Here is a 72,089-nt window from a genome sequence, read left to right as displayed (position 1 = left end):
GGGCTCTCGGAGACTGATGGAGGATGGCGCCGATTTTCCTCCATGTATCTACTTTTAAAGATCCAGACTCCGGATAGGATGAGCAGTTAGCCCATATGTAAGCAAGCAATTTAACAGCCTCAGATTTAGAAAGGTGATGGGTTAATTTCTGTTCCTGATCAGTAAGATATTTTTTCCTGCCAAGTAGCCTCAGCTCTTCCACATGCTGCTTTTGAGCGTGAGACATTCCACCCCCCATACTTACGAAGAGGAGTCAGTTGCCAGCAACTTCGTCGGGTGCACCAAGCCTATTCCAGGCGATAAGTAAAGGGTCGGCAGGGATCAGTGGATCACGTCGGGGTCACCAGATGTGGTGGTCTCCCATGGAGAATGAGACACGCATGCAGGTATCTCGGGATGGGAGCCCAGAGCTGACTCCAACACCCTCTTTTATTGTTACTATAGTTTTTACATCACACAGCATAATCAAAAGACGTGTATAGGGGTGATTACAAGGTATTGCATAACAGACACTCTCCAGATGCAAGGCTACACAGGTGTTCTCATCAGAGCCTGTCCAAATGGCTGATGAATGTATTCTGTGTCTGGAGCAGTCCGTTTGTTATCTCAAGGCCTTTGTGAAAGCATTTCTATGGGTATATTAGTGCAATTAATCCCACACAAGATGAATGCGTCAGTGCTTCTGGAGAGATAAGAAATGCTCAGTTATCTCCTTTTTGCTGTCCTTCGCTTCTTTCAAAACATGTATTCACCTCTGTTTTTTTTTGCTGTTGCTTTTTTTCAACCCTCCCCATTTTTAGGAGAAATAAAATGTGGTGAATATATATATATATATATATATATATATATATATATATATATATATATATATATATATATATATATATATATGTCATCTGTTCCTATAAAATGGACTGAAATTATTCACGGTTGGCATGATGAAAACAAAAATTTCAAGTATGGCATTGGAGCAGACCCACCAAATGCTGTTACTGGCCATTTCAGTCAGGTAGTACTTTTTCATATCTTTGCCATTTCTATGTTCACAGATATAAACCCACAAAAATGAATAAGATAAAAAAGTAGACTCCATTGAATCAAGTTCAAGTCCTTGACTGATCCTGAATCACTGAGCTAAGCCAGGCCTGGCTGCTGCACAGGAAAGCCATGACTTGAAGGTAGACTGGAAAATTGAGAAAACACCCCACAAAAAGATAATAGCACAATATGTGTGGTGCTGTGGCCATGAAAACCAAGCAACTGTGTCCTTACAATCACTAACTAATTCCATAAACATGAGCATCTGGGCTAAGAACCATAGTCCCAATGCATGTTAAGGAAAGGTAAAACTAGACTAGGTTAAAGTGTTGTACTTTTTTGTTTTTTGAATTCTGATATAGGATTGCAAACATACTAAATGTGTTATTTGTTATTCGCATTTAGTGCCTCAGATCTTGGCTTTCATGCAGCTAGGAAGGAAGAACTAACTTGCTGGTAATAGCAAGTTACTCGGCTTGCTTTGGATGTGATGGGGCACTTTAGAAAGAGATGGTTTATAAAGTTCAGGATGGAGCATTTTCATATTTTACATTTTAAATACATACATTTAAAGCACAGAGGATGAAGCCTCATTTGTTCTAATATTTATTTGCTTCTGCAAACTATAGAAATGAACACACTTTTTAATTCAGAGAAAGAAAATGATTGGAAATGTTCATTGTATACTCATTGTTATTGTGGTATCCCACTTCACTGGCTAGGAGCAGACAATTATATATAGTACATTTTCTTACATCCCTTATGCAATTTTCTTTACATGCCCCTATACAATCTGAATGTTTATTATCAATATTATGCTACTAGCATGTTAACCTGTGTGCATATTTTTGTATCTACAGATAGTTTGGTACAAAAGTTACCGTGTTGGTTGTGCTGCTGCCTATTGTCCTTCATCGGAGTACAGCTACTTCTATGTTTGTCAGTACTGCCCAGCGTATGTATCAACTATGATTTCCTTATTTGTCACATTTACAGCAAGTCTAATTAGAATGATTCTGATTGCCCTGGAAAAGAAAACAATGGGCTTAAATCAAATGTTGTTTACTATCTTACACTCAAACAAAATATAAAGCAGGGTATGATAAAAAGAACAAAATAAATGCGAATGTAGCAGTAAAATATCGCTACCCCTAGATCAGTGGTTCTCAACCTTTTTAATGCCGCGACCCCCGACCGGTCGTAAGTCGAGGATTTCTCAACCAGTCGTAAGTCGAAAACTACTCAACTGGTGCAGCACCGTTTGCAGAATGGGACTTTTGGCAGGCTCAGCAGGGCAGAGACAGCCTGGACAATTCCTATTGGCTTTTGAAAGCCAATAGAATTAGACTCTATTCAAGAGAGTCTATTCTATTGGCTTTCAAAAGCCAATAGAATAAAAGGGAGTAGCACAGCTAAGGAAAAGGGGAAAACATGGTGGACTGCGTTGTTTGGCGACCCCCGTGAAATGGTCGTTTGACCCCAAATGGGGTCCCAACCCACAAGTTGAGAACCACTGCCCTAGATAGACTTATACGTCAGCTAACTGCAATATTTTTTGCATGCTAATAATTCAAGTTTAGCCATTGTATGTGAGTTTTTGGAGAGGGCATTTGTTCAGTATAAGATATTGAAGATGAAACATATCAAGACACCAAGGATTACCTGAAATAGGGGTTCCAACAAAGAATTTCTAAGAGTTCTAAGCAATGGGCCTGAAGCATATGGACAAATCCTTTCTATGTAGGTAGTTTTTCTAAATCTGCCTTTGAAGTTGGCTGATGGTAGAATATGAAATTGAAGCAATGAAAAATCTCCCAGATCATTTACTGACCTTGCCACTTTGAAAGAATATAATTTCCTAACGCTATCCTCAAAAGTAATTTACTATGTTCCACTTGTGCTTCTACAAGAAGAATCCTTTTTGCTAAGAATGAACATGGCCTCATCCTGTCCCAAAGCCAGTGATGCTCTAGGATAGAATCCAAAATGGCACAGGTTTTCTTCAATAGTCTTCTCTAGTTGCTGTGGGCTGAAATGTTATCTAATAAAAAAAGTTTGAACTGCTAAAAAATACTGGTCTACAATAAGAAAATGGATCCAAGAAATAATAGACCAACCCATAGACTGGAAACCAGAGATTTCTTTGTTGGATATTTTAAATAGAAAATATAGTAAAGAAATATGGTACTTAATTTTACATATAATAACAGCGGCAAGAATAGCATATGCACAGTGCTGGAAAAATGAGAATATACCATCAGAGGAAGAAGTGATAAGGAAAATCATGGACTGTGCTGAGATGGACAAATTAACAAAAGAGATAAAAGAAAAGGAAGACGCAGAGTATTATATAATATGGAACAAGTTGTATGTCTGGTTGGAGACTAGAATTAATAGAGGAGAATAAATATGGAAAGGTCAAAAGTGAAAATATGTGTATAATAATATTAATATGAATTATTCTTAGTAAGAAGTAGAACATGAAGGTAAAAAAATGTAAATAAGAAATAACAGGGCTATAAGGACAAATATTCTAAAGAAGAATAAGGGGGAAATGTAAATATTAGATTACCGTTGTATAATTGCTGTAAAAAAAGAAGTATATGTACTCTATGACAGTACAATGCAAATCCCATCCTTTTTTTCTTGTGCCCTGATTAAACACAACATGTTAAGCCACAAAGTTGTGCTCTAACATCACTGTTCCTTCCTGCAGATGCTTTTAGCAAGCAATAGAATCAAAAATACTTAAATTTTCATAAGATTGGCTGACATACACAGTTATATTTCAGGAATATATCTTCCAATTATTTATCTGTATTGTTTCTGTGCTGGGTTATGAATAGATTTAAATCAAAACTGACTTTGGAATTTTTAAATAAAAGGCTATACAGGTAGTCCTCATTTAATTACCACAATTTGGACTAGCAACTCGGTCATTAAGCCAAGTGGTCCCAAAGGGGAATCTTGACTGTGTTACAGTGTCGATCTTACTTTCCTTTACTTTTACAGACCTGCAAAGTTGTAAAAGCAAGGATTGACCGCAACGTTAATTTTTTGTTGCCATCAAATTTTGCTATCTAAGTCAATCACTGAATGAAGACTACCTATATAATTCTGCAGACAATTTCCCTTCTGGGTTGGTCATGATGTGGTAGGATGTTATGATATTGCTTGGATATCTGTTTTTAATATAATACTGTTTCTTTAATTCGTGAAGCTGAACAGAGTCATTCTGGAATGGAGTAGCCAAGAAACTCTTTCAATTCATCCATCCATCCAGAAAATAAAAAAAAAATAGAAAGCTGTGGATGAATAGATATTTTCTTTCTCCTTCTAGACCTGGATGTAACCCAAGTATTGAATGCAGCCCCCAGAACACCAAATTACTACTTTTGATATGAGTGAAGAGACAAATTATTTACTACATGGACATATACAATATACAATATTAGATTTTACTTATTTTAATTTCCTTAATTTTTCATTGTTTTGTATTCATTTTGCTTACTTTTTCATTCATCTTATTCTTTTTAACTTGAGTGGCAATTCCAGGAACGGAACTGGAAATCTTCAATCTGCAGTCACATGTTTGTCACATGATCCCTCTCCAACTATGGGCAATACATGGGAAATAACCTGCAGAGAGACAACATGGATGATAGGCATAGAAGGCAGACTTGCATCCTCAAGCTATCATGGTATATGATTGGTGTTGAGTCCTTGGCGGGAAGCAGACACGAGAAGCAGTTGAAGTTCTCAGTTTCCTTTATTCAGCGTTCAGCTTACAAGTAGATGGCTTCAGCAGCTCCCAAAACCTCCCAGCTTCTTATATAGACGCTTCCCGGGTAAATGTGTTACTTTTCCCGCGCCAGCACCCACGCATGCACACGGCGCTGGCGACAGCCTGTCTGGTCCCGGGCAGCTTTGCACCTGCCCGGGACTGCCTGCAAACGCCCGAGCCGTTTGAAAGGCTCGGGACATAACACCCCTTTCCCCCGGGCTAAAACTACTACCAACATATAAACATTTATTTTATGCAGTGTTCTGCTTCTCAGTGCTCCTATCGTTACCTGGCTTTTGTTTAGCCAGCAATGTTATGTAATCCTCTAAGTATTTAGGAGACTTCTTTGCTCTCTGTGACCTTCTCAGCTCTGGGTTACTAGCATGAGTTCCCTGACTGGAGGGAGATGTGAGCCTGTTCTCCTTATTTTGCCTTGGTGCCTTCCAGGGACTGTGCCCCCATGCCTGGCCTGCTTGCTTGCCCACCGGGCTCGTCAGGCCAGGGCTTCTGTCACTTTGTGACCTGGTTGACCTGCCTAGCTGTAGACCCTCGGTCCCCTTGAAGTGATAGCCACTGCTGGGCGTCTCTGTTGAACCTCCTAGGTCCGTCCAAGACCTGTCAGGAGGCTGACCATTCCCTGAACCCCGTTCTGTGTCCGGGCTTGTGTGGGTTCCTGTACTTTCCCAAAACTCAGTTACTCCCTGATTTGGGCTAGAGGTGGTGTAGTCGGGACTTGGTTCCTCGACCACCTCCCTGTATGTTTGACCCCCTGTAGAATTTGGGGTAAGGTCAGGCCAACCTTGGGGATTGTGTGCCAGCTCTCTTGTGGGGAATGATTTGTTGGGATGCCCCCGGGTATCCTCCGTGACTGGAGTGCTGTGTGATGTGTGTGGAAGGTGAGTATGCCCCCGGTGTGACTCCCTGGCTGGAGTAGGCGTGAGTGCCTGTTGTGTGGGTAAGCTCCATGAATTCCTTTTCGGAGCAATTGCGGAACCCTGGGATGAGCCGTTTGTGGCTCCATCAGTGGAGATGGGCAGCAGCTCGTGCCCTTCCCTTTGCTCCAAAGGGTCCCCCTCCTCCCCTGGAAAAGACCCAGGAGTCTCATCTGAAAAGTCCCGCCTAGGGCGGAGTTGGTCGATGTGCCGATGCAGGACACGACCGTTGTCCAGGGCAACCTCGTAGGAGAGAGGACCTGTGACCCTGGAAATAGAAGCGGGGACCCAGGTATGACCAGGCCCGTAATTGTGAGCCCAAACCGGGGCACCCACCAGTAGTTGTCTAGGTGCCCTAGGATGTGAGGTAGATGAAGGCAGTCTGTCCGGATGCAACCGGTCAAGTTTAGTAGTAAGTTGACGCCCCCAGCGAAGTTCAGCTGGGCTTCTCCCTGTAGAAGTGGACGGTGTGGTGCGATAAGAAAGGAGAAGTCAGCCAACCTGTGATGCCAGTCCCCTAGGTGAGTCTTTTCAAGGAGTCCTTTGTGATGCCGCACCATCGTTCAGGCATACCGTTGGTGGACAGGGTGGAAGGGTGCAGACGTGGCATGACGAATCATGTTAGCCTGTAAGAAAGCTTGGAATTTGGAGGAAGTGAATTGAGGGCCGTTGTCAGACACGATGACATCTGGGAGCCCGTGTGCAGCAAAAATCCCCCTCAGTACCTGAATAGTCTTTGCAGTGGTGGTGGATGAGACAGATACAACCTCAAGCCATTTTGAATGGCTGTCAACAAGGACCAAGAAGAACTGGCCCTGAAAGGGCCCAGCGTAGTCAATGTGCACCCTAGACCATGGGGACTGCGCTTTCCTCCCATTTATACACAGGAGCTTGGGGCATCTCTGGGCGAGATCGTTGGCACAGGTGGCATGCATTGCACCTGAGCACCGCAATATCTTTATCTAAAGCAGGCCACCACAAGTGGCTGCGTGCAAGAGCCTTCATACGAACAATGCCAGGATGACCCTAGTGGAGGGATTCTAAGACCCTAGTCCTCATTGAGGTGGGAATGACAACTCTGTTTCCCCAAAGCAGACAACCCTGAGAAAGGGACAGTTCGTTTCTTTTGGACCAGAAACTCTGAAACTCAGGACTAGGGCAGTGCTCAGGCAACCCGGACAGGACCCAGGAGCGGACACGTGAAAGTGTGTGATCTGTACCCGTTTCAGCGGTAACATCCCTGGCACAAGAGGGAGTCGGGCACGGCTTGGATGATAGAAATGTTGACAAGCGGCGCAGGTCAGCTTCTACTACTGGCAGAGGCAACCTACTGAGGCCATCAGCATGCCCATTTCTTTCCCAGGCTTGTGGAGTAATGAAAAATCATATGCAGACAAAAAAATAGACCACCTAAGCATTCTAGGGGAAATGATGTGGGGAGTCTGCTTACGTGTGGTAAACAGTCCCAGCAGAGGCTTATGGTCAGTGAAGACCGTGAAATGCCTGCCATATAGAAAATCGTGGAATTTTTTAATTCCAGCAACAACAGCCAGAGCCTCCCTGTCTATATGAGCGTAGTTGCGCTCGGCAGAAGACAGTGTTCTGGAGTAGTATGCAATAGGAACCTGAGTCATCAGACCTGAGGTGGCTCAGGACAGCTCCTACCTGTAAGGGGACGCATCACCATTGAGATGCACACAGGAAAGAGATTCGTTGGAAATGCAAGTACAATGTTAGGGAAGTGAGCAAGGCCTTGACTTGTTCAAGGCAAGCATCATGTGTATGTGACCACTGCCACAATGCCTTGTTTGTCTAGTAGCCTGGAAGAGGCTCAGCTACACTAGCTTTATGTGAGAAAAGAATTGTAGAAATTCAGGAAGGCCAGGAAGGCCTGAAGGCGGCCTTGGACTTTGGCCTAGGGCTTCTAAATAGCCGTCAGTTTGGATTTTCAGCAGGGTGAATTCAGCAGAATCAATTTTGAACCCAGGAAATTCAGTAGAAGGCACACCCCCAATCTGCATTTGTCTTTTTGAGCTGAGGCCTGGACTTCCTGAATCTTAATAGGACAGCCCTTAGCCTTTCAGCTAGAATGTGTGGGGAGTCTCCTGCAATTAAGACATCATCAAAATAGGGGCAAACCCCTGGTATACCCCGTAGTGTGTTTTCCATTACGCTTTGGAAAATCCCAGGAGCGACATTCACTCCAAACTGCAGCCTTTTTACCTTAAAGGCTCCCCTGTGGGTCACAATAGTCTGAGCTATAGCAGCATCATCATCAACAGGCAGCTGTTGATATGCTTGAGCTAGGTCAAGCTTTGCAAAAACGCGCCCCCCTTTGAGGGAGGCCAGGATATGACTGACCACAGGAACAGGATAGGCATGTTGCTGCAATGCCTTATTCAGTGTGCATTTGTAGTCAGCACAAATGCGAATGTCCCCATTTGCCTTTAGAGGCGTGACAATGGGGGTCTCCCAAGGACTGGAATCAACAGGTTCTAGGATTCCCTGTTGAATCAGTTTGTCTAACTCAGTGTCAATTTTACTCTTTAAAGCAAAAGGGACCCTTCTTGCTTTAATTCTAATGGGAGTGACAGTGGGGTCTAGCTTTAAGGACACAGGGGGTCCTTTGAATGTGCCCAGCTGGGGGCTGAAAACATCTGCAAATTCTTTGCAGACTTCCTGTAGGTCGAGTGTTTGTAAGCTGTTGAGTCCTGTGACGTGTATCCCCAGGGCCTCAAACCAATCGAGTCCTATGAGACTCGTTCGTTCACCCCCTACTACTAATAAGTCTAGTGGACCTTCAAAACTCTTGTATTGCACGTTAAGGGTGGCTTCCCCCTTAACACACACTCTTGAATTTTGAAAATCTGTTAACACAATGTCAGAAGGCCTTAACTTGGCCTGAGTTCCACTACCGGAACAAATCTTCCTAAATGTATGCAAGGAGATAATTGAAAAGGCAGACCCTGTGTCTAGTTCCATAGATAATGGAACCCCTTGTAGCTTCACCTTGAGTGACAGCTTTTTCTTAATTGGCTTGTGTGTGCCTGTCCTAAGGATGCTTCTTCGCGAAGCGCAAAACCCTACCCTATTCTGGCTGGGGAATCTGGTACCTTTCAGGCGCGGTTCTTCCTGAGGTTGTACCTTTTGTCGGCCCAGACACACAGCTGCAATGTGTCCTTGTTTGCCGCATGCCCAGCAGGTAGCGGAGCGGAACTTGCAGTCGGTTGTCCTGTGGCGACCTCCACAGCCGATGCACTTGAGCGGAGCTGAAGAGCTTCCCTTCTGTTTTTCTTCCGTCGTGGGGTGGAGACGGTCGACTTCCTCGTCCGGATCCTCCTCGGAGTTCCTTTGGGCGTCTTCCTGGTGCACGGATGCAACCTCTGGACTGTTTCTGATCGGCCGCATGTTCTTGATAGCGCCGCCTGCTGCTTCTTCTGCGGTGACTTCCCTTAAGGCATCTTGGTAGGACAGTTCTTCTTTAGCGAAAAGTCTCTGTTGTAGATCTCGATGCCTTAACCCGCACACGAATCGGTCCCTCAGTCGTTCTTCGAGGTCTTTGAACTCGCAGTGCTTGGCGGCCTTCCGTAATGCGGTGATGAATTCTTTGGCCGACTCGCCGGGCCGTTGATCCCTCTGCTCGGAGGTGTGGCGCCATGCGATGACGGACATCTTGGGGTGGAAGTGCTCTTTCAGTAGCTTCTTCAGATCTGCGTAGCTGACAGACTCTACTGGAACAGGTGCTGCAAGGTTTTCTGCGATGTCGAAGGTGTCTTGACCGCAAACACAAAGCAGGGTGGCAGCCTTCAAGCTCTCTTCCCTCACTTGGTTTGCCTTGAAGTAGTTCTCCACCCTGGCTACGTATGACTCCCACCGCTCTGGATGTGAGACGTCGAATTCCGAAAGCCTTCCGATTTTTGCCATCTTTAGATCTTCAGGAGACGGGTCTATCAGCCAGCCTACCCCCGAATGCGCACCAGATTGGCGGGCAGCTGCCGAGTCGACGCCGTTCCTTTCCGCCGCTCAGGACTCCTTGGGTAAGCTTACACTTCTTCCTTTCCAGGTAGTGCAAGGCATCCCACCTTCGTCGCCAGTGTTGAGTCCTTGGCGGGAAGCAGACACGAGAAGCAGTTGAAGTTCTCAGTTTCCTTTATTCAGCGTTCAGCTTACAAGTAGATGGCTTCAGCAGCTCCCAAAACCTCCCAGCTTCTTATATAGACGCTTCCCGGGTAAATGTGTTACTTTTCCCATGCCAGCAGCCGCGCATGCGCACGGCGCTGGCGACAGCCTGTCTGGTCCCGGGCAGCTTTGCACCTGCCCGGGACTGCCTGCAAACGCCCGAGCCGTTTGCAAGGCTCGGGACATAACAATTGGCAGGAAAGGGGGAAATCTTTTCTGTATTGGTTAGAGAGAATTGAGAAAGATAGAGAGATGGGAGAAGGAGAATGTTTCGGAGGAGAAATGAAAGAGGGGAAGAAGGAAGACATTAGGAGGAAGTCAGAGTTTCCCTCAATTCTTTCTCTAACAAGCCAGAAAAATCCTTTTTTGCTCTCTCACAAAACTTGACAGGGTTTACTCCCTTTTGGAGAAGACTTCAGAAGTCAGGTCTTCCCCTCTGATGGTAGTGCTGTCTGCTCTCTCAAAACTGGAAACTCAAACCAGAGAAACCAAGACAATGCAACCAAAGTCAATTATCTATTGAAATGGCATGGGTGTTTCATCAATCACAAATGGAACAGTAATAATGTATGGCATTTCTGTTCATCTTTTTCATTCCAGAGGAAACATCATAGGTAAAACTGCTACTCCATATAAATCCGGGCCACCTTGTGGGGATTGTCCTTCCGCTTGTGACAATGGATTATTCAGTAAGTTTTTTTTAAAGTAAATTATTAAACCAACATTTTTAAAGGTCATGTCATGTCAGCAAAGAACAGATTTCATATGAGTAGCTAATCATCTCTAGGTAGAATAACAGGTTTAATGGAAGATAGCCAACTATCCAGTAAGATAGGCCTAGGCAAGACATCTGGATCAACACATACATGAAGCATGCTATCGTGGGATAACCAGACATCCAGAGTTGCCTCAATGGTGCTTCTATATGCTCCCACACTAGTGGTTGATGAACCCAGATAATTGAATCAGGGAAGACGAGGACGATATCAATCGATTTCAGCTTAGGAAGAACTTAAAATCCATACCAGCTTTTTCTTAGATTTTGTTCAGGACTATTGATGAAAATAATAATTCAGCAGCTGCATATAATCATTCTAATATATACTCTAAAATAATTACTCTAAGTACTATTTTCATTTTTAAAAATCTTCAGCTTTGAATCCACCCCTTAAGAAAAAAAATAACTTTGATGTTGAGCTCTAAAACAATGCATAAAATTGTAAAAGAGTCCCTAGCAAGCTGTACTTTTGGTGATGTCTCACTTTTATTTACGTTTTTCTCTTTTTAAAAATTTCAGCAAATCCTTGCACAAAAGAAGATAAGTACACGAATTGCAAAAGTTTGGTCCAACAAGCTGGCTGCCAGGATAAAAAGATGCAGTCAGACTGCTCTGCTATTTGCTTCTGCCAAAATAAAATAATATAGTGGGCTTCCCATTCAATATTTTTTATTTTTGCCGGAAATATCTTAAAATCATGGCATCTTTTAGTATCAGCAAATTCTTACTTGACATTTGATTTCATATACTTTGCATGAATGTCCTATGAATGTCTAAGGGAAACATCAGCAGGAGTAGAGGCTAGGGATGAAAACTGTAAGTTCAAAGGGTCTGTCAGAATCCAATTATATTTCATCTTTAAATTATCAAATATAGAAACTCCCAATTCTACCTTCTCTGGATTCTGCCATAAGAGGGAGAGAAGGGGGAGAACAAAGGGGCTTTATGGCCCTCACTTCCTTCTTTACACTTCAAAGAGCTGAATGCTGAATGTGTGTTTATTGTAACCTCGAAGCGTTAACATACCAAAGGAGGGAAGTTGCCTTTCATGTAGTTATCTGAAGTCTCCATCCAGACGGAAGAAAGAAGAAAGGGAGTGGAATTGTGATACTTGAAACTATCACTGGAAGGGGGGTTGATTGGGTGGGACTACTGGGGAACCCCTTAAAACCTTGAATGGGAGAGCTTGGACCCCAAGTCCTGTCTAGCATGCCTGCAATCATTTTCTCTTAATAAAGGATTCCTGTTGGAAGAATTATTCCAAGAGTTCTGTCTTCTTAAGATGCAAAGTGGGGTGGGTCCTTACAGGGTCACAGGAAAAATCACAAGCCTATGTAGCATCAAAAAAGGTTGATTAAAAGAAAATACTGAAGGCTTGAAAATAACATCACCAAAATTCTTTGAACTCCAACTATAGCACAAGGATTTCTTAAATGCTTATATTAAAACTAATCTAGAACTGATCTGATACCATTCATGCAAGATATATGCCAGGATTTGGTGTTTTTCATGTTTTAATTTGTTATGGTTCATAGTTTGATATGATTTTATATTATTTTTAATTTTTGATTGGGAGCCACCCAGAGTTGATCGAAAGATGGGCAGCTTTATAAATGTAATAAATAATTAAATAAGCAAACAAATAAATAAATTCTGTAGAAGAGCAAAATGCCTCATTGATTGGTCAATGTATTGTGTATATGTATCTATATGTCTGTTTGTGTGTTTGTAATTTGATATAACAATCATCTATCAAAATATTATAAAAAGGTAACCTTCATAAAGCAGTCTAATATCCCTGATGGCACTCTTAAACCAGACATTTTAAACAAAGTCTTCCTCAGTGCTGTGAATCTTCTGGATAATTTGTAGTAGTTTTTTAATTAAAACAAAAATAGTTACATAAAAAAACCCCACCTTGTAATGCAGAGTTTAAACATCACAAATTCAATATCATTTCGAAACAAACATGAAAGGTAAAATCACCCTGTTGTTAGACTTGGTGGTGGGATTCAGCCAGTTTGCACCAGTTCAGCAGAACCGGTAGCTAATTTTTTGTTGCCCAGACGCAGAATGGTCTTCCGGAAGTGGCATCCAAACAGAGAACCAGTTGTTCACATATTTGAATCCCACCACTGGTTAGACTCAACATCTAGTGACCGTGGAGCTATGTCTGTATGATTTGCTTGCCAGCATATGGAAATGGCCTTGTATTGCCACCTTCTATGTGTTTTTAATTTCCCAGTCTTGTTCAACCTAGCCCTAGAAGTTCTTCATGGCTTCCCACCCAACTACTAACCCAATCTGACTCTGTTAACCATCTCACTATGATTCCGTTTATGACTGAACTCTTTCTTCACTGAAAACAGAACTGCCAGTATGAAATTGCTCTGACACAAATCCATGGTGAGCACATTCTTGAAGTACTAGATACAATTTTTATTAAAAGGGGCATTACACAGCTTAAAAGATACAAAAAGTGTCAGCAAAACTCCTAAGAGATAGAGGTCTCCTGTGAGAAAAGATTTTATATACAGTATGTGTGTGTGTTTGTGTGCGCACACGGGGAGGGGGAAGAGTATATTCTCGAGTTTGTATAGCTACCTATCTCACAAATGTGACTCAATAGCTTAAACAATTAAATACAAATTAAAATAACAACATGGGATAAATGTATCAGCATTTGATATACAGTGTAACTATCTCATAAGATCCCCATTTCTTTGGGGTCCCCAGTGCTGCTGAAGAGGGATTTCATAAATGCCAGTAGGATTGGGGCTAATATCACCTCAGGGAGATTGACATTCCAAAGAACGGGTGCCAAAGCAGAAAAGGCCTTCCTTCTTAGCAGACAATATCCACAATACCCATAACATGCCTCTCCTACTAGGCCTCATGGGACCGGTATATGTAATTGGGGAAAGTCAGTCCCTCAAATAACCTGGGTTCATGCCTGTGGGATTTTAGAAATAAAGCCAGCATCTTCAATTGAACAAGAAAGCAAACCAGCAACCAATGCAGCTTGCAGAGCAAAGGTGTAACATGTGCCATTCTTGGGAGTACACGTACTGTAACTGCCTGCACCATCACATTTTGTACCAGTTGAAGCTTCCAGATGTTTCTTCAAGGGCAGCCTTTTCTGGAGTGCATTATAATAGTCCATTTGGTCAGCATTCAAAAGGTAATGAAAACACCACCCAGGAATGGGCACAACTGGCACACAACACAAAGCTGTGCAAAGTTCCTCCTATCCATGACTGCCACCTGCTCTTCAAGCAGGATCTATGCATCCCAAAAGGATTCCCCCCCCCCCCCAGATTGTGCACCATGTCTATTTGGGGCAGTGCTATCCCTCCATTAACAAAGATGGTAAAGTCCCAAATCTAGAAGGCCCTAAAACCCCCAACCACTCAGTCTTTCCAAGGTTGAGTTGAAGCCTATGGTTTCCCATTCAGATATACACAGCTTCCAGGCATTGACATAGGACATCAACAGCATTTCTTAGTTTGCCGGGGTAGAAATATATAATTCCCCCACAGCTTCATGTAGATGTTAAACAGGAATGGAGAAAGTACCAAACCCAGTGTCGTTCCACATAATAAAGGGACTCTCATTCCCAATCAATACCAACCAGTGTCTGCCCCGTAAAAAAGAAGAGAACCAGCACAATACAGTGCCACCCACTCCCAGACCACATAGCCATTCCAGAAAAATATCATAGTTAATGGTGTTGAGGATGGCCAAGAGATGAGATAGAGCCAAGATGAATACACTATCCCCATCCTGCCCCAACCAGAGATCATTCAAAAGCATGACCAATACCATTTCTATCTTTTTAAAAAAGTTTTATTGATTATTTTTAACAGAATTCAATGGTAATTATTCAATAAAACGTGTTGTCTGAATATCTTATTCACTAATACAAATTAAATTCCTAATCCCTAAATCTTTTCTCTAACCATTGATAAAATAGGTCCCAAGTTTGATAATATTCTGTTTCTTCTTTTTCTTTCAGTCTCATAGTCAGTCTATCCATCTCTGCGCATTCTAGTATTTTTTTTAATTATTTCTTCATCTGATGGTATTCTTTCATTTTTCCAGTATTGCGCAAATATAATTCTTGCCACTGTTGTGACATGAAAATCAAATATATGCTTTGTTTGTTAATCTTTTCTGGCATTATACCTAATTTAAAAAGTTCAGGTTTAAAATCTACATGTTCTCCCAACATCTTTTCTAGCCAGACATGTATCTTTTTCCAATAACTCTTTACTTTGTCACATGTCCACTAAACGTGATAATGAATGCCTGACTTATGTTTACATTTCCAACATCTATCTAACATGTTTTTGAACATTTTTGTTAGTCTTGCTGGTGACTAGTGCCATCTGTAAAACATTTTATATAATTTTTCTTTGTAGGAAGTTGACATTGTCAGTTTGTAATTTCTTTCCCATAAATTTTGCCATTTTTCTAATTCTATATTGTATCCAAAATGTTTTGCCCATCTTATCATTGTTTCTTTAACTTGTTCGCTTTCCATTTTCAAAGTAAATAGAAAATTATACATTTTCTTAATTAGTTTCTCATCAAAAGTTAGCAATGTCTTATCAAACACAGTTTGTTCCTTATAAAATCCATACAGTTTAATATCTTTATAATATCTAGCTTGCATTTGTAAATGTACCCACCATGATAAATTGATACCCTGATTTTCCCTTTCTTGTTTAGATTTAAAATTCCCTTCAGAGTTTAGAATATTTCTATATGTCCAGATTTTTTCAAAGTTCACTAAATTTAGGTGTACAAATGCTTCCATGATTGACAACTACCCTGGAATTTTCAAATATATTTTACATTTTATTTTTTCCCACGTTGTTAATAATGCATTTCTTACATATTGTTTTTGGAAATATTTATGAATTTTATTTTTCCCATACCATAAAAAAGTGTGCGACCCCAATTGTAAATCATGCCCCTCCGGATATAACAGCCTTTTATTTCTAAGAGTTATCCATTCTTTTACCCATGTTAATGCAGATGCTTGATAATATAAAACCCACTCTGGTAAACCAAGACCTCTATTTTCCTTGGCATCTTGTAACATTTTCATCTTAATTCTAGCTTTCTTTCCTTGCCAAATAAATTTCAAGATTAATAAATTTAAGCCTTCAAAGAATTTTTTTTCAAATTTTATAGGTATTGTTTGGAATAAGAATAAGGTTTTCAGATTTATACAAGAAGTTTTATAGATGGCACCTTCCCCCTACAAGGCTAGCAAAAATAGATAAAAAAAAGATTGGCATACGCCCAAAAATGGAAAGGAAAGAAACCCCCACTGAGGAAGAAATAATAAATAAAATTTTATCCTGCGCCAAAATGGACAGGTTAACTCTAGAGATGAAAAATAAAACTGAAACGGAGAATTATGAAATTTGGAAAAATTGTATGATTGGTTAGAGATAAGGAGGATCGCTGAGATGATTATCGATTGACTAGTTGATATTATAAGGACTTCTTATTAGTACCTATATTAGGACACAACTGAATGATATGTAAATACAACATTGATGATTGAAAGATGGTTTATCAAAAAATTTACAGATGTTATATGCACAGTTTGTTATACTCTGTCCTGTTATAGAATGTATTTTAAGTTTCTGTTTTTCTTTCTGTAACATAAGGTAATATTAATAGCAATGTTGAAGCCAGGGAAGTTGAATCATGTCCATTTTTGTTTTTAAAATGTACATTTAATAAAATTTGTTTTAAAAAAAAGGAATAAGATTTTCGGTAGTATGTTCATTTTCGCTGTAGCAATTCTTCCTAATATTGACAATTGCAAGTTTTTCCATTTTTCCAAATCCAGTCTTATTTGATTCAATAGTTTTGTATAATTATCTTCTTTTATTGTTGAACATCTTGCTGTTAAATATATTCCCAAATAGTTGACCTTTTTAACTATTTGCAATTCTGTTTTTTCTGACATTTGGGTTTTTTGCTTATCTGTAAGGTTTTTAACTATTACTTTGGTTTTTCCTCTGTTTATTTTCAGTCCTGCCATTTCTCCATATTGTTCTATTTTTCCCAATACTTTAAGAATCATCTCCAAAGGTTCTTCTAAAATAAATACCAAATCATCAGCAAATGCTTGTAATTTATATGTTTTGCCTGTCAAGGTTCTGACTAATGAAACACTTCAAAGAACTTCCAGGCATGTTTATCCTAAAGCCTTTATTAACAGTGTTACAAAATGACGGCACATCATGGAGGCATGCCAGAATCTGAATTCCTCTTGCTGGCATCTAACTTTTCTTGCTAAACCCCTCCCTTATCTTGCAGTCACAAGTCACATCTTCCAATTAGCCCAGACGGCAAAAATTCACTTCTGTTCCCTTTCCCAGGCTTTTGTTATTATTCTCCTCCCTTTTCTCTGTCATCTGAATTAACTCTAAAAATACCAGACAGTTCTGCATATTTTGTCAAAGCAAGAATATTCAATATTAGCAGCATTGACATCGCCTTTTATTTCTAGTCCTTTAATTCCTATATCTTGTCTAATATTTCTATTTAGAACTTCTAACGTGAAAATAAATAACAATGGAGATAATAGACATCCTTGTTTTGTGCCTTTTCTTATCTCAAAGTTCTCAGTATAATCTCCATTAACAATCACTTTTGTTGTTTGTTTATTGTATATTGTTTTTTATCATGTTTATAAAGTTCTATCCAAAGTTCATTATTTTTAATTGCTGAATCATAAATTGCCAGGAAACATTATCAAATGCCTTTTGAGCATCTAGAAATATTAGTGCCAGTTTTTCCCTGGATGTAATTCATAATATTCCAATACATCCACTATCACTCTTAAACTATTTTTAATTTGTCTCTTTTGGCAAAAAAAAAAAAAAAAAACATTTTGGTCTGAATCTATAAATTCAGTTAAAATCTTTTCAGTCTCTCTGCCATTATTGAAGTAAAAATTTTATAATCCACATTTAGTAACGATATCAATCTATAATTTTTTATCTGTGTCAAATCTGAGTCATTGCAAATGTCTTTCAGTGGTTCACTTAGTTAGTATATCTTATAAAGCTTTATATAACTCCACCGGTAGTCCATTTGTCATTTTTTTTGTCTTCTTATGGGCTCTGTTATTTCCATCATTGTTATTTTTTCCTCTAACATAATCTTACAGGTTTCTGAAATTTTGGGAAGACTATTTTCTTCCAGATATTGGCTCATTCTCTCTCTTGAAATTTTTTCTGTGTCATACAGTTTCTTGTAATATTCTTTAATTATCTTTTTTATTTCTTCATTTTTAAATTGTAGGCAACCTTTTTCATCTACTAAATTATTTATCATTTTCTTCTCCTTCTGTTTTTTAAGTTTATAAGCTAACCATCTTCCTGGTTTATTTGCATTTTCAAAAAAGTTTTGCTTTGCTCTTTTTATTTGCTGTGCCAATTTTTCTGAATCCAACAGATTTAATTTGTGTTTTATTGTTTCCATTTCTCTTTTCAGAATCTTCTTTTGCGGGTTCATTTGCAGTTCTGATTCTAGTTTTTCAAATTTTTCTTTTAATAGTATATATTGCTGTCTTTTCTGTTTGTTTGTTTTTTGCCATGTATATTATAGCTATATCTCTAAAGCAGGGGTAGGCAACCCAAAACACTCAAAGAGCCACTTGGACCCGTTTCCAACCAAAAACAAAACACTGGGAGCCGGAAAACCCTTTTGATATCTAAAAGGAAGATAACACTGCATATATCCTTTTTTACCTTATATATATATATATGTATGTTTGTATACCCCTTTATGGATTACTGCCTTGTCGTGGCGAAGGGGCTTGCATAACTCAATGAAGCTATAAGCTATGCCGTGCAGGGCCACCCAAGATGGACAGGTTATAGCAGAGAGTTCTGACAAAATGTGATCCACTGGAGAAGGAAATGGCAAACCACTCCAGTATCTTTGCCATGAAAACCCCATGGACAGTACTAAAAGGCAAAAAGATATGACACTGGAAGATGAGCCCCTCAGATCAGAAGGTGTCCAATATGCTACTGGGGAAGAGCAGAGGGCTAGTACTAGTAGTGCCAGAAAGAATGAAGCGACTGGGCCAAAGCCGAGAGGACACTCAGCTGTGGATATATCTGGTGGTGAAAGGAAAGTCCGATGCTATAAAGATTTTTTCTCCATAGGAACCTGGAATGTAAGATCCATGAATCAAGGCAAGCTAGACGTCGTCAAAAAAGAGATGACAAGACTGAACATCGACATCTTAGGAATCAGCGAACTAAAATGGACAGGAATGGGTGAATTTAACTCAGATGACCATCAGGTATACTACTGTGGGCAAGAATCCCTCAGACGAAATGGAGTAACCTTCATAGTAAATAAAAGAATAGGAAAAGCAATACTGGGATACAATCCCCAGAATGACAGAATGATCTCAATTCGAATCCAAGGCAAACCATTCAATATCACAATAGTCCAAATCTATGTTCCAACCACTGGTGCTGAAGAGGATGAAATTAACCAGTTTTATGAAGCCCTACAGAACCTTATAGAATTAACATCAAAAAATGATGTCCTTATCATCATGGGGGATTGGAATGCTAAGGTAGGAAGCCAAAAGATAACCGGAATAACAGGCAAGTTTGGCCTTGGAGTACAAAATGAAGCAGGGCACAGGCTAATAGAATTTTGTCAAGAGAATACGATGGTCATAACAAACACTCTTTTCCAACAACCCAAGAGACGGCTCTACACATGGACATCACCAGACGGTCAACATAGAAATCAGATTGACTATGTGCTCTGCAGCCAAAGATGGAGAAGCTATATACAGTCAGTAAAAACAAGACCAGGAGCTGACTGTGGCTCAGATCATGAGCTTCTCGTTGCAAAATTTAGGCTTAAATTGAAAAAAGTAGGGAAAAGCACTAGGCCACTCAGGTATGAACTAAATCATATTCCTGATGAATATACAGTAGAGGTGACAAATAGATTTAAGGAATTAGATCTGATAGACAGAGTGCCTGAAGAACTATGGATGGAAGTTCGCAACATTGTACAAGAGGTAGCAACTAAAACCATCCGAAAGAAAAAGAAATGCAAGAAAGCAAAATGGTTGTCTGAGGAAGCTTTGCAAATAGCTGAGGAAAGAAGGGAAGCGAAAGGCAAAGGAGAAAGAGAAAGATACACCCAATTGAATGAAGAATTCCAGAGAGTAGCTAGAAGAGATAAGAATGCCTTCTTAAATGAACAGTGCAAAGAAATAGAAGAAAACAACAGAATAGGGAGGACCAGAGATCTCTTCAAGAAAATTGGAGATATGAAGGGAACATTTCATGCAAAGATGGGCATGATAAAGGACCAAAATGGCAGAGACCTAACAGAGGCAGAAGAGATTAAGAAGAGATGGCAAAACTACACAGAAGAACTATACAAGAATGAGCTTAACATCCCAGATAACCACAATGAGATGGTCACTGACCTCGAACCAGACATCCTAGAATGTGAAGTGAAATGGGCCTTAGAAAATCTGAGCAACAACAAAGCTAGTGGAGGTGACAGTATTCCAGCTGAGCTATTCAAAATCTTAAAAGACGATGCAGTAAAAGTGCTACACTCAATTTGCCAGCAAATTTGGAAAACTCAACAGTGGCCACAGGATTGGAAAAGGTCAGTTTACATTCCAATTCCAAAGAAAGGCAATGCCAAAGAATGTTCAAACTATCGCACCATTGCACTCATTTCACATGCTAGTAAAGTTATGCTTAAAATCCTACAAGCTAGACTCCAGCAGTATGTGGATCGAGAACTACCAGAAGTACAGGCAGGATTTCGAAGAGGCAGAGGAACTAGAGATCAAATTGCCAACATACGCTGGATCATGGAGAAAGCTAGGGAGTTCCAGAAAAACATCTACTTCGCTTCATTGACTATGCTAAAGCCTTTGATTGTGTGGATCACAACAAATTGTGGCAAGTTCTTAAAGAGATGGGAGTACCAGACCATCTCATTTGTCTCTTGAGAAACTTATATGCGGGTCAAGAAGCAACAGTGAGAACCGGACACGGAACCACTGATTGGTTCAAAATTGGAAAAGGAGTCCGGCAAGGCTGTATACTGTCGCCCTGCCTATTTAACTTATATGCAGAGCACATCATGAGAAAGGCAGGGCTAGATGAATCAAAAGTTGGAATTAAGATTGCCGGGAGAAATATCAACAACCTAAGATATGCAGATGATACCACTCTAATGGCAGAAAGTGAAGAGGAATTAAAGAGCCTCTTGATGCGGGTGAAGAAGGAGAGTGCAAAAGTTGGCTTGAAACTCAACATTAAGAAAACCAAAATCATGGCATCCGGCCCTCTCAATTCCTGGCAAATAGATGGGGAAGAAATGGAGGTAGTGACAGATTTTATTTTTCTGGGCTCCAAGATCACCTCAGATGGGGACTGCAGCCAAGAAATTAAAAGACGCTTGCTCCTGGGGAGGAAAGCTATGGCAAATCTAGACAGCATACTAAAAAGCAGAGACATCACCCTGCCAACAAAAGTGCGTATAGTCCAGGCCATGGTTTTCCCAGTTGCAATGTATGGCTGTGAAAGTTGGACCATAAGAAAGGCTGAGCGCCAAAGAATTGAGGCCTTTGAACTATGGTGCTGGAGAAGACTCCTGCGAGTCCCTTGGACTGCAAGGCGTTCAAACCGGTCAGTCCTAGAAGAGATCAACCCTGACTGCTCTTTAGAAGGCCAGATCCTGAAGTTGAAACTCAAATACTTTGGCCACCTAATGAGAAGGAAGGACTCACTGGAAAAGGGCCTAATGCTGGGAAAGATTGAGGGCAATAGAAGAAGGGACGACAGAGAATGAGATGGCTGGATGGAGTCATTGAAGTAGTAGGTGAGAACTTAAATGGACTCCAGAAGATGGTAGAGGACAGGAAGACCTGGAGGAACGTTGTCCATGGGGTCGCGATGGATGTGTGAAGCAAACCCAAAGCCACACCGATGATGAGGCACGACCACAAACCAGAAGCCAGACCACAGCTGCATCATTAGCCACTTTAAACCCCTCCAATCCATACATGAAGCAAACTGACACCCTCCATGAAGATGAGGCACGACCACGAACGCGAAGCCAAAAATAGCAAGGCAGCCCAAAATCTTAAACCCCCCTGCAACTCAGACTAACCTGAGCACAACCAAACAGAACACTCCCCCAGCCAATCAGAGCACAGCCAACCCCCAGCCAATCAGAGCACAGCCAACCCCCCAGCCAATCAGAGCACAGCCACACCCCTAACTAATCAGAACACACCTCCACCCAATCAGAACACAGCCAAGCTCCCACCAATCAGTTCATACCCCCACTGGCAGTTAAAAGGAAGAAACAGCTAAGACCACACATTGCTCCTCGAAGCACGAAGCTGAAAGCACCAGCCTGAAGATGACGAATGGGACTTCGTTGAAACGTCGCCAAGACACTTCCAATTTTACGCGGGAGAAAACCCGAACAACCAAAGACCTACATACAAACACCCGCGAAAACCTCAGAAAACATATACATATACATATACACACATATATATATATCTCATAAAGGTAAAAAAGGATATATGCAGTGTTATCTTTCTTTTAGATATCAAAAGGGTCTCTCTCTCTCTCCCTCCCTCTCTCTCCCTCTCTTTCTTTCTGCCCTTGGTCTGCCAGCTCTCTCCTGCCCTTCCTGCTTCCTGCAGAGACGCAGCAAAGGGAGGAGCCACGCCCAAAAAGACTTTCAGTTTGTCGGAGAACAGAGTCCACTCTCTTTTACACACACACACAAACATATATACACACACACAAACACAAACACAGAGAGAGAGAGAGAGAAGTAGGGAAGCACAAGTGCCTCTCTCTGTCTCTGTCTCTCTCTGCAAATGGCAGAGGAGGCTGGGAGCTATAGGGGAAGGCTCAAAGAGCCGCATGAGGCTCTGGAGCCACAGGTTGCCGACCTGTGGTCTAGTCCAATGGAAAGAAAGACTGGGACACGTGGTAGTAGTTTTCCAGGATTTGAAGGGTTCCTACAAAGACAAGGGGGTCAAACTATTTTCCAAGGCACTATAAGGCAAGACAAGAAACAATGGATGGAACCTAACCAAGGAGAGAAGCAACTTAGAACTAAGCACTTCCGGTTCCGGTTCGCGGCATCACGAGTCGTACTTCTCTCCTCGTCGACTAGGTTTCCCTCCGTCGGTGGACCCTTATATGGGTCCAAAGTCACCCTGAAGGGTGCGACTTCCATCGAGAAGGCTGCTGTCTGGCTGCGGAGGAGCAGCGGCTCCTCCAGATGTCCGGACAAATCTCCGAGGGCCGACGAAGAAGATCGGCCAGTAAAATGGCCAATTGCCCTGCCGCTTCAGACCATAAGTCAGACAACATCTAAGCTTTGAGTTCCCCCGTGGTGAATCCGGGTAAGAATTTCTTTTTGTTTCTCTTTCTTTTCTGCCTTTTTTTGTTTGTGTACCTGTAAGAGCTTTTGGAATTATTTCCCTGGCTTGGAAAGGCGGCTTCTGATTTTTTGGGGAAGAAAGGCATCTTATAAACACTGAAAGACTATATTGTACTTTTATTTGGACACTAAAAAAGAAAAAAGAAGGAAAAGATTTTCTCTCTCCTCTTTTTTTAAGAACTCTACTGTTTCTATTTTTTATATATATATTATATTTTAAAAGACAGAAAAAAGGAATTGATTTTTGGAAAAGACTTTCTTAACTCACTGAGGGCATCTAGTGGCGAAAATGTAATACTGTGCTTATTTTTCTACTGAATTTCAAAACACTAAAGATAAGCTGTGCACCTGTGAAGCTGTAGGGGTGGATGTTTTTGCATTAAATAAAGCCTCTACAAAAAAGAAAAAGAGATTTTCTTTTAAGCATTAGTATTAAAATGGAGAAACCTCAGATACAACTGAACTGTGCACTTATATTGGAAAAGATTGATGAGGCCACTGCAGAAATTTGTGCTACATTCAAAAACTGTACTTTAGAATTAAGATCCAGAGACTCTACTACATCTGTTCAAACTGATGTCCAGGTTACAACTGACTATGGCATAAATCAAAATTTACCGGAAGAGGAATTTACAGAGATAGAAGTGGAATTTATTTCATCTGACAATCCTTTCTTCAGCAACTTAGAGAACCAGAAGAAGCAAAGACCAAGACCTCAAAATACAAAGCAACTATACCGCAAGGAGAACAGAAAAAGACGTTTACTGCAGAGGAAGGGATTTATATTTTCTCAAAGATTACTACAAGCAACAAGAATGGATCTATTGGTTGAAAGGGAAAAAAGACGTTTACTGCAGAGGAAGGGACTTATATTTATTCAAAGATTACTACAAGCACCAAGAATGGACTTATTGGTTGAAAGGGAAGCACTTTTATGGAAGCCTGTGTGGCATAGAAAGAAACCCAGAATTAGACTGAAAAAGAAATTCAAAAATGTTTAATGGAGTAAAAGGCAATGCTGATTTTATGGATTGTTTTAAGGATAATGATCTAGAGTTAGGAGTAAGAAAAATGCAATTATATACATGTGTGTTTAAATTAGTAAGTGCTTAAAATGATTAGGTGATTTTTCTGTATAATAATATGATCTGATAAGGTATGATAATTAATTGGATGGAATTTGAAGTTTGTATAATGAATTGAAAGGAATTAAGGTTTAACATTATTTTTTTTTTCTTTTCTCTCTTAATTAAGTCAGTTATAATTATATACATATGTGTTTAAATTAGTTAGATGTGTTTTTTGTTGTATGGAAATTTGTTTGGATAAAAGAACCTTGGCTCTATGGATTGTATTAAGGATAAAAAATATATAATCGTATATAATGTGATCACCAGGAAAAATAATACGTTAAATTTTTAAATATAAAACACTAAAAGTTTTAAATATAAAACATTAAAAGTTTTAATAAAAAGCAGACCTAGCTTTCGTTGGCTCCTGCCAACATCATCAGGGTACAAATGAATCAATGGGAGAAACATTTATAGGCACGCCAGCGCATGCGCTCGACTTCTAGACCGTGTAACAGGTCCTAACCGACCAATCACTGTGTCTATGCTAATCTCTACACAATTAGTTAATTTGTCCTCATCCCCCTTGTCTACATGCATATTGGCCGCTACTTCTCCACTTTTCCGCATCCATGACGTGAGAGGGCAATCGGTCTTCCTCCAATCCAGCATGCAACCATCATCATCAAATTGTTTCCCCCTCTCCTCTTCCTTGAGACATTCTATATAGACAGATCCCTTCCCCCCTCCAACCTTTTGATGTCCGTCATCGTTGTTCTCATACGCTCTATTCCGAGGTTCCATTGCAAACACCCTGCACGCACTCTCACTGCTGGATTCCCTTTCACACTCCATCTTTCTAACCTCCCCACTGTCACAATCCTTTAAAGCGCCCATCCCCTTCCTGCCTGTGATGGTTCCTAATCCATTCCAAGGGCTGATCTATGATTCCTGCTGCCCGTTAAACGGAGCGATAGGCTTTCCTCAGGGTGGTCGTTTCAGCACACGATCTAGTTGGTATTTTTTGCCCTTCCCCCCCATGAGTTTTAATGTGGAGTCTGGTCTAGTGGTCGTGTTTTCGTCTTTCTTCATCCGCTGCGCTGCCATTCGGAAGCGTGTAGTCATTCCTGGGACAAGGAGCTCGCAAACGCTCTCTTTCCATGTGACAATGGGGGGGGTGTGGCTCCCTTCGGATGCAGGGAATAAGGTGGGGAATCCAACTCGCGCACCATTCTACTTCTGTCTTGCAATGTTTCCGCCACTTCACACGGGCACGAATGCGTCCCTGACGGGCAAGTAAAGGAATCAATAGTAATGGAGGCTTCCATGGGAGTGGAGGGAGTATCCAAGTCGATGGGGGTCAAGTCCTTAAGGTTGATGGGTTTCTCCATATGTGGTGGACGTGTCTCCATTCTCACAGTCAGGAAAGTCTCTAATCGTCAGTTGTTATTCCCGTGGGTATTAATTCTCTGAGGTGAGGGAATGGGACTGCCACTATGGAATTGTCTACGCCATGGTGGTCGGGTGCAAGCTTCCCATGCCTTCAACGCTATATGTGCAGGGCATAGGTCTATGTGGCAATTGATGGATCCTTCACACGAGAGCCAGGCCTCCTTTAGTAATCTGCCACTCTTCGTGGTGTCATTGGCCACCACCTTCACCCCATCAAAATCAAACCTATGGCCAGACTCTATCATGTGTGTCAAAATTTGGGAGTATTGCTCCCCTCTTCTTATGGCCAACTTGTGCTCTTGGATCCTTGTCTTAACCCTCTTAGAGGTCTCACCCACATAATTGCTGGGGCAGTTATTACAATTAATTTTGTACACCACCCCAGATTTCTCCACTGTGGGGAGTGGATCCTTGGGTCTCATAATGCAAGAGCGCAGTGTCCGGTTAGGTTTGTGTGCCACCCTAACATTGTAGGGTGCCAAAAACCTAGCAGTGGCTTCCGAGACGTTATTAACATAAGGGAGGATGACACGTGTCGTCTGAGATGGTAAAGCCTCCATCTGTGAACCATTGGGGGGTTTAGACAGTGCACCATGGTGTTTAATACATTTGGTGGGATACCCGTTATGCCTGTAGACATGGAAGAAGTGTTGCCTTTCTTCCACTCTGGCTTTGGCTGTATTGCAGTGGGAGTCCACTCTCTTAAAGAGTGTTCTAATACAGCTGACTTTATGGGCCACCGGGTGGTTACTGTGATAATGTAAGACCCTATCAGTGTGTGTGGGTTTATGGTAGACCTTGGTCCTCAGGGTACCATCGGGTTGGCGGTGGATTAGAACATCCAAGAACACCAACCTACCCTGGTGTTCTTCTTCCTCTGTAAACTGTATATCCGCACACACTGAATTAAGTGTGCCCACAAAGTCAGTTTTCCGACTCCTCTTAATGATGACAAAAGTGTCATCCACGTAGCGGGCCCAGAACTTGGGGCGATACTGGGACATCACCACATGCTCTAATTGCTGCAAAACAGCTTCAGCTATAATGCTCGAAATTGGGGATCCCATGGGGGTACCCTTAATCTGCTCATATGTGATGCCCTGAAACGTAAAATAGGTTTTCAAGCACAATCCCCAAAGGTCCACAAGGTCATTAGGGCTTGAAAACCTATTTTACATTTCAGGGCATCATGTATAAACAGATTAAGGGTACCCCCATGGGATCCCCAATTTAATTTAATCCCCAAGGAATTAAAGTTTAATATTGTTTTTTTAATCAAGTTAGTTATCAATGGAAGAAGAAATAAATGAGATTAGGGATAAGAAGAGGCTGAGAGAGATTAAGAACTTGAATAAACTTGGTAGAGATACTTGAAGTGATAATTTGTTGATGTAAAACAATATTTGATTAAGGTAATTTTAAATTGATAAAGCTTTAAAACAGGTTGAGTAGTAATAGAAATTTAAGCTAGAAATGGAATATATTAAATCTATTATGTCATTTGTGAGAAATAGAGAGATGATAGTGAATGTATTAAGTTGAGCTGTTTATGTATGTTTTTTTACCTTGAAATGTTTGTTTACCCAAACACCATGGGGCGTTTTAAGTACTTTTTGTTAAAATTAAAAACCAATAAAATATATTTTTTTTAAAAAAAGAACTAAGGACAAGTTTCCTAATGATGACAGCAATCAGCCAATGGAATAGATTGCTTTCAAAAGTTGTGAGTGCTCGGCCCATCACTGAAGACTTTCAAAAAGGGATCGGGCAACCATTTGTCTGAAATGGTATAGGGTCCCCTGCTCAAGCAGGGCATTGGACTAGAACAGTGTTTCTCAACCTTGACAATTTTAAGGCATGTGGACTTCAACTCCCAGAATTCCACAGCCAGCAATGCTGGTTGTGGAATTCTGGTAGTTGAAGTCCACAAGCCTTAAAATTGTCAAGGTTGAGAAACACTGGACTAGAAGAACTCCCAGGTCCCTTCCAATTCTAATATTCTATGTTCTATAACCCAAGGAATTACAAACTCTTCATTCTGATTTTAGTGACGGGGAAATTACTAGAACATACCTTGGTATTCCTATGTTTATGTGGTAGTTTAGCAAGAATCTATCGATTTTTTTTTCTTTAAACAGCAACGCAATAGAACAAGATCAGGGACTTAGCCCTGGCTGGCAACTAATGCTATACACCCCTCATTGATCATGGAGAAGAAATGCTGGCCAACTCTGCTTACATTTCTATGCTTATGTCTGAAATAATTACATTTATTTCTGAAAATGAGAGAAATGCTTGAAACATATCTCCTTTATAGGTTATAACATAAAAACCACAAATACAGTAAAACAAAATGCCATGGAGTGTCTGCTTAGGTAAGTAAATAGTTAAGCAACAGTGCTAGAGCTACGGTTGAATTTTTGGCAAAATCCCATATACCATACAGCAGTGATGCCCTCACTGAACTTAATATATTACTTGGTTGAATCATTACCTAATTGGTGAGCACCAGACTACCATACAGTCTTAGACCAAACCATTCCTAAAAGCGCACTTAAAATTAATCTAAGGAGGCTGGAGGAACATTTGTGGATTCCATTGACCAAAAAGCTTCATTTGACGGATCCAGGAGAGAGCCTTTCTGCTACCGGTATGTCACCTCCCTCTAGTCTAGAACATCATTCCCCTGAGGTGAAATTGGCCTCAACTCTCTTGCCCTCCCAGGAGGCCCTTAAAACTTGATTCTGCCCTCAGGTCTGGAGATCTCATGGAACTATGGAGCCCTTTGAATGGTTGCATGCATATAAGTTGAGAATGTACTCTCCCCATCCTTTTGTTATTATAGTTATTTTAACCATTTTAACTTTATTTTACTTGTTTTAATTCTGTGGATTGTTTGGCTTTTACTTGTGTATGTCACTCTGATCACAAGTGTAGGATGGGTGGCTATATAAATTGAATAAATCAGTAAATAAAACCTGAAAAGCTAGCTGAGATATTATATTTAAAAAGTCTATAGTGCTTAAACACTTTACCCTGTCCTGTAATGCTGGACATAAAGTTGTGACAACCTAGAAATCACTACTTTATTTTGCTCAGTTAGGAAAGGGAATTCAAAGAGAAGTCTGTATTTTTATGAGCAGATGTTGAGAGAAAAAAGAGTGAATTAGAAGGAAATAAAATACCCGGTTTGAGTGGTTAATCCGCACAGGATTACCAAAGCTCACTGTGGTTGTATTCACATGACAAACTTCTTAATGCTTTAGCTAAAAGCATTTAGCTAATTAACCCAGTACTCATAAATTAACCATGGCATCACATGATAGTATTTTCTCGTTCAATGCAACACATCCTTCTTTCCTTGACTGTTCAACCATAGCAGTAGCATTTAGCACTTAGACTTCTATACTGCTTCACAGTGCTTTTCAGCCTTCTCTCAGCATATTGCCCCCAACAATCTGGGCCCTCATTTTACTGACATTGGAACGATGGAAGCCTGAGTCAACCTTGTTTACTTTTACCTTTGGTTTTGTTTGGATATTCTACAGCCTTTATAATCCCAGGAGAAAAAGGATTAAATTGCTGTTGAAACTGTTCTTGCTCTTTTAATCTCAGACAGTCTTTTTAAACTAAAAGCTTATCTCAGAAAAATAAGCTATATTCTTATTCTGAATATATTTTTAATGTTATTCTATATTTTTGCATGATAACACTTTATAGTTTTTCTTCTGTTTTTATTAGTGTTGGATTAAACTTCCTCATATAAGAATGTCTCTTCTTGAGATTGGTAGTCTTCCTTTTTAATCTTTAGGACTGGCAAGAATGAATTGAGTGATATACCTGCTTTATTTATTTGTTTATTTGCTTGTTTATCAAATTTATTAGCTGCCCATCTTACCACCAGGTAACTCTGGCAGCTTACAATAATAAAAGATAAATATATACATATATTAAAACATAAATAAATAAATACATAAATAAATAAATAAATCCTTACTTTCATAAACTACTTTGCTGGTCAGCAATCCCTTTTATGGTAGCCTGTATGAGTAATCATCAAACCAGCAAGAGAAGCAGGTGCCTTCAAAAAATTGACATGCATTTCATAGTATCATTGTAAGGTGGTGCTGATAAATTTGCATAGGCATTCAAGGAATGATAAAGTGATAATAGAAGAGTTGGACCCTGGGCTTGATCCCCAGCATGAAATAAAACAATCATTACTGAGGGAAACAATTAAAACTTATATGGAAGAATTGAATTAAGTAGACTTTGGTGTTTAAAATATTCAACTAAAAATGAATATACATTTTATTCAAGAATGCACTGGTATTTTTTAGGCTTGATTTTTTTAAATATCATTGACTTTAAATCACCAAATTCAAGAATACAATATTGATGTTTGTTATGTATGCAATCATAGTGCAGTTACCTTTAAATTTGTCTTTCAGAAACTGGTTAAGGTATCAAGAAATTACTATTTCAACATTTCCCTATTGAATGATAAAGAATTTGTACAACAAATGCCAGTAGAGACCTTACAATTCTCTGATTTGAATTCAGAAACATCAAGTGCCCAACTTTTTGAATGGGAAAGATATAAAACATTTATTCAAAGTCAAATTATTCCTTATGCATCATATAAAGATAAGATTAAAAATAAAAGAGAAAAGAAAATAATTTGGAAGATTAAATAATAATAATAATAATAATAATAATAATAATAATAATAATAATAATAATAGTAAGTCATCTAGTCCAACCCCCTATTCAGGCAGGACAAATGGCTGTCCAGTCTCTTCTTAAAAACTTCCAGTGTTGGAGCATTCACCGCTTCTGGAAGCAGGTTGTTCCACTGGTTAATTGTTCTAACTGTTAGGAAGTTTCTCCTTAGTTCTAGGTTGCTTCTCTCTTTGATTACTTTCCATCCGTTGCTTCTTGTCCTGCCTTCAGGCTGTAACGATGCTAAGAAAAAGACTCAGGCATTTCTTGAGCAGAGGTTTGAAGCTGCAGGACACAGCTTGACAAACTCTGAGTTTATTGCTTCTTATATACTTTTTACATACATAGGCTTTACCATTAACTGCTGACATTTTACATTCATAAGTTTAACCTTTAGCTGTTGACATAAAGTAATTGAAAAATTCCTTCATATAAGCAATTATTTTCTAGTAAAATATTACCTGTTGAGAGCAGGTAAAAACAAATACAGGTAGATTAGAAAAGGAGAAAGAACTGACAAAGACAGGAAGAGATAAAGACAGGAAGAAATAAAGACAGGAAGAGATAAGGGGAACTTAAAGCATATTATTTATTTAGGTAGGTAAGGTATTAAGTCAAAAGGGGGTGATCTTTTGGCTGCTTCCTTGGGACAAAGGGTATCAAAAGGTTATGAGGTTTGTGGGGGGGAAAGCATGGCAGTTTGCTGCACGTGCAGTTTTCCCCACATCTCACTCTTCTTTATTTTATTAGTGAAGACATCATCTTAAGCTGGAGTAGTTAGTGGGTCTTAGTTTAGTATGGAAGATTGCAAGACATCTTATTAAGTAAAGAGAAAAGACATTGAAATAAACAACAACAGCTGATAAGGACAGCAACTATTATAATGAGATAGTGAACAATCTTTCCAAGAAGGCCAATGGGAAGCCATGACCATAGAGCACTCCACCAATTTCCTAAGGTATCAATTTTTAAATCAGAAACCAAGTTATGCATAAGAGCCGAGGTGGCGCAGCAGTTAGAGTGCAGTACTGCAGGCCACTTTAGCTGACTGTTCAGCAGGTCAGCGGTCCAAATCTCACCGGCTCAAGGTTGACTCAGCCTTCCATCCTTCCGGGGTAGGTAAAATGAGGACCCAGATTGTTGGGGGCAATGTAAATATATATATATATATATATATATATATATATATATATATATATATATATATATATATATATACATTGCTTACTGGTGTACATCGCTTAGAGAGTGCTTGTACTTAAAGCGGTATATAAGTCTCATAAATAAATGTAAAACATTTAATTTGCTTTTGAATAACGCCAGATTGATCAGAAACATTGAAATAACACAAAAAAACTGAAGCTGGCACACACACAGGTATAAGACAGGTAGAGAATAGATTTTCCATGTCATATGATTCAGAAATACAAAAGTCTGTCACTTGTGTTACATTAGCTAATTGCACCCAAATATTATATTTCATCCGTGATTCTAAAAGATGAGGTGGGAGGGCTTGAGCCCCCACACAGCAATTAAGGAAAAAGAGGCAAAGAATGACTAAGGAATTTGCAGTCAAAACCACAAATATGGCAGCACATAAATTCTCTGGTGTAGGTTCTTTTCCCTGTTGTCTCAGAACCTCCTGTGCTTTGGATGTTAGGTTTTTCACATCGCCCCAGGTTGTTGGTCAACTGCGATGGTGAGAGCGAAAGGGACGTTGTGCTGTCTGAAGAGTCACCTGCTTCATTTCCAGTATTGGGTTCTGGACTTGATGCCATGACATCTTTGGCTGGTCGCACACACCAGGCTGGAATCCAGAGAGGGCCTGTAGGAGCAAGCACAGAGCATAGCCTCGTCCCCAAGTTAATAAAGGAACTGGACCTAGCCAGGTTTTATCAGGCAATTGCCAATAATATACCAATGGATTAGGAAGCACAGCTTTCTGTTGAAAGTGACACTGGTAGGCAGTAGTGTTTTGAAAAGAAATATTTAGCTGGTTTAAAGTTATTAAGACTTTATTGACTTGATGAGTTATCCATGCCAAATTAGGTACCCTTGATCCCTCCTTTTTTAACTGCTTATGAAGGCAGTCCTTAAAGGACCGATACATATGTGAGAAACAAAGGATAGCTGCTGTAAAGTTAAAAACAAAGCCATAAGATTGGAGTTGATCCTGGGCCTGATGTAAGCACCTGTAAGATTAAAAATAAGTTGGCACACATAATGAGAATCAGAGATTAAGTTAAAAGTCTGTTGAGAAAAGGTGTGGAAAGCTAAAATAGCAGCAGATAATTCTGAGCGTTATGATGAGGATTGTACTGCAGTGTAGGCAGATGATATGAAATACAGCCTACATATTCAGCATTGAAGAGATAAGTTATTCTGAAAATAAAATTGAAAATCAAATTTTGGGATAGAAATAACAATATTAATTAAATCAGTCCCATTTCAAGGACAAGCTTGATTGTGTCCTAAGGTTATTTCAGCAACAGCCTGGATAAAAGATAAAACATTTTGGGATGGGATAAGTAAATCCATTCAATACAATATACTTTTTTGCGCTTCTAACACAGTAAATACTCCTGTAAGTAGCTTACTAGTAAGAAATATCAAAAGTGTTAAGTGACAATTCCTATGTGGAATTCTGTCCACAAATTGAGTACTCAAGTACTTAATTTGCTCAACTGTGGTAAATGCTGGAACTACAAATGAGATCTCTAGGTTGTTTTCCTTTGGTCAATAAGTTAAATTCCAAGTTAATCAAAGATGGAAACAAATTTCTATTAAGTAGGTTAAACATTTACAAAACTTAAATTTTGCCAGCTGAAACTGCAAGAGCGGGGATTAAATTTCATCTCCATTCGCAAACTGGAATTCTAAGCAGAGAAGGAAAAAAAGTTTAAAATGAACAGTTCCCCCCCCCTTCTTTCTTTTGGTCTATCTTGCTCTTAAAGCAACACAGCCAGTTGAAAAACAAAAGAGACAGGAAAATTTTTTGTTACAAACTTTTCACTACTTCTTTTTGATAACAAAAACTGGAGTGTTCCATGGACTAGTGGAAGGGGCAATGTGTTTGGCTTGTAATTGTTCTTGAACAAGAATTTTTAAGGCCTGTAATTTGTACAGAGGAAGAGGCCATTGTGGTTAATGCAATTACAACAGGATCTGTGGAACCAAACCTGCCGTCCCCTCAATCCCTATCACGACCCCCTGCAGGGACAAAATAGGGGAAATGGAGCAATTGTTCAGGACTAGTATTGCTTGGCAAATTCTGTGGCATATTAGTCCATAATTGAATAAAGATGACACCTGTATAGTCAGAATCAATTACTCCAGGTATTACAAAAATTCCCTTTTTTCCCATGCTAGATCGAGGCAAAATTAATCCAACATATCCAGAAGGGAGAGGTCCAGAAAGTTGTGAAGGAACTACTTGTATTTCTCCTGGAAATTTGAAACACACTTCTTGTTGGATAGTTAAATCTATCCCAGCACTCCCTCTAGTGGCAGCAGGGCTATTGTTAATTGTTGATGGAATTACTGAAGGGTCTCTGTTTGGACCGGGGCCAGAGACCGGCCCGCTTTGAAGTTTCCCGACCAACATTCATCAGCCCAATGAAATCCCTTATTACACTTAGGGCATTTTGTTTTTGGACATCTCCCAGCATTATTTTTAAATGGTCGGGAGGCATACTTTCCTTCCCCAGGATTTCTGCAATCCTGTTTAAAGTGTCCAATTTTACCACAATTATAACATTTCCCCTGAGGTTTTGTAAGAGCTGCAGCTAAGAGATTAGTTTGAAAAGAAACAGTCCCTATATCCTGACATGCTTTTATCATTTCTGCTAAATCTGGTTTTGCTCCCAATCCAATGATGGCCCATTTACATTCAGTGGTGGCATTTTCTTTAGCGAATTTCATAAGCAATTCAGCTTGGGAATCAGGATTATCAATTTGTCGTCTCAAGCCATCTTGCAGACGGTTAATAAAATCTGCATATGGTTCATTTGCCTTTTGACGAATATTTGAAAATGCTTGAGATGGTTTCCCAATTATAGGAACTTTTCCAAAAGCTTTGTAAGCACATTCAGAGAATATTTGAAGAGTAGCTATAGGCAAAACAATTTGTGCATCCACTGGAGTGTAATCACCAGAGCCATATAACTGCTCTGGGAGGTAAGCACCTCCAGAAGTTGCTGCTCTTAATGAACATTGATGTCTAAACTCATTATCCCATATCACATACTGAGCTGGTGTTAATAACATATGAATTGTTGTTTTCCAATCTTCTGGTACCAAAACATGATTCCTCATTGTTGCTTCTAACATACCTTGCACATATGAACAACCTAACCCAGTGTCTCTTATATCCGTATGCAATTCTGTTAAGATTGCATAAGAAAGTGGTCGATATTCAACCACTGGGGCTCCATTCGTATCTACCTGCCCAGTCAAAAGTACAGGACAAACTGAGAGCATATCTGCTATTTCCTGTATATCTCCCTCTCCTTTCACCATTTGATTTTCTAATACATGGCAAATGGAAACATAAGATCTAGAATTCTTTTGCTCTGAAGGTGTCACATCCATCATGGAAGATATAGGAGCTGATGGAACTGAAACCTTTTCATGATTAAAACCTGGAGAGGGAGTAGAACTTAATTGTACTGCATCAGCCCCATATTTTTCCACTGCATGGCGACATTGATGCCAATAATGCAAAACATCCACTGAGGCTCAGGGTTCCTGATGAACGGTGTTACCTATTCTTTCCCAATCCTTAAGTTGGAGCATCCCCCTTTCAGGATACCAGGGACAGTTTTTTCCTACCTCACTCACTAGCTTCCTAAGCTCTCTTTCAGGCATTGTCATTCCTGATTTTTGTAAGAGAAACTTTAACTCTCTTACATGCTTTTGCTGATGGTGAGATATATCGCAGCCCATACTTACAGTTTGAGAAATCTTGCAGGACGAGAAGACGAGAAGGTGCACCAAGGGGTCTGTTCCAGACGACTTTAAATATGTTGGTTGCTGCTTTCCCTCAGAAGGGGATGTCCCTGCTTTCCCTCGGGAGGGGATGTCCCTGTTCGGGCACCAGTTGTAACGATGCTAAGAAAAAGACTCAGGCATTTCTTGAGCAGAGGTTTGAAGCTGCAGGACACAGCTTGACAAACTCTGAGTTTATTGCTTCTTATATACTTTTTACATACATAGGCTTTACCATTAACTGCTGACATTTTACATTCATAAGTTTAACCTTTAGCTGTTGACATAAAGTAATTGAAAAATTCCTTCATATAAGCAATTATTTTCTAGTAACATGTTACCTGTTGAGAGCAGGTAAAAACAAATACAGGTAGATTAGAAAAGGAGAAAGAACTGACAAAGACAGGAAGAGATAAAGACAGGAAGAGATAAAGACAGGAAGAGATAAGGGGGAACTTAAAGCATATTATTTATTTAGGTAGGTAAGGTATTAAGTCAAAAGGGGGTGATCTTTTGGCTGCTTCCTTGGGACAAAGGGTATCAAAAGATTATGAGGTTTGTGGGGGGAAAGTATGGCAGTTTGCTGCGCGTGCAGTTTTCCCCACACAGGCGCTTTGGAGAATAGCCTGACTCCCTCTTCTTTGTGGCAGCCCCTGAGATATTGGAACATTGCTATCATGTCCCCCCTCGTTCTTCTCTTCATTAAACTAGACATACCCAATTCCAGCAACAATTCCTTATATGTTTTATTTTTCACTTGTGTTTCTATTCTGTTTTTTATGGCACTATTTTGATAGGTTGATCTGTTTTTTCCCTTTGTGTAAAGACAGATGCAAAAAATGAGTTAAATAGTTCTGCTTTCTCCCTGTTGCTTGTCACCTTCTTGCCACTTTTCTGCACTAATGGACCAATCATTTCCTTCACTTTTTTCTTGTTTTTTACATGTTGAAAGAAGCTGTTTTTGTTATTTTTGACTTTGGTCGCAAGCCTTAGTTCATTTTGTGCCTTAGCTTTCTTCACTTCATCTTTGCAGGCTCAGGCTATTTGTTGATATTCTGACTTAGTTATTTGCCCCTCTTTCCACTTTCTATACTTGTCCTTTTTATCTTTCAATTTATCAGAGAATTCTTTATGCAGCCATGTTAGTTTCTTTTGAGAGCTATTATTTTTTTTCTTTGTTGGTATTGTGCTGGACTGGGCTTTTATTATCTTGCTTTTCAAAATTTCTCAAGCTTCTTGAGCTGTTTTCCCCTTGAGGATTCTCACCCATGGAATCCTTCCCAAGCCCTCTCTACGTTTATTGAAATTAGCTCTCTTAAAGTCCAAGACTCTAGTCCGACTGTGTCCTATTGCTTGTGCTTCCATAATATTAAATTCCAATATTGCATGATCACTTTCTCCCAAGGTTCCTATGGCTTCAACATCTTCTATCATTTTGTCTCTCTTAGTGAGAATTAGATCCAAAATGGCTAATCCCCTAGTTCCCTTCTCTACTTTTTGGGAGACAAAGTTGTCTGCTAGGTTTGACAGGAATCTGTTTGATCTTCCACTTGATGTCAGGGTAGTTAAGGTCCCCCATTACTATTGTGAGGTGCTTCCTACATACATTAGTTAGCTGACTAGCAAAAAGTTCATCTATTTCCTCTGTTTGGTTAGGTGGCCTGTAGTATACACCTATGCAATGTCATTTTTTCCCCTTTTATATTGATCCAAATGCATTCAGGACAGTTTTCATCATTGTTGTGCTCTATTTCTGTAGAGATGTAGTTATTTCTTACATATAGAGCAACTCCGCCTCCTCTTTTATTTGGTCTGTTTCTTTTAAATAATTTAAATCCCTCTAGCTGTGTGTTCCATTTGTGGGTTTCATCCCACCATGTTTCTGTAATGGCAACAATATCATATCTGCCCTCATTAACCTGAATTTCTAGTTCACCCTGTTTGCTGTTCATGCTCTGTGCATTGGTATATAGACATTTGAGTCCTTCATGACTGACCGTGTGTTTATTTCCTACATAACCTGTGTGGTGCCTGAGTTCCCCTATTTTCTTACCACCTGTTTGGTTAGTACACTTTGTGTGGTACTCACTATTAGAAGCTTGATTTTGCTTGACAGCAACTGAAATATTTATGAGCACAGATGATTAGATGCCCATATTTTGTACAGAAAAATAAAGAAAAAGAAATATAAATTAACTGCTATAATATAATATCAGACAGAATTCATGCTGACATGCTTATGATAGAGACCCTGGCAGCACAGTGAAAGACCTGGCAAGATCTTACTAATTGCCTAAAGCAAAGGAAAGGTAGGGCATTGATTCCAATGATTGCAGGTCAAAAACATGAAATACATAAAACTCCAATGGGTGTAAAAAAGCATTCAAGGAAGGATATCACACATTACACATTTGCTGGGTTACTTCTTGGAAATGTTTGTATACAGCCACAAATTCTTATACATCATGAACTGTTTTTTTTTTTCATTTCTGTTAAAAGCTGGAAGCATTAAATGGAAATCTGACCGTGAGAAGCTTTCCAAAGGCAGGCCTGATTATTAAGGGGTAGGAATAGATTTTATCTAATGTCGCAGGTGGATATGAGGTATTTATCCATCCCTTGGTAACCATTACTTATGTCTGATCAATATAGTTTAGCTTGAAACAGTTTTCCATGTATGTCCCACTTTATGCAAGCTTACAAATGCCTCATCTTGCCATCAGATTGATGCAACATTCACCCAGGCACAAAAAGAAGCTAAAACAAAATCATTGCTATTTTTTAAAAAAGAAAGATTGTACTATTATAATTAAAATTAACCATTACATCATTAAAGTGCTTGTCTGATTTGGCAATGTATTAGCCCAGCCAGCCTGACATTCATTTTGAAATAAGAAACACTTGTTGCATTTTTTTGCTGATGATCATAATTATTAAAGAACATCTTATTTGTCAAAACAAGGCAGGTGTTTCCCTTTCAGAGATGTGGCCAGGCGGGTTTAGGATTAGGCACCAGCTGGGACCCCAGGGTAGGAGAGGTGGGATGAAAGTGGTCATTCAGAAACTCTCTTGGCCTTCAGGGGCCTTGCTTCTCAAGTTTCATGAGATCAGTTTGAATTGTTGCTAATGCACCTGGCTGCACAGCAACCTCTCTTCTTCAGCTCCTGGAGACCATCTCGAGGTTGGCAGTGGAGTTCCCCAGAATTATGGTTCTGGGGGACTTCAACCTACCATATCTTGGTTTGGCTTTGGAAGCAGCCCAGAAGTTCATAGCCACCATGGCAGCCATGGGCCTATCCCAGATCATCTTGGATCCAACTTAGGACAGTGGTCACATACCAAATATGATCTTTTTGTCAGAGCAATGGTAACATGATTTGGTAAGGGAATCTAACATTATCCCCTCTGTCATGATCAGATCATGCCCTGGTATCCTTGGGATTCTCCTATACCACCACCATCCCTTCATAGGGAAGCCAGATCCATTTAAGCGGTCCACCCCAGCAACTGATGAACTCAAAGGGGTTCCAGAGGAAAATGGGGGATATCCCAGGGGCTTTGCCACATGACCCTGCTGAAGCCTTGATGTAATCCTGGAATCAAAGGGTGGCCAAGCTCTGGAAAAAGATCACCCCTATGTGGCCTCTCTTAATCCATCACTCCTAACTCTCCCATGTTTCACAGAAGAGATGTGGGTTCTGAAATATGTTATGGACACTTAGGAAAACAAAGGATGATTCCTACTGAACATATTAGAGCTGCTATTAAGGCTTATCAATGGCAATAAGAGCAGTGAAACAGCATTATTTCTTGTTGCATCTACACCTGGAGGTCCAGTTCCAGACCACCAGGTCCCTCCTGGAACAGGCGGGCTTGGGTGATCATCTTCAGCACCATGCAGAGGAATTTGTTCAACACATAACAAGCAAAGTTGCTTGTATTCATTTCCAGTTGGAATCATGTGTGATGCAGGTCCATGTGATATGCCTGGGGAAAAATCTGGAAACAGTTTGATCCTTTGGATCTGATAAAGTGGGCAGGGTCCTCAAGGCTATCACTGCAAACTCCTGTCAATTAGATCCTTATCCCTCTTGGTTATGAAAGCTTCCAGAATGGTGACTGTCAGGTGAGTTCAAGCAGCGGTAAAGGTTAGTTCAAGCAGCGGTATATCCTTTATTGTAGAAGTGATGTTCCTAGGGCCTTTTAAGGAGGCCCTGGTTTACCCCCTCCTTTAAAAACATCACTTGATCCCACCTGCCTGGACAATTTCCATCCAGTTATTTATCTTCCTTTTTTAGGGAAGATGATAGAAAAGGCGGTTGCTTGGCAGCTTCAGAAGATATTGGATGAAATAGATTATCTACACCTCTTCCAGTCAGGATTCAGGCCTGGTAATGGGACAGAAACAGCATTGGTCACCCTTGTTGATGATCGCTATAGAGGGTGGAATAGAAGTAGTGCAAGCATCCTTATACTCCTTGACCTCTCAGCAGCCTTCAGTACCATCAACCATTATATCCTTTTGGACCTGCTCTAGGGTTTGGGTTGGGCAACACAGTCTTGCACTGGTTTGGCTCCTTTTTCCAAGGCTAGTCCCAATCAGTTTTGATAGGGAGTGAGAGGTCCAGCCTACGGCCATTCCTTTTTGGCATGCCACAGGACTCGGTGCTGTCCCTACTCCTTTTTATCATGAAGCCACTGGGTGAGATCATTCACCACCATAGACTGAGGTATCATCAGTACGATAATCCTCAACTTTATACACACACACAACACACACACACACACACACACACACACACACACCAGTGATCCAAGTGATGCAGTTGCTGCCCTCTCACAGTTTTTGGAAGCTCTAGGGGTCTGGATGGGGGTAACAGACTTTGACTGAACATTGGCAAGACCAAATGACTTTGGGTGCATAGAGCTTCAAGATACAGGATTTAAACATTCTTAGTTCTGGACAGGTTGCACTACCCCAGACAGACCTGCTCTGCAACTTGGGGTTTCTCCTGGTCTTGCAATTCCAGCTCAAAGACTTGGTGGCTAGGAAAGCCTTTGCACAGCTTTGTGTTATGCACCAGTTGTAACCTTTCCTGGATCAGGAAAGCAGCAGCCAATCACTTTCCTTCCTGCACACTGATCTTTATCTATCTACATATTTATGTATCTGTATGTGTGGGTGCATGCACTCATCAAACAAACCCAAACAGAAGCACACAAAGATAAATGTGTATTTACTAGGTTGAAGTATCAAAGTATAGATATGTCCAAGCACAAGAAATAAAAAAAAAATTGCTTTCCATCATGCACTCTAATAGGTTCTATACCACTCCTTACCACACTAAAGAAATACCAGAGTGATTAAGATCTTTGCTATCTCATAGGTTCTGTTACTATTATTGAAATGATTGTAATTCTTTTTTTTATTGAAAATTTTTAAAAGTTTTTACAAATAACAAAAAAGAGAACAACAACAAAAAAAAACAAAACAACCCTCACCCAATCCCTCCCAAACCACCCCGTCCATCCCCCCCCCCGAGCTTCCCAGAACTGAATATAGGCTTAATTAAAATTTTAAGAAACCTAAACAAATTTTAACAGCATATGAAATAATTAATAATAAAATATATATTATTTTAAAAGAAGAAAAAAAAAGAAGAAAGAAAGAAAGAAGAGAAGAAATAGAAAAAAGAAATAAAGGGAAAAAAAGAAAGCAATCTATAAAATATCAAAAATTATATACAAATTATAAAAAGGCTAAATGATATTTTTTTATATCCAATTTATGTTGTATAAAATTTATCCATTTTTCCCATACAACAAAAAATTTCTCTTGCGATTGCTCTTTTAAAAAAGCCGAAATCTTTGCCATTTCCGCCAGATAAGAAACTTTAAAAAACCACTCTTGCAAGGTAGGCAAAGATTCCTTCTTCCAATATTGCCATACTAACAGCCTTGCGGCTGTAATCAAATTTAACATCAATATAACCTCCTTAGCATCACAATCAGTAACAATACCTAACAAAAATAATTGCGGGGTAAATTTTACACTCCTTCTAAAAATTCTTTGAATATTCCACCATATTTTAATCCAAAAAGCTTTTATGTTTTTACACGACCACCAAATATGATAATAGGTGGCGTCCGAACAACCACATCTCCAACATTTAGGCTGTAAATCAGGGTACATAAGAGACATTTTTTGTGGATCAAGGTGCCATCTATAAAACATTTTGTAAAAATTCTCCCTTAAATTCTGGGCTTGTGTAAATTTAACATTCCTCACCCAAATAATTTCCCAGGTATCCAGTGGGATTGGTTCACCAAAATTTTGTGCCCATTTAATCATACAGTCTTTAATTAATTCAGATTCTGAATCCAATTCCACTAGAACCCCGTAAACCCTCTTAATATGAGTTTGTCTTTGATCCTTTACTTGTTTAAAGAGATTTTCATCTTCTCTAAGCCAGCCCATATTACAATCCATCTTCCATCTGTCCACTATTTGTCTATATTGAAACCATGAATAGGTAATATTTTCATGTACTAAATCTTCCAAAGATTTTAACTGCCAATTTTGACCATCCCATCTAAGTAGTTGTGTATAAGAAACCCTATCCATTTTAACTCCTCTCCTTATCCCCTCTATCGCATGCCAAGGTATGGCCCATAAAGGTATTTTAAAATCACTCTTATAATACTTCCTCCAAACCCGAAGTAAAGAAATCCTTATGATATGTGATTTAAAAGCTCGATCCACTTTTTTTATTAAAAATTAAGTAGGCATGCCATCCAAAAAGTAAATCCCAACCCTCCAGATGGAGTATTTCTACATTTGTTAAATTTACCCAATCACTAATCAATGTTAAGACCACAGCATCATAATATAATTTCAAATTCGGTACCTTGAGTCCACCTCTCTCACGAAAATCTTGCATAATTTTAAGCTTTACCCTTGGTTTTTTCCCTGCCCAGATAAATTTATTAATGCCTTTCTGCCATTCATTTAAGTTAAGCTCATTCTTTAAAATAGGTAACATTTGAAACAAAAAAAGAAATTTTGGTAAGACATTCATTTTAATCACTGCTATTCTACCCATAAGAGATAGCTGTAACTTATCCCAATTCTTCAAATCTTTCTGTACCCTGATCCACAACTTTTCATAATTATTCTTATACAATTTTACATTAGAAACAGATAAAGTAACCCCCAAATATTTTACCTTATCAACAACTTCAAAATCTGTTAAATTAACCAAAATCTGCTTGTCCCGGTTAGTCATATTTTTAGGTAGTATTTTAGTCTTATTATTATTGATTTTAAAACCCGAAACACATCCATATTGATAAATCAATTGTAGTAACTTTACTACAGAATAAGTAGGTTGAGACAGTCATCTGCAAAAGCTCTTAACTTATATTCTTTTTTGTTAACTTCTATTCCTTTTATTTCCTGCGACTCTCGGATTTTAATCAACAAAATTTCCAATGTTAGAACAAACAATAACGGTGACAATGGACATCCCTGTCTTGTACCTTTTTCTATTGTGAAAACCTCTGACAAGCCCCCATTAACAATAGGTTGTGCCGTTTGTTTTTGATATATAGCACCTAGAGCTTGTGATATTTTTTCTCCAAAATTCATCTCCTCAATTAATTTTAACATAAACTGCCAATTCAATTGGTCAAAGGCTTTTTCAGCATCTAAAAATATCAGCCCTGCAGAGATTTGGTTATTCTTGTCTAAATATTCTAATAAGTTAATAATTTGTCTAACATTATTTTTCATATACCTTCCAGTTATAAAACCCGATTGATCCTTATGTATAAGCTGCTGCAAAACCCTCATAAACCTATTAGCTAAAATTTTTGCAAAAATCTTATAATCCACATTTAAGAGAGATATAGGCCTATAATTCTTTGGTAAGGTAAGATCTTGGTCCTCTTTTGGAATCAAGGATATAAAAGCACTGCGCCATGACGGAGGAATCTCTAAACCCTGTAATATATTATTAAAAAGCTCACATAAAGGTTGAGTCATCTCTTCTACTAAGGTTTTATAATAAATGGATGTCAAACCATCCGTACCCGGCGCTTTGCCTAATTTTAATTGCTTAATAGCTATCACAATTTCCTCATTAGTAATTAAACCATTGATTTCTTGTTTCTGATCTTCTGTTAATTTAGGAAAGTTAGCCTCACTTAAATAATTATTTATATCTAAAGTTTGTACATTAGTACTCTTATATAATTTCTGATAGTAATCTAGAAAAGATTTCTTAATCAACTCCTTCTGATACACTAATTTACCGTTATAATTTATTTTATCTATAATTCTCTGTCTCTGTTTCTTTCTTAATTGGTAGGCCAACCATCTCCCTGGTTTATTAGCATTACAAAATGTATTTTGTTTCATAAACATTAGATTAGTTGCGGCTTGATCAGCCATCAACATATTAAATTGTGTTTTTAACAGCTTTATAGCTTCTCTAACCTTTTCATCTGAAGGATTTAAAATCAAAGACTTCTCTTTTAGTTTAATCTCATCTTCCAGTTCTTTATGTTTCTGAATCTGCTTTTGTCTATGAACGTTGTTCATTTTTATCAAAATCCCACGCATAAAGGCTTTACCTGCATCCCATACCATTGACATTGATGTTCCCTTATACATATTTAAAGCAAAGTAATCCTTTAAGAACTTCTTTAATTTTTGAACATTTTTTCTTGTTTAAATAAGTTCTCATTCACCCTCCAGGATCTCCTCTCCTCTTTTTCAGCAGCCAATTCCATCCAAACTGGACTGTGATCCGTCAGTGACCTAGGAAAATTTTTTACATTCTTTACCCTATTATATAAGTCAGTTGTAATCAAGAAAAAATCAATCCTTGAAAAAGATTGGTGTCTATCTGAGAAGAAGGTAAAATCTCTCTCCTCTTGGTTACGTTCACGCCAATAATCCCTCAACTCCCAGTCCTCTTTCAAATCAAAAAAGGCTTTAGGTAATTTAGCCTGTTTGAAGAAGGTAGAAGAACCTTTTTTGTCCTTTTGTGTATCTAAAACACCATTCCAATCTCCCATTAATATCACAGACCTATAGTCCAGCGAAGTTATTTTCTGATGTAACAATCTGTAAAATTGTTCCTGTTGCTGGTTTGGTGCATACAATCCCACTATAAGTATTTTCTTACCATATAGACCAAGTTCAATCATAACATATCTTCCTTGAGAATCTGATTCTACCAGGCAAGCTGGTAGACTTTGCTTAACATAAATAACCACACCCCCTTTTTTCCCAGGGGCAGGAGATGCAAAATGAGATCCCAAGCGAGCATTAGCTAAATATTTTTGATCTTTAAGTAAAATATGAGTTTCCTGTAAGCAGATAATATCATTATTATGTTGCTTTAAATAATAAAAGATTTTCTTTCTTTTCTGCGGAGAATTGAGACCGTTAACATTCCAGGTCAGGAACTTTGCCATCTCCCTTGACCAGGAGCCTGGAGAAAACTGCCTGAAGATCTGCCACTGAAGAATGTGTTGCAGAACTCTTGGGTCTTGTTCCTCCCACCGGCATTGAAACACTCTCATGAGAAGATTATTTAGCTTCTTTCTTCTGTTGTTCCTTTTCCTTACGTTTATGTGCTGCGCGGGTCATTCTCTGCTCTTTGACCTCTGTTTGGCGCAGCCATTCCACCTGTGATTTTCCAGCAGCCATCAAACCTAGTCCTTCAGACTGCTGTTCCACCTCTTTGCCACCCAAAGCTTTCTGAATCATAAATGGAGATGAGCCTGCTCCCAGGACCGTATTATAAAATTCTTTGGCTTTAGCAACCGTATTAAGTCTGTAACGTGTCCCCGCATGGCTCAAAACAATACCCATCGGAATCTCCCATCTGAATGGCATCAATCTTTTTTTAAGTTCATTAGCTAAAAAAGCAAAATCTTTTCTATTTCTTAAAATTTTAGATGGGATTTCCTTTAGGATGATAACATCTTGGGCAGCAATCTGGAACCTCTTATTATAAAAAGCTTGTATAATCTCATTACGCAGAGACCTCTTTGAGAAGTAAATCACCACATCTCTTGGCAAATTCTTTTGTTTCGCAATCCAAGAATAAACTCTATAAATTTTTTCCACTTCTCTACGTAATCCATCTTTATCCCTATTCAGAACAACAGCTAGATCATTCATCACCATCTCCATCAGGTCTTGATTCATATCTTCTTTAAGACCCCTAATTCTCAAAGCATATTCCATTTGCCTATACTGAGACATAAGAATATCCTCTTGTGAAGTTTCCATCTTTTTTTCCATATCTTGAAATTTGTACTCGAGGAGATCTACTTTCTCTGCAACTTCTTCCACTCTGGAATCTAACTTCATGACCACAGAAGCCAATCCTGATAAAGCTGTAACTATGTCTTGCCTCAGAATAATATTATTCTCCACTAAAAGCTCCTTCATTTCCTCTTTAGTTTCAGATTTATTCTGTTCAAGAAGATCTTTGTTCTGTTTAAAAAGGTCCTTCATTTCCTCTTTACTTTCAGACTTGCTCTGTTCTGCTTCATTTCCTCCCTGATTTGAGATAGGGCATTTCCCATTATATCTTTAATATCTTGTACAGACAAGGCTGGCAAGGGAGGAGAAGATGGAGGTGTAACCTTAGGTTGCAGCACTAGTGGTGTAACTTTAAGTTGTTGTTGTACAGTTGCAATTACAGGAGAAGAAACCACCTTAGAGACTATAGAAGCTGGTTGTCTCTTTGAAGCCATTTTTTTAAAAGTCTTATTCTCTCTTTCTTTCTTCTTAAAAAAAAGATACTAAAATCCTTAAAATTAAAAAAAGGACCAGGGAGAGTGCAAAAAAAAAAAGAACTTCCAAAGCGCTTTAAAAGAAAAAGGAAAAAAGAAACTTGAAAGAGAAAAGAACTATGCTCATTTAAGTGCGTTCTTTCTTTCCGGAAAGGGAAAAAAAAAAGCACTTTCAAAACGCCATTTTACTTTCACTCTCACTTTCCACCGAAAAAAAAGAAAAAAGAATCAGCATAAGCTAAAAGAAAAATAAAAAGAAATACAACTCTAACTCTAAGTAAAATCCTTTAAACAGTTCTGTCCACTTTAAAGATCACTCACCAGAAAACTTTAAGCGCGGAGATGGTAGCGGCATTTCACTTTGTTTCCGAAGAAACAAAGACAGCTGGGAGGCAGAGAAAGCACGAACTCCGAGGGAACACTCTTTCTACCCCCCCCAAAAAAAGAATCCAGGGGGGGTTAAGAGGTTCTACCTCTATTCGTGTGGTCTCTACCCCTTCCCTTCGCCCGGGAAGGGGATTTTGAGCCGCGGGCCAGCTGATGCGCGCTGTGCTCCGCAGATCTGACGTCGTTGACCACCGGAAGCTCCAAAATGATTGTAATTCTTGATGTGATTTTAGACTGGTAAATGACTGAAATAAATATAGCTATCTATATACACAATCTTTATTAAATATTGCTGGATTTGTTTTTTATAAAGTAATGTGACCTCTTTTACATATACTGACTAGGAAACTCAACACTTGCTTGCCTTTCTCTCTTTTAAATTATAACAATTGCAATAGCACTCAGACTTATATACCACTTTATAGTGCTTTACAGCCCTCTCTAAGCTGCTTGCAGAATCAGCACATTTCCCCCAACAATCTGGGTCCTCATTTCACCAACCTTCAGCCGGTCAGGATCAAACTGCTGGTAGTTGGCAGAATTAGTCTGCAATACTGCATTCTAACCACTGTGCTACCATAGATGTTATCAAAAGATGTACAGGAGATACTTGTACTTGTACTTTTCAGGATACCTCTCAATGGGTTTAAGCAGTGCTTCCAGTAGCATTTGAGAAATGAGAGCAGACTCACCAAAACTGCTTCAAAACTGCTTCCTATGATCAGTAATAGTAAAAGGAACTGAGGGATCTCCAACTAGTCTCTAATGCAGACAGTCTAGAACAGAGGTCTCCAATCGTTCCGGGCTTGCAGCCCAGAGGGAAGGAGAGCAGCTTCCAAATTGGTGTATGTGTTTGTGTGGACGCAAACGGGGCCATGCACACTGGTGCGGCTCTAGCAGCCTCATTTGCGCATATGCAAATGGGCCATACAAATTTGAGAAGTCCTTAAAAACTCATCCAGTGAGGTCTACAAGAGGGAAGTAAGGAAGGAGTATCACACTGGACATAGTTCATAGATTAAGAGAAAGTCACACACACACACACACACACACACACACACACACATCCTGCTCCCATCTTTCAACTGTAATTTTATTTTTTGTTGTGATTCTATTCTATTTTATTCTTTTTAGATATATTTATGTTTTACCATTTTATAGCTTTTACTATCAAGATCAGCAATAAATAAATAAACAAATAAGTAAGTAAGTAAGAGACTTATTTAGAAACTCTTATATGAAGACAACCTAATTTACCCCGACATGTTGTAAGTTTAATGTTGTAGCTAAAGATATCACAACACTGGCAGAGTATTTAATTTGTATGTAAGACCTTGATATACTTCTGTGAAGTTTGATGTACATAATGTTCAATCTTTTGAACATTAAAGTCATGACTTACTGCATAACTTTTCCCACTGTTTTCACTTCCTGATCCTTTAAGTAGGGAGAGTTATTTTTTTAAGGAGAATTGGACTTGGTCCCAATATAATTTTCCATTGCAACACTAGCTAGGTTATTAAATAAAATTATAACAAGTCTGAAGATAGGGCAAATTATTACAAACTATGACTGGGACAGTATTGATCCTTTCTTCAACCAATAATTGAATACTTGAAAGAATTGATAATACAGAGGAGTGGTTGGTGAATGAGATGGCCAAATTAACCTGTTTGATGAGAGAAAAGACAATTATCTACATTTACTGCTGACTGGAAACCTTATGGACTTTTTGTGTAAAGCAGAAAAACATACTTAGGCACTATAGTTTTGACAAGTAGATGGGATAGATTACACAAAGAAGAGAGTCACAACATAATTTTTGAGAAATAGGTAAATCTATAATTGTATTTATAAGTGCTACAAAGCAGATTGGAAGACACTTACCTTTTTTCGTTATTTTTTATTTTTCTTCTGTCTTTTTTCTTTTTGCATTTTAGCTTTCTCTTTCATTGCTTCCCTTTCCCTTTTCTTTTTTCCTTTTTACTCTTATTTTTAGCTTGCATTAATGTTTACTCTTTTAAAAATATTTCAATAACATTACATTTGTAAAAACGTGGTACAGAACAAATTTCATAAATATTACTTCAGTCTCAGCAAGCACTAGTAGCTTTAAAATTCTCGCATTGCTGCACAGTTGGAAAAGGCTAATTTTCTTTTGGTTCAGATCTTTTTATTACTACCCAAAATTCAAGTAAGTTGCCAGCCAAATGTGGCTCTAAAAATAAAAAGCCTGGAGGAGCAATAGTACACTGGGAATGAAAGGACACTTTCCTCTGGATGCTCCTAGTCGTTTGATAAACATCTGATTCTTTATGCCTATTCAGTTTAGTGTAGAACAGGGGTAGTCAACCTTCGCTCTTTTATGACTTGTGGACTTCAACTCCCAGAATTCATGAGCCAGCTAAGCTGGCTCAGGAATTCTGGGAATTGAAGTTCACGAGTCATAAAAGAGCCAAGGGTGACTACCCCTGGTGTAGAACATTCGTAAGAAAAATCCCACGACTGCCCTTTAGAGATAACCACGAAATAATAATAATAATAATAATAATAATAATAATAATAATAATAATAATAATAATAATAATAGTAAAGTTGGAAGGGACCTTGGAGGTCATCTAGTCCAACCCCATGCTCGGGCAGGAAACCCTACACCATTTCGGACAAATGGCTGTCCAGTCTCTTCTTAAAAACTTCCAGTGTTGGAGCAGTTATGTACATCTCCAGCAGGTGATGCCCCCTCTCAGAATGGGGAAATTCTGTCTAAGTTGTAATAAAAGGAGCCCTTTATTTTGATATAATTTGGCAAAAGCACATAGTCTTCCTTTATTTTGATATAATTTGGCAAAAGCACATAGGCCCCCCCCCCGATCTTTTTCTTGCCTTTCTCACTCCCAGTCCTTGCTTATATTTTACAAGGAAAAACTGGTTCTAGATTTTCTCTGGTTGTCAGAAGAAGCAAAAAAAACAAGGATGTAATTTGGAAAGAAGATGACATTCCCTTAAATGAGCATGATGAACTTTGCAAATATTTACAAAATATTAGATGTTCGATTTTATATGACATGTACGTCATTTCTTAAGCTTTAAGTAAATCTGCTCTGATTTGTAAGCCTTAAGCTTACTCAAAGACCCGAAGAGCAGTGTAGCCTGGATGTTGTAGCATGGCCATGGTGAAAAGGATGGAAGATGTGGCAGCATCCCTGGTATGGTACTGAGACCAAAAAATACTATGAATATCCTATGGATAGATTTGACAGCAGTATCCAAATAGTTACAAGTGTTTGGGGTCCATATTAGGACAGATGGTTACTGTGACCATTCTGTGGCTAAATGTGGTTGAGATAGTCAGACTAATATAGGGGTGTTTGAGGATCAATGATCCCTAGCCTAAAATTTGACAGAAACATCTTTAGACTTCCTTGAGTCAATCCTGATAGACGTCCTTAGAAGGTAAAGCTGATTTATGAGCCCCAGGTTTGTGGGAAGGCCAGAGAGGTATCCCTGGTATTTGTCAAGGGGTAAAACAGAGCCAACTACAACAGCTGAACCTGGCAGGACATGGAACTTCAAATCTGTTGTTATGGAAAACAACACATTGAGGGTGGTAATGAAAAGGGGGGCCATATTATTGCTTGTCATGCTACCACTAAAGTTTAGATGGTATGGTTGGCTAAGATAACCTAGCTATTCCATCTGGGAATTAGGATATCTAAACCCAAGACCTTCTGAAGAGCATCTATTGTATAAGGTTGAATTAGAATAGAGCTGGAAGGGACCTTGGAGGTCTTCTAGTCCAACCCCCTGCTCAAGCAGGAGAACCTACGCCATTTCAGACAAGTGACTATCCAGTCTCTTCTTAAAAATCTCCAGTGATGGAGCGCCCAGGATTTCTGAAGGCATGCTGTTCCACCGGTTAATTGTCCTCACTGTTAGGAAGTTTCTTCTTAATTCCAAATTGCTTCTCTCTTTGATCAGTTTCCCACCATTGTTTCTTGTCCTGCCTTCTGGTACTTTGGAGAATAATTTGACCCCCCTATTCTTTGTGGCAGCCCCTCAAATACTGGAATACTGCTATCATGACACCCCTATTTCTTCTTTTCTTTAGATTAGCCAAACCCAAGTCTTGCAGCCGTTCTTCGTATGTTTTAACCTTTGGATCTTCATATCTTAGTCTTTGATCATCTTAGTTGATCTTCTCTGGTTTTTTTCCAAAGTCTCAACATATTTTTTGTAGTATGGTGACCAAAATTGGTTGCAGTATTCTAGGTGTGGTCTTACTAGGGTTTTTTTTAAGTGATACTAATACTTAATGTGATCTTGATTTGCCACTTTGCCAGGCCATAGGTGGGTGTGCCTCTAAAAGATACAATGGGTCTTAATGGCCTTGCAAAGTGGTTAAGCCTAAAATTCAAACATCTAGTCAGTAACTCTTCAACCACAGTAAAATCCTCTGAAGATTTTTTAATGAAATTGTGTCCAATAAAGGTGAAGGACGATGAGATTATGATTTATTTATTTATTTATTTATTTATTTATTTATTTATTTATTTGTGAGACTTATATACCACTTTAATTGCAAGCACTCTCTAAGCGGTGTACACCAGTAAGCAATGTATATATATATTTTACATTGCCCCCAACAATCTGGGTCCTCATTTTATCTACCTCGGAAGGATGGAAGGCTGAGTCAACCTTGAGCCGGTGAGATTTGAACCGCTGACCTGATGAACACAGTCAGCTAAAGTGGCCTGCAGTACTGCACTCTAACTGCTGCGCCACCTCGGCTCAGTCTCATTCGATGTAGTATCCCTATTCACCTCCATTCCCGAAAATCTACCCATCTCTATTTTTAGAAACCTTCTACAAAAAGGAGAACTACAACACCCCAATTCTCCTAACACAGAGGATTACATACAATTACTGGATTTCTGCCTTCAAATCTATTTTACTTTCAAAAACACAATATATGAACAAGTAAAAGGCACACCCATGGGGTCACCCATCTCAAGCATTATTGCTGAAGTGGTATTACAAGAACTAGAACGCATGGTGATGACTGATTATCAACTCAGTTTTTGGGTTAGATATGTTGATGACACCTTTGCGATCAACAAGAGATGTGACACTAGCAAAATTTTGCAAAAACTTAATTCCATCTATCCAGACATTCAATTTACAGCAGAAGAAGAGAATAACAACACCTTACCCTTCCTGGATGTATTGGTCCATCGCCTTCCGGATGGCAATCCGTCAAGCACCGTCTATCGTAAAACCACTCACACAGATAGAATTCTTCACTACCAAAGCAATCATCCCATATCACATAAAACCAGCTGCATAAGAACACTATTCAAAAGAGTCAAGACCCACTGCAGCACATAAACAGCAAAGTCTAAAAAGAAAGCATGTCTCCTCCGCATATGCAAACAAAATGGTTACCTACCAAGTTTCATCAGACGTTGCTGCAAAGATAAAACACCACGCACAAACCATAATTCTCCAACCACTACAACTTGGGCAACAGTACCATATATCAATGGAGTTTCAGAAGCAACTGCTAGGATTCTTGCCCCATACAACATCAACGTTGCACACAAACCTAACCAAACATTACCTTCCAAGCTAATGCGACCTAAAGAGCCATCACCAACAAGTGATTTGTCTTCCATCATATACAAAATTAACGGCAACACATGCCAATGTAACTACATTAGAGAGACATCTAAAAGGCTTAAAACTAGAATATACGAACATATTCTAGCAGTAAAAAGACAAGAACAACGCTCCCAAGTCTGGACCCATATAGCTGAACATGGCCACACGTTCAACATCAAAGGAGCAGAAGTCATCGCTCAAGACTCCACCAAAGGCGGCCGTCTTTTAAAAGAAGCTTGGTTTTCTTTTCCTTTTTTTAAAAATATATTTTATTAGATTTTATATGGATAGGGAAAGGGTAGGATTGGTGCAGGTACAGGAAAATTTCTTCTGATGTTCCTAAAAAGTCTTTTCTATTTTCAGTATTGTCATTCCTTTTTCTGATTTTTCCGTTGGCTGCATCAGTTGGTCAATTGGGTCCTCTGTCTTAGTGTTTAGTTATTCCACTTTTCTTGTTATTTTCTGCATTGTTAGTTCTTTGGTTGTAGTCAGGATCTGGGTTTGTATATTTAAACTGGCATCTTGTTCCTTTATGTTGCATCTTATTTTGTCACAATGGTTTTATGTATTGATTTCAACATGGAAAGGGTTTTTTTCCTGATCTTCATCCTTATTCTCTTGATTGTACATTAAGTTGAAGACTTTAGAATCAAACAATAAAAATAGTTTTTTTATAGCTACATATGGGAGATTCATTTCACGTGTTATAGGTGGTCTTTATAGTTGAAATTGTTTGTCAAGTAAGTTTTTGTAGTCCAAGGTATTCCATCCTCTCATATAACAACAAATGCTTCTCATGGAAAGAAATAGGAAAGCAATTCCCCAAGTATAGCTCTGAAAGTCAGTAAAAGTTTACATTCAAAGTTCAAACAGGCCAGATACGTCACCCAGAAGTTCCTTCTTTTCAGATGAGTTTTGCACAGGTGTAAGACACTAAGAAAAAGATGCAGGAATGTCTTGAGCAGAGGTTTGAAGCTGCAGGACACAGCTTGACAAACTCTGAGTTTATTGCTTCTTATATACTTATTACATACACCAGCTTAACCATTAGATGCTGACAAAGGTTTCTTCATTGGAAAATGTCTTCATGTAAGCAACTATTTTCTAGTAACACATTACATGGTCAAAGACCAGGTAAGAACAAATACAGGTAGATCAAAAGGAGAAAGAACTGACAAAGACAGGAAGAGATAGGAAGGAACTTAAGCATATTATTTGTTTAGGTAGGTGAGGCATTAAGTCAAAAGTGGATGACCTTCTGGCTGCTTCATTGGGACAAAGAGTATCAAAAGGTTATGAGGTTTGTGGGGGGAGAGCATGGCAGTTTGCTGCGCGTGCATTTTTCCCCACACACAGATGGTAACTGTCAAGGTCAGAGAAGTTTTTTCTGGAGTCTGGGCTTCAAGCCAAGTATTTTTTAGGCAATAACAAATTGTAATACCATACTTCACCACAAACTATCACCAACATCTTTTAAAGCTTTTTATGATAGTTTTTCAAGTCTTATTTTCTTTTTTAGATAAAAACAAACGTCTCCAGTAAGAATAGGAAAACCTTTAGTCCCCAAGTTTCAAAAGCATATACATCCAATTAGATTAAAATTATTCTTATAGTTGCTCCGTTTCCCCTAGGTAGTTAGCTGCCGCTTGTCTTAGAGTGTGGGGTAGAAATTCCCTTCCCTTTCTCCTCACAGGGGGAAAAATACTTTGGGCAACTTTTACAGGAAAAAATACTTAAAGTCTTAAAGAGAGGATCAGATCTCACCTAGTTTCATCTGTGTTGCTTTAAAAATGCTTGGTGGGTGATTCTGACTGTCAGCAGCTTAGTGATAAGGCATATTGCTATGGCCGGTCTTTCCCCCGCTGGTTTGGAGGGCTTCCCCGGATCAAACAGAAGGGTCCCGCCCTTGCTCGTCACCCCTACAGGGCGACTTTTGACCCTTTCCAGGGTCCCCCAGCGGGACAAATTAAGATGTGAAAGATGAAGCTCATCTTCTAGCGTCCACGGCACTGCGATGGCAAACTGGAAGTCTGGCATGATCTATTTTTAACAAACCCGTGCTGGCTATTAGTTATAACTTTGTTTGCTTCTAGTTGTTCACAGATCTCTTTTTTGATTATTTTTTCCAGGATCTTCCCAGATATTGAAGTTAGACTGGTCTGTCATTTCCTAGATCTGGGGTTTTTTTCCCCTTTCTTGGAGAAGGGAACCACATTAGCCCTTTTCCAATCCTCAAGTACTCCCCAGGTGATCCAGGATTTTTGAAAGATATGGTGCAATGGTTCTGAGATAACATCTGCCAGCTCCGTCAGAACTCTGGGATATAATCTGTCGGGTCCTGATGATTTATATTCGTCAAGGTCGGATAGCTGTTATGTTACCATTTTCTTGCTTATTTTAATTTTTGCAGTAGGTTTCTTTTTTTTGGTAAATCAAGGTTATCATTCTCCATACTACACTATTAGCATATGAGTATAGAGTTTGAATGATCACAAAGCTACAGTTTATATACTTTCAATATTTTTACATTATCTTGAAATGTAACTGCAGGGGTGATAACATTATAAGTAGTCCTTGCTTAACAACCACAATGGACCCCAAATTTTGCTCATACGTCATTGTGCTACTGCCAGTAGGGAAAAGAAGCGTATTTCTAAAGTAATCAAGAATGACAGCAAGGACTGTGATGTGGAGGCTATTGTACATCTTGGCACTAATGATCTGTCCCAAAAAGATGTACTCTCTGTGCAGAATGATTTCCAGAGCTTGGGGCAGGAACTTAGCAGAACAGGCTGTAGGCTTACTTTTTCAGAAATTTTACCAGTATATAAGGAGCAAAATGGAAAAGGCCAGCATATAGCACAATTCAATATGTGGCTAAAGGAGTGGTGTAAAGGGGAAGGGTTTGGATATATTAGTCACGATGTCTGTAGCTGGTCCAATGAAAAAATGTACAAAAGAGATGGTTTGCATCATCAAAGAAAGGGACTGAGTTACTCGGCTATAAATTCACAGATTTTCTGGAGGAATATTTAAACTAAACAGCGGAGACAGTGAGTTAATTGATACAGAACATCCCTGTCCCCAGCAATCTAAAAACTATAGGGCTATCAGTGCATGTAACATAGATGTGTGTGCGGACAAGAATATCCACTTTGCTGTCAAGCAAAATCAAGCTTCTAATAGCAAGTATCATACAAAGTGCACTAACCAAATAGGTGGTAAGACAATAGGGGAACTCAGGCACTACACAGGTTACATAGAAAGTAAACATAGGGTCAGTCATAAAGGACTCAAATGTCTATACACCAATGCACAGAGTATGAACAGCAAACAGGGTGAACTAGAAATTCAGGTTAATGAGGGCAGATATGATATTGTTGCCATTACGGAAACATGGTGGGATGAAACCCACAAATGGAACACACAGCTAGAGGGATTTAAATTATTTAAAAGAAACAGACCAAATAAAAGAGGAGGCGTAGTTGCTCTATATGTAAGAAATAACTACATCTCTACAGAAATAGAGCAGAACAATGATGAAAACTGTCTTGAATGCATTTGGGGGGGGGGATGACATTACCATAGGTGTATACTACAGGCCACCCAACCAAACAGAGGAAATAGATGAACTTTTTGCTAGTCAGCTAACTAAGGTATGTAGGAAGCACATCACAATAGTAATGGGGGACTTTAACTACCCTGAAATCAACTGGGAGACAAACTCTGCACCAAGTGGAAGATCAAATAGATTCCTTGCAAACCTAGCAAACAATTTTGTCTCCCAAAAAGTAGAGAAGGGAACTAGGGGATTAGCCATTTTGGATCTAATTCTCACTAACAGAGATGAAATGATAGAAGGTGTTGAAGCCACAGGAACCTTGGGAGGAAGTGATCATGCAATATTGGAATTCAACATTATGGAAGCACAAGCAATAGAACACAGTCAAACTAAAGTCTTGGACTTTAAGAGAGCTAATTTCAATAAACTTAGAGAGGGCTTGGGAAGGATTCCATGGATGAGAATCCTCAAGGGGAAAACAACTCAAGAAACTTGGGAAATTTTGAAAAGCGAGATAATAAAAGCCCAGTCCAGCACAATACCAACAAAGAGGAAAAATAACAGCTCTCAAAAGAAACCAGCACGGCTGCATAAAGAACTCTTTGATAAATTGAAAGATAAAAAGGACAAGTATAGAAAGTGGAAAGAGGGGCAAATAACTAAGTCAGAATATCAACAAATAGCCTGAGCCTGCAAAGATGAAGTGAAGAAAGCTAAGGCTCAAAATGAACTAAGGCTTGCGACCAAAGTCAAAAATAACAAAAAAAGCTTCTTTCAACATGTAAAAAACAAGAAAAAAGTGAAGGAAATGATTGGTCCATTAGTGGGGGAAAGTGGCAAGAAGGTGACAAGCAACAGGGAGAAAGCAGAACTATTTAACTCATTTTTTGCATCTGTCTTTCCACAAAGGGAAAAAACAGACCAGCCTACCAAAAATAGTGCCATAAAAAACAGAATAGAAACGCAAGTTAAGATAGGCAAGAAAACGGTAAGTGAGCACCAGTCCAGCCTAGACGAGTTCAAATCACCAGCACCAGATGGATTACACCCCAGGGTTCTCAAGGAACTGGCAGATGTGATCTCAGAACCATTGAACTATATTTTTCAAAGATCATGGAGCACTGGGGAACTACCGGAGTATTGGAAAAGAGCTGATGTAGTTCCCATCTTCAAAAAAGGAAAAAAAATGGACCCAGGAAATTACAGACCTATCAGCCTGACCTCAATACCTGAGAAGATTCTGGAAAAGATAATCAAACAACGAATCAGCAAACACCTAGAGGCAAACAAAGTCATTACTAAAAGCCAACATGGGTTTGTCAAAAACAGATCTTGCCAGACAAATCTTATTGCATACTTTGACCATGTGACAAAATTAGTGGATCAGAGGAATGCTGTGGATATAATTTACTTGGACTTCAGTAAGGCATTTGATAAAGTAGATCACAACCTACTACTTGATAAGATAGGAAAATGTGGGTTAGACAGCATCACCACCAGATGGATCTGTAGCTGGCTGACCAGCCGTACTCAGCATGTGGTCCTCAATGGAACCGCATCTACATGGGAGAAAGGTGTAGTGGGGTGCCCCAGGACTCTGTTCTGGGCCCAGTGCTCTTCAACATCTTCATCAACGATTTGGACAAGGGGATAGATGGGGAAATCATCAAATTTGCAGACGACACCAAGCTGGCAGGAAGAGCCAACACTCCAGAAGACAGGTTAGGATACAGGAGGATCTGGACAGACTTGAACAGTGGGCGCTATTTAACAAAATGAAATTCAATGGTGAAAAAAGTAAGGTTCTACATTTAGGCAAGAAAAACCAAATGTACATGTATAGTATAGGGGGTACCTTGCTCAATAGTAGTAACTGTGAGAGGGACCTCCGAGTCCTAGTAGACAATCAAATAATAATAATATAGTGGGCTTCCCATTCAATATTTTTTATTTTTGCCGGAAATATCTTAAAATCATGGCATCTTTTAGTATCAGCAAATTCTTACTTGACATTTAATTTCATATACTTTGCATGAATGTCCTATGAATGCCTAAGGGAAACATCAACAGGAGTAAAGGCTAGGGATGAAAACTGTAAGTTCAAAGGGTCACAGGAAAAATCACAAGCCTACGTAGTATCAAAAAAGGTTGATTAAAGAAAATACTGAAGGCCTGAAAATAACATCACCAAAATTCTTTGCACTACAACTATACCACAAGGATTTCTTAAATGCTTATATTAAAACTAATCTAGAACTGATCTGATGCCATTCATGCAAAATATATGCCAGGATTTGGTGTTTTTCATGTTTTAATTGGTTATGGTTCATAGTTTGATATGATTTTATATTATTTTTAATTTTTGATTGGGAGACACCCAGAGTTGATCGAAAGACGGGCAGCTTTATAAATGTAATAAATAATTAAATAAGCAAACAAATAAATAAATTCTGTAGAACAGCAAAATGCCTCATTGATTGGTCAATGTATTGTGTATATGTATCTATATGTCTGTTTGTGTGTTTGTAATTTGATATAAAAATCATCTATCAAAATATTATAAAAAGGTAACCTTCATAAAGCAGTCTAATATCCCTGATGGCACTCTTAAACCAGACATTTTAAACAAAGTCTTCCTCAGTGCTGTGAATCTTCTGGATAATTTGTAGTAGTTTTTTACTTAAAACAAAAATAGTTACATAAAAAAACCCCACCTTATAATGCAGAGTTTAAACATCCACAAATTCAATATCATTTCGAAACAAACATGAAAGGTAAAATCACCCTGTTGTTAGACTTAGTGGTGGGATTCAGCCAGTCTTGTTAAATAAGGGAAAACTTAAGGAATTAGTGTGGGTTTATAGATGATTTACATATCCATGGAATGAACCATGGATATGTAGGATGCCTATTGGAGTACAAGGGAATAAAAGAGAACACACATAGAGTAAGTTTTGTGTCTAGGAGATATCTGAACTACTTACAGAAAGTTGAGACAAATCCCATTAAGGAGATAAAACATTGATACGTCTCAATGTTCTTTTGTTTTTAGAAATGATTGCCTTCATTATCTTGCCAATTCTTGCTGCAGTGCTGCAACAGTCTTCTGGAAGTGTAAGTTTAATAATTTTGTATCACATATAGCAGATTTAATATATATACAGTACATAACTTTCTCCTCTTACAATTAATCATTCATTAAACTGCCTAATATATGTTGGATTGCTCCATATGTGTCCTGAGCGGTAGAAATAACCTTGAGGAACAAGAGGAAGAGATGTAGCTGAGACAACAGTCAGTTAAATCTGAATCTAGCGCGTAAATATAATTTGAGAAAGCTTCTCAGACAAGACCACTCTTAGCTCTCAATAAGAAGAAGGCTGGAAAATGCATTCAGACTTTCAAGACTCTTGCTGTAACACTGTAACTGTCATGCTTCCGACTAATGAAACACTTCAAAGAACTTCCAGGCATTGTTTATTCTAAAACGTCTTTTTTATTCATGTGACAAAATGTCGGCATGGCATGAAGAGAGGATGCTAAGATCTGAAATCTCCACACACACCCCCAGCAGTTATTTTCGCTAACATTTTCCCTCCCTTATTTTGCTTTCATGATTCACGTTCTCCAATTAGTTTGAAGGGCAAAGGTTCTCTTCCATTTGCAACTCATACTTTCTTCCTTCTCCCCTCCCAGCGTCTTTTGAGTTAACTCTAAAAATACCACACAGCTCTGCATATTTTGTCAGAGCAAGAACATCCAATGTTAGCAGCTTTGACATCAACCTTGTAATCAAATGGAATTAGATTCATTACTATGGTTTCTTGGTCTGGTCGGTGAAGCTTGGTCAGTCTAACTGTTCATTTTAATTCATAAATATATTACAGGGCTGAACACACAAAGCAAAACACAATCATGCTGACAGATTTAATGAAAAGAATAATTTTAATTCCTGTGGTCTATAATAGAACTCAAGTCCCAATCTGCTGGAATAGCTCCCCCACAACTGAGATTTTAGGGATCCCTACCCTTTTAAGCCTTCGGGGAGGGCAGTGAAGACCTGGTTTTGTCCCCCTCCCCAAGTGTAGGGCTAGGATGGGGGTTCAATGAGGCTGCTTGGTCTGACATTTGGTGGGTATGATGGCTCTCTTTTTATTCCTGTTGTGAGCCACTTAGGATCATTATATAGACATCCATATAAGTTCTTGATATAAATCCGTAAATACCATTGCAGTATTCCCTTGAAGAATAGATTAGGGGGAAATGATTAATTTATTTTAACTTGGTTCTGTGATCCCCTTTTCCTATCTTATGGCTAGTCTCTTTTCAAATACAAAGACAAATAGGGCCACTGTTTGATAGCTGGGGATCAGAAGAAAGTTGCATGGAGTAGAATGGTGACAGAAGGAGATAAGGCAAAGTCATTCACTGAGTCCTGAGACCACTAGTTGCCTGTTCTGTTTAAAGTCATACAATTTAATTGTTTTTATTTTATTTTGCTTGCTATCTTAAGGTTGATTTTGATTCTGAGTCACCCAGGAAACCAGAAATACAAAACGAGATTGTTGACTTGCACAATTCTTTAAGGAGATCTGTGAATCCAACTGCTAGCAACATGCTAAAAATGGTAAACTAAATGTAATTGTATTTGTCAGAGAGTTTGGAAGTTTAATTTTCTTTCTAGTATAAAAATTATGTGATTTACCAAATAGGATAAGAGAACATACCTACTATTTATTGACTGAGTGATTCTCTTTTTGGCCCATATGCATTTAGGTGCACCTGTATTTATATTTGAATCTGTCAGTTATAATATCACTCAGAGAAATATACAATGAAAAAAAAGATCATGAAAACATATAATCAAAGTAGGAAATTGAGAGGAAATTAAGAGGGTCTTCGGCAATATCAAGTATCTCCCCATAGCTGTATTTTTTATATCTTTTCCAATATTGGCTATTGTATCTTTAATTGCCATAATCACAGCAAAGGCTAGACTTGCAGAGTTGAACATTTCACATAAATTGCATGTCCTTTAGTTTGATATAAATCCCATGGAAATCAATAGCACGTGCTCTAGTTATTGTACCTACACTGCATACATACATACATATAGTACATACATACATAATTGTACCTACATAGCATAGGACTCACTGGAGAAGGGCCTAATGCTGGGAAAGATTGAAGGCAACAGAAGAAGGAGACAACAGAGAATGAGGTGGCTGGATAGAGTCACTGAAGCAGTAGGTGTGAACTTAAATGGACTCCAGAAGATGATAGAGGACAGGAAGGCCTGGAGGAACGTTGTCCATGGGGTGATGATGGGTCAGACACGACTTCGCAATTAACAACAACAAGCATAGTACAATACCTATGACATCTGGATTTTCCTTCTTTTACATGAAAATCAGTTAAAATACTGCCAGTTACATCCAAGCACTGTGGTTTCAATTGCCATCAAACATAAAATAATAGGGTTGGAAGGGATCTTGGTGGTCTCTGGTCCAACCGCCTGCCCATAGCAGGAGATCCTATATACCATTCTAGACAAAATGGCTGTCCAGTCTGTTCTTGAAAGGGATAATACCAGTTTTCTGTACCGTTTTGTACACTCTGATTTTTTTTTATTTTATGAAAACACTTGATTAGCTTTTTTCAAAAGTAAAACCAGTTTTACAAAGTATTTTACCCATTAAAATAACAATGCATATTGGCAAAGCAAATGGCCCAGGCAGATCTTTGATTCACATGGCAGTATTATCAGGAAACAGAATAAAAAGCCCAAATGTAATGATTTATGCACACCACTAGAGTTTTGTGAGATAGACAGCTATATATATTTGAAATATAAATATAAATAAGCAAGCTACAATAATAATGGTTGAAAGGTTCCAACCATAATTATCATCTCTTAACCTTATTTTTTCTTGGATTGGAAAATACCATTTTTTTCTTTGGCTTCTGCATGCAGGAGCATTCAACATACGCTCATTAGAGAACTCCATCTTAATCAGAATTTTAACACTGCTGGTCAGAAGGAAACATTAATGGCATTCATCAGGGTGCAACATGGGCTGCTTGCACTTGGTGTCAAAAAGGGTGGGGAGGAAGCCATACAATCCCACTCCAACTATTCAAAGGATGTTTTAGTGAATAGTGCTGTAACTTCTGACTTCTTAACTACCAGAGTTTAAGGAAGCCAAAAGGTAGTAAAAAAGGATTAAATATTTTCTGCAATTTTAAATTATGCCTCTTTCATTGATTGATTGTTGCTGTTGATTTCTATTCCATTCAGGAATGGTATCCTGAAGCTGCTGCTAATGCAGAACGTTGGGCATACAGATGTATTGAGAGTCACAGTCCACATGATTCAAGAATTCTTGGTAAGTCGATCTAAAAGTATAGTATAGCTATAGCTGGTTAGAGGATTAATAGTATATTTCACATTAAATAGCACTTACAATCAATCTTATTCATCAGTATTAGCAGCAAGAGTAATACCTATGAATCACTCTATAGTTGCCACTCCCATGTAGATAATTAGAATAGAATAGAATAGAATAGAATAGAATAGAATAGAATAGAATAGAATAGAATAGAATAGAATAGAATATTGAGTTGGAAGGGACCTTGGAGGTCTTCTAGTCCAACCCCCTGCTCAAGCAGGAGAACCTACGCCATCTCAGACAAGTGACTACCCAGTCTCTTCTTAAAAATCTCCAGTGATGGAGTGCCCACGATTTCTGAAGGCAAGCTGTTCCACTGATTAATTGTCCTCACTGTTAGGAAGTTTCTCCTTAATTCCAGGTTGCTTCTCTCTTTGATCAGTTTCCAACCATTGTTTCTTGTCCTTCCCTCTGGTGCTTTGGAGAATAATATTACCCCTCTTATTTGTGGCAGCCTCTCAAATACTGGAATACTACTATCATATCACCCCTATTTTTTCTTTTCTTTTTTCTTTTCTAATTGGGAGGTAGAACAATTGAGAAGGTAATATTTTTCTTAATTTTCCTTCCTACCCCCCCCCCGTGAGTTTTCAGGAGAAATGGTATTTGAACAGTGATTTCTTTCATTTTTTTAAATATTATATATTACTACATTTATAGCCCACCTTCCCCCCATGATGTTAAAGATATTATCCTCACCACAGCTGTTTCTGATGGTAGATGCTGAGCCCAAAGATGTTCAGAGATTTCCATGGTCAAGTGGAGAATTACCGTATTTTCCGGCGTATAAGACGACTTTCTAGGCCACAAAAACCTTCTTAAAAGTTGGGGGTCGTCTTATACGCCGAGTCGTCTTATACGCCGGAAAATACGGGTATTCTATTTTATTCCTTTACACATGTGGTTTGGTATATTACTCATCAAGTTTTCTCTCCCCCCCTCACTCAAAAAGAGTCCTTGATTGGTAGAGTGGCAGTGGGGAGAGCAATTAAACTCTAAGCTGTTTGTTTCAGCAATCCGTCCCCGTGTGTTGTGTGTGTGTGTGTTGTGTGTGTGTGCGCACGCTTCTCCTCGCTGCTTTCTGAGCTGGGAAGGATTGCATTTTCCGAGCTGGAAATCGGGTGGGAAGGAAGGATTGGAGGGAGAAAGGAGGCGTGTGTGCATGTGTGTGTGTGTGTTGTGTGTGTGTGTGTGTGTGTGCGCACGCTTCTCCTCGCTGCTTTCTGAGCTGGGAAGGATTGCATTTTCCGAGCTGGAAATCGGGGTGGGAAGGAAGGATTGGAGGGAGAAAGGAGGCGTGTGTGCATGTGTGTGTGTGTGTGTGTGTGTGTGTGTGTGTGCGCACGCTTCTCCTCGCTGCTTTCTGAGCTGGGAAGGATTGCATTTTCCGAGCTGGAAATCGGGTGGGAAGGAAGGATTGGAGGGAGGAAGGAGGCGTGTGTGCATGTTTGTGTGTGCTCACGCTTCTCCTCGCTGCTTTCTGAGCTGGGAAGGATTGCATTTTCCGAGCTGGAAATCGGGTGGGAAGGAAGGATTGGAGGGAGGAAGGAGGCGTGTGTGCATGTGTGTGTGTGCGCACGCTTCTCCTCGCTGCTTTCTGAGCTGGGAAGGATTGCATTTTCCGAGCTGGAAATCGGGGTGGGAAGGAAGGATTGGAGGGAGAAAGGAGGCGTGTGTGCATGTGTGTGGGTGTGCGCACGCTTCTCCTCGCTGCTTTCTGAGCTGGGAAGGATTGCATTTTCCGAGCTGGAAATCAGGGTGGGAGGGAAGGATTGGAGGGAGAGGGAGGAGGGAAAGGAGGCAGTAAATACTAGCCTGAAACCGGCTAGAATTCATGGGATGGAATACCAAGAGGAGGAGATCCAGTCTCCGGAGATCCCGGTGCGCAGCCCGGGGGAGTCGCATGCATGCCACGCGCACGCACACACTCAGCACTGGCATAAAAGGGCGCCTGCGGAGGAGAGAATACTGTACTCATTTGGGCTTACAGGTGGCCAATGAGAACTCAGAAAACTTCGCTCCCTTTCCTCCCTCCCTCTCCCCTTCTTCAGCGAAAGGGTGTATTAGCTTGTCCATTTTTTTCCCTAGGGCATATAAGACGACAGGGAGGGCTGGGCAGGCAGGGAGAGCTGACCCACCCAATCCAACCAGGCTTTGTATACAACAACAAGCCAATCACCGGTAAGGTACATCGCTTGCCAGTGATAAGGTATATCGCTTGCCATGATTGGCTGGTTGTTGTATACTGGGTACGTACCGGTACAGTACAGCACCAGTATCTGTACCAGTTCATACAGTAGAGCACCAGTGCATACAGTACTGTATACAAATGTCCAACAGTCAAGATGCGATCATGGCTCCACCAGCAAGAAGAAGGAAATATGAAGCCAGTTTCAAACTTAAAGTTGTAAACTTTGCCATGGAACATAATAACTGCGCTGCTGCAAGACAATATGGAGTAACAGAAAAGATGGTTCGGGACTGGAAAGCAAATGAAAAAGCGTTAAAGAGTATGGCAAGGGGTAAGTGTGCATTAAGAAGAGGCACCCCACATTGGCCAGAACTTGAAAAACATGTAGCAGACATGGTGAATGAGCATCGCCAAAATGGTTATGTAGTGACACGAAATAAAATATGTTTGTCTGCACTTCAGTGGGCCAAATCTAACCCAGATCACAGCAACAGATTTAAGGCCACAGTATCTTGGTGTACTAGATTCTTGAAAAGGCATAATATGGTACTGAGGCAAAAGACAAAAATGGCACACAAATTACCTGCAGATCTTGATAGCAAAGTAATTAGTTTCCATCGATACGTAATACAACAGCGCATTAAACATGGCTATGCGTTAAGTAGTATTGGAAATATGGATGAAACTCCAATGAATTTTGATATGGTTGGAAATAAAACTGTCCATCAAAAAGGTGAAAAAACAATTTTAATTAAAACAACAGGACATGAGAAGTCCAGTTTTACAGTGGTACTAGGATGCACAGCTGATGGTGCCAAACTGAGACCAATGATTATTTTTAAAAGAAAAACAATGCCGAAACTCAAGTTCCCTGTTGGTTGTTTTGTACATGTGAATGAAAAAGGCTGGATGGATGAAGAAGGGGTAAAGCTATGGCTTGATAATGTATGGAGCAGGCGACCAGGTGGACTTCTTCAAAAACGTAGTCTACTGGTGTGGGATATGTTCAGGGCTCATTTAACTCCCAGCACCAAGCAAAGGCTTGCAAGAATAAACACAGATGCGGCAGTTATTCCTGCAGGATTGACATCGTTGGTACAGCCACTGGATATGTGCCTAAACAAGCCATTTAAAGATCGCATTCGAGAACAGTGGAATGAATGGATGGTTAGCGGCGAAAAGTCATTCACAAAAGGAGGAAACATGCGTGCTCCACAGTTGGATGTTTTGTGCAAGTTTGTCATAAAAGCCTGGAATGATATTGATGCAGAAACAGTAATCAAGTCTTTCAAGAAGTGTGGCATATCAAATTCATTAGATGGTATGGAGGATGACTACTTGTGGCAAGATGAAGAGGAAGCTGAAGCTGAGACCACACCATCTGATACGGAATTCGATCCATATGATGACTGCCTTACAAATGTACCACAAGATGTCATTGATATTTTTATGATATCAGATGATGAACAGGATGATTTTGAAGGCTTTTAAAGGGAAACTGTCACACAAGCAAAACCTGTAAAAATAGCTTGCAGTTATGATGGGCGTTGCTGACTTGCCAGGGACTTGCCCGGCACTTGCTCTTTCTATTGTTTTTTATCTTCCTCCTATCATCATCAGTTCAGTTTGGTTGACAGCTTAGAAAACAAACAGCATGGCAGCTCCCATGGTTTTATTGTCTTATCCTTCCTTTCAGCTTTAGAGTGAATTAGGAAAAGTTTAATCCACTTGCACTGTTTTATGTTTATATGTTTGATGACAGCCTTATGTTTATAAATGACAGTTTTTCTGCTAAGTACCTGCATGTCATAAGCATTTGAATTAAAATTACCATATTGAAATCAAATCTGATGTTTTTAAATTTTTATTTGGTGTGCGTTGGAAGAGGGGTAGTCTTATACGGTGAGTATAGCCCAAACTCTATATTTTAACTGGAAAAGTTGGGGGTCGTCTTATACGCCCAGTCGTCTTATACGCCGGAAAATACGGTAAACCTTAATCTCCCTAATTTCAATACCACACTATGTATTAACATTTGGGCTCTAATTTCCTTCCAAATAAACTATATTATTTCATGTTCATCAGAAAACAAATGATTATCAATTTGCACTATTAAAGGTTCTGGAAAAGCACTACAGAAAAAAAAAATCTGGGTGGAAAATGTTCATTTCCTTGCCAATAGTTTAGCAAGACAAATGCGTCAGTGCTTCTGGAGAGATAAGAAATGCTCAGTTATCTCCTTTTTGCTGTCCTTCGCTTCTTTCAAAACATGTATTCACCTGTGTTTTCTTGCTGTTGCTTTTTTTTTAACTCTCCCCACTTTTAGGAGGAATAAACTGTGGTGAAAATATATATAAGTCATCTGTTCCTATGAAATGGACTGAAATTATTCACGCTTGGCATGGTGAAAACAAAGATTTCAAGTATGGCATTGGAGCAGACCCACCAAATGCTGTAACTGGCCATTTCACTCAGGTAGTACTTTTTCATATCTCTCTCATTTCTATGTTCACAGGTATAAACCCACAAAAATGAATAAGATTAAAAAAGTAGACTCCCTTGAATCAAGTTCAAGTCCTTGGCTGATCCTGAATCACTGAGATAAGCCAGGCCTGGCTGCTGCACAGGAAAGCCATCACTTGAAGGTAGACTGGAAAATTGAGAAAACACCCCACAAAAAGATAATAGCAAAATATGTGTGGTGCTGTGGCCATGAAAACCAAGCAACTGTGTCCTTACAATCATTAAGTAATTCCATAAACATGAGCATAGGCGCATCTTGGCTAAGAGCCATAGTCCCAATGCATGTTAAGGAAAGGTAAAACTAGACTAGGTTAAAGTGTTGTACTGTTTTGTTTTTTAAGTTCTGATATAGTGTAAATGAAGGATTGCAAACATACTAAATGTGTTATTTGTTATTCACATCTAGTGCCTCAGATCTTGGCTTTCATGCAGCTAGGAAGGAAGAACTAACTTGCTGGTAATAGCAAGTTACTCAGCTTGCTTTGGATGTGATGGGGCACTTTAGAAAGAGATGGTCTATAAAGTTCAGGATGGAGCATTTTCATATTTTACATTTTAAATACATACATTTAAAGCACAGAGGATGAAGCCTCATTTGTTCTAATATTTATTTGCTTCTGCAAACTATAGAAATGAACACACTTTTTAATTCAGAGAAAGAAAATGATTGGAAATGTTCATTGTACACTCATTGTTATTGTGGTATCCCACTTCACTGGCTAGGAGCAGGCAATTATATATAGTACATTTTCTTACATCCCTTATGCAATTTTCTTTACATGCCCCTATACAATCCAAATGTTTATTATCAATATTAAGCTACTAGCATGTTAACCTGTGTGCATATTTTTGTATCTACAGATAGTTTGGCGCAAAAGTTACCGTGTTGGTTGTGCTGCTGCCTATTGTCCTTCATCAGAATACAGCTACTTTTATGTTTGTCAGTACTGCCCAGCGTATTTATCAACTATGATTTCTGGAACTGAGTAGCCAAGAAACTCTTTCAATTCATCCATCCATCCAGAAAATAAAATAAAAAATAGAAAGCTGTGGATGGATAGATATTTTCTTTCTCCTTTTAGACCTGGATGTAACCCAAGTATTGAATTCAGCCCCCAGAACACCAAATTACTATTTTTGATATGAGTAAAGGGACAAATTATTTACTACATGGACATATACAATATACAATATTAGATTTTACTTATTTTAATTTCCTTAATTTTTCATTGTTTTGTATTCATTTTGCTTACTTTTTCATCCATCTTATTCTTTTTAACTTGAGTGGCAATTCCAGGAATGGAACTGGAAATCTTCAATCTGCAGTCACATGTTTGTCACATGATCCCTCTACAACTATGGGCAATACATGGGAAATAACCTGCAGAGAGACAGCATGGATGATAGGCATAGAAGGCAGACTTGCATCCTCAAGCTATCATGGCATATGATTGGCAGGAAAGGGGGAAAGCCTTTCTGTATTGGTTAGAGAGAATTGAGAAAGATAGAGAGATGGGAGAAGGAGAATGTTTCGGAGGAGAAATGAAAGAGGGGAAGGAGGAAGACATTAGGAGGAAGTCAGAGTTTCCCTCAATTCTTTCTCTAACAAGCCAGAAAAATCCTTTTTTGCTCTCTCACAAAACTTGACAGGGTTTACTCCCTTTTGGAGAAGACTTCAGAAGTCAGGTCTTCCCCTCTGATGGTAGTGCTGTCTGCTCTCTCCAAACTGGAAACTCAAACCAGAGAAACCAAGACAACGCAACCAAAGTCAATTATCTATTGAAATGGCATGGGTGTTTCATCAATCACAAATGGAACAGTAATAATGTATGGCACCTTTCTGTTCATCTTTTTCATTCCAGAGGAAACATCATAGGTAAAACTGCTACTCCATATAAATCCGGGCCACCTTGTGGGGATTGTCCTTCCGCTTGTGACAATGGATTATGCAGTAAGTTTTTTTTAAAGTCAATTATTAAACCAACATTTTTAAAGGTCATGTCATGTCAGCAAAGAACAGATTTCATATGAGGAGCTAATCGTCTCTAGGTAGAATAACAGGTTTAATGGAAGGTAGCCAACTATCCAGTAAGATAGGCCTAGGCAAGACATCTGGATCACCACATACATGAAGCATGCTATTGTGGGATAACCAGACATCCAGAGTTGCCTCAATGGTGCTTCTATATGCTCCCACACTAGTGGTTGATGAGCCCAGATAATTGAATCAGGGAAGACAAGGACGATATCAGTCCATTTCAGCTTAGGAAGAACTTAAAATCCGTACCAGCTTTTTGTTAGATTTTGTTCAGGACTATTGATGAAAGTAATAATTCAGCAGCTGCATATAATTATTCTAATATATACTCTAAAATAATTACTCTAAGTACTATTTTCATTTTTAAAAATCTTCAGCTTTTAATCCACCCCTTAAGAAAAAAAATAAGTTTGATGTTGAGCTCTAAAACAATGCATAAAATTGTAAAAGAGTCCCTAGCAAGTTGTACTTTTGGTGATGTCTCACTTTTATTTACATTTTTCTCTTTTTAAATTTTTCAGCAAATCCTTGCATACGAGAAAATATGTACGCGAACTGCAATAGTTTGGTCCAACAAATTGGCTGCCAGAATGAACAGATACAGTCATACTGCTCTGCTACTTGCTTCTGCTAAAATAAAATAATATAGTGGGCTTCCCATTCAATATTTTTTTTTCCGGAAATATCTTAAAATCATGGCATCTTTTAGTATCAGCAAATTCTTACTTGACATTTGATTTCATATACTTTGCATGAATGTCCTATGAATGCCTAAGGGAAACATCAACAGGAGTAGAGGCTAGGGATGAAAACTGTAAGTTCAAAGGGTCACAGGAAAAATCACAAGTCTATGTAGCATCAAAAAAGGTTGATTAAAAGAAAATACTGAAGGCCTGAAAATAACATCACCAAAATTCTTTGCACTACAACTATACCACAAGGATTTCTTAAATGCTTATATTAAAACTAATCTAGTTAAATGTAATAAATAATTAAATAAGCAAACAAATAAATAAATTCTGTAGAAGAGCAAAATGCCTCATTGATTGATCAATGTATTGTGTATATGTATCTATATGTCTGTGTGTTTGCAATTTGATATAACAATCATCTATCAAAATATTATAAAAAGGTAACCTTCATAAAGCAGTCTAATATCCCTGATGGCACTCTTAAACCAGACATTTTAAACAAAGTCTTCCTCAGTGCTGTGAATCTTCTGGATAATTTGTAGTAGTTTTCTACTTAAAACAAAAATAGTTACATAAAAAAACCCACCTTGTAATGCAGAGTTTAAACATCACAAATTCAATATCATTTCGAAACAAACATGAAAGGTGTTAGACTTGGTGGTGGGATTCAGCCGGTTTGCACCAGTTCAGCAGAACCAGTAGCTAATGTTTTGTTGCCCAAACGCAGAATGGACTTCCAGAAGTGGCATCCACACAGAAAACTGGTTGTTCACATATTTGAATCCCACCACTGGTTAGACTCAACACCTAGTGACAGTGGAACTATGTCTATATGATTTGCTTGCCAACATATGGAAATGGCATTGTATTGCCACCTTCTATGTGTTTTTAATTTCCCAGTCTTGTTCAACCTAGCCCTAGAAGTTTTTCATGGCTTCCCATCCAACTACTAACCCAATCTGACTCTGCTTATCCATCTCAGGATTATTCCGTTTATGACTGAACTCTTTCTTCACTGAAAACAGAACTGCCAGTATGAAATTGCTCTGACACAAATCCATGGTGAGCGCATTCTTGAAGTACTAGATATAATTTTTATTAAAAAGGACATTACAGAACTTAAAAGATACAAAAAGCGTCAGCAAAACTCCTAAGACAGCGGTTCTCAACCTGTGAGTCGCGACCCCATTTGGGGTCGAACGACCATTTCACAGGGGTCGCCAAAGAATGCAGTCTGCCATTTTTTCCCTTTTCCTTAGCTGTGCTACTCCCTCTTACTCTATTGGCTTTTGAAAGCCAATATAATAGACTCTATTCAAGAGACTCTATTCTATTGGCTTTTGAAAGCCAATAGAATAGACTTTCTTGAATAGACTCTAATTCTATTGGCTTTCGAAAGCCAATAGGAATTGTCCAGACCTGGTCGTTAATGGCTGTCTCTGCACTGCTGAGTGCACCAAAAGACCCAGCCCGCAAACGTTGCACATGCCAGTTGTCTGCAGCAAAGGCAAGTTTGCAGGAACTTTTTACCCCTCCCTGCTGAGCAACTACGCCATCTCCTACTTGTAAGTAAAAGAGGACCAGGGGTGGGAGGTGGGGAGCAGCACTTAATTCTGCCCTGCCGAAAAAGTGGAGTCCATGTGCACTCCTGCCTCGTGCTCACCCGTGTCGGCCAGGCTCTCCATGTCGCGCTGCAGCATGGAGAGTGTTGGAATATTCATGAACAGGAAGAGTCATGTGGTAACTCAGTCAGCCAATGGGAAGAAAGTGCTACTGAGTCTGTGCAAGAAGAGCATTGAGTTAGGAGCTGGATTTCCAGTCTCAAGGTTTTGTCTCTGGTCTGTCTCTGTAAGAAGACTTCATTGAGTTATGTTGCTGTAAAGAAGAATGATATTGTAAATATTTTTATATAAATATAAAGTTATTTGAATCAGCTAAATGCAGTCAACTGTGAGAGCTTCTGATTTATTTTTCACCAATAGAGAAATTAAAATTCTCTAACAGGTTATGGGCCCAGAGCTTACTAAGGACTGCATTGTAATTTAAAACTTGAAGAAATTGCCTGTGTTTTAGAAAGTATAAGAACAAGGCAGAATTAGCAAAATGGCTGCAATGGAATTTAAGGAAAGCTGTGTGCCTCGTTTAGGCCAGAAGAATTACATGGTGTGGGCTGCAAAAATGGAATGGTTGCTGAAAGCTAAAGAGCTGTGGTATATTGTTGAAAATCCACCACAAGTGTTTGCAGCAGTTGATCAGAAAAGCCATGATCAAGCAATTGCTTATCTCATCTTGAATTTAGATGATGATCAATTTCTAAATGTTGCAA

General features: G+C 39.1%; 2 protein-coding genes across 2 annotated transcripts; both read left to right on the top strand.

Moving 5' to 3' along the window:
* The first annotated feature begins 329 nt into the window (after positions 1–329).
* LOC120304356 (cysteine-rich venom protein catrin-like) lies at positions 330–11,543 on the top strand. The gene is made up of 4 exons (XM_039334817.1): positions 330–386; positions 1,899–1,993; positions 10,534–10,622; positions 11,231–11,543. Exons 1-4 carry the CDS (start codon positions 348–350, stop codon positions 11,356–11,358), a joined length of 351 nt encoding a protein of 116 aa, XP_039190751.1. The 5' UTR covers positions 330–347; the 3' UTR covers positions 11,359–11,543.
* A 16,704-nt stretch (positions 11,544–28,247) lies between these two features.
* Positions 28,248–69,971, top strand: LOC120304355 (cysteine-rich secretory protein-like). The gene is made up of 8 exons (XM_039334816.1): positions 28,248–28,390; positions 58,923–58,984; positions 60,384–60,497; positions 62,169–62,256; positions 66,837–66,985; positions 67,895–67,989; positions 68,896–68,984; positions 69,593–69,971. Exons 2-8 carry the CDS (start codon positions 58,925–58,927, stop codon positions 69,703–69,705), a joined length of 708 nt encoding a protein of 235 aa, XP_039190750.1. The 5' UTR covers positions 28,248–28,390; positions 58,923–58,924; the 3' UTR covers positions 69,706–69,971.
* Positions 69,972–72,089: the final 2,118 nt, after the last annotated feature.

Source organism: Crotalus tigris, unplaced genomic scaffold (genome assembly GCF_016545835.1).
Source record: "Crotalus tigris isolate CLP2741 ecotype Arizona unplaced genomic scaffold, ASM1654583v1 scf7180000017634.973608, whole genome shotgun sequence".
Taxonomy (NCBI): Eukaryota; Metazoa; Chordata; class Lepidosauria; order Squamata; family Viperidae; genus Crotalus; species Crotalus tigris.
The sequence above is the reverse complement of the archived record's forward strand: the minus strand, read 5'-3'. Positions and strand labels throughout refer to the sequence as shown.

Bases quoted from the DNA above. Each gene is read 5' to 3' on its own strand.
- LOC120304356 (XM_039334817.1), top strand. From the start codon at position 348: ATGTGGTGGTCTCCCATGGAGAATGAGACACGCATGCAG. The intron at 387-1,898 runs GTATCTCGGGAT...TTGTATCTACAG, and splicing joins AGAATGAGACACGCATGCAG to ATAGTTTGGTACAAAAGTTA. The intron at 1,994-10,533 runs GTATGTATCAAC...TTTTCATTCCAG, and splicing joins GTTTGTCAGTACTGCCCAGC to AGGAAACATCATAGGTAAAA.
- LOC120304355 (XM_039334816.1), top strand. From the start codon at position 58,925: ATGATTGCCTTCATTATCTTGCCAATTCTTGCTGCAGTGCTGCAACAG. The intron at 62,257-66,836 runs GTAAGTCGATCT...CCCCACTTTTAG, and splicing joins ACATGATTCAAGAATTCTTG to GAGGAATAAACTGTGGTGAA. The intron at 68,985-69,592 runs GTAAGTTTTTTT...TAAATTTTTCAG, and splicing joins TTGTGACAATGGATTATGCA to CAAATCCTTGCATACGAGAA.